The sequence below is a fragment of the Neovison vison genome, chromosome 9, assembly GCF_020171115.1.
Source record: "Neovison vison isolate M4711 chromosome 9, ASM_NN_V1, whole genome shotgun sequence".
NCBI classification, from domain to species: Eukaryota; Metazoa; Chordata; class Mammalia; order Carnivora; family Mustelidae; genus Neogale; species Neogale vison.
This window is the reverse complement of record NC_058099.1, coordinates 98,960,339-99,022,545: the sequence shown is the minus strand read 5'-3', so window position 1 is coordinate 99,022,545 and position 62,207 is coordinate 98,960,339. Positions and strand designations below refer to the sequence as shown.

Sequence of the window (62,207 nt, the reverse complement as noted above, 5' to 3'; positions counted from 1 at the left end):
GGCCCCACAGGAAACTCGCAGGAACCGAACTCACCACAGCAGGATCCAGGCTGGAACACTGACCCGCCCGACGGTTTGCGCTACGCACCTCAGCAAGCAGCGAAGCCTCAGACATTGATGGGCCAGGACTCCGGTCCCCGCGTCCACACCTCAAGGATGCACACAACGCGAAGCAAGAACGCCACACACCGCGGGCCGGCACCCCTGCACGCCCGGGAGCACGCGCCTTCATCAAGCCTACCTCACGCAAGCACGAGGCGGCCACGCACGGCCCCGCCCCCAGCCAGCGGACCGTTACGGTAGGGACCCCGCCCCCGAGCCCGCGCAGGCGCGCCTTCCCCCGCGGGCAGCCACAACGGACGCTGGGAGACGTTGCGGGGGCGGGCCCGGGAGACGTTCAGCCCCGCCCCTCGGGAGGTATACGCGTGCGCGTACATGACCCTGCGTGGACCTGCGCCTGCGTGGCCGCGCGCGGGGCAAGCCCAACAGGGCCCCGAGAGCCGTGCAGGACAGGCTGGAAGCAATGGGTCCAGGAGCCGGGGGCTGCACGGGGACGACTACCCTCCCGCACTCTTTGTGGTCCTCCTGCCTTCAAGCCAGCGCGTGGGAAGCGAGCGCTCACGGCCCTAACATCGCAGACGTGCACTCCCTGGCCTCGGACGCGACCTTGCGAACGACCTGGGACAGGTGCCTCCGAAGCCCGAGGGCCCCGCGGCCGACCACCTCCGTCCGGACTGCGCATCTGCTGCTCTTTCCCGCCTTTCTGCGCCCTCTGCGCCCGCCTGAGCCCCTGAGCCCCCCAAGGTTCCATGGAAGCACAGTTCTGGCGGAGAATTCAGACCCGGGGAACACTCGACGCGATCCTCCCTGACTCCATTCCCAGACTTTCCCCCGGGCACAGCCTGTCCACAGCAGGTCTCCTGGCGGAGCTGCTCAGTGACTGGGAGCGTCCACACAGCTTTCCTCGCAAGGCGCGTCTTCCGCCTTGGGTCACCACGCGCCTGATGCAGGTGATCTAGCGGGCGGCATGGCCGCAGTTTTGCTCTGCCCTCCCTCCTCCTCTGGAATATCGAAGGACTTCAGTGCGCGTGAAAAAAGGGTGCAACGGACTGCCCTGACTTTGTGACATTTTTGGAAGAAGCTTCAATCACCCCATCTCTTTCCAGTCGGTTGCCAGAGGAGGGCTGTTTCGGTCGTGGCTCTCCGCAGACCTGGGAGCCCTGTCCGGAGACGGCTCTCTCTCGGCAGTCACTGCAGGCATGCTCAGAGACCAGCACGCGAAGGACTTCTGGTACTGCCTTCCACGACCGGTCTTCCCAAATTGCATGTGGGCGAATTTGATTCCATCTGCTTCTGGGCTGTAGGATTTTGAAGCAGTACAGAAATGGTTGCAGAATTGAGACGAGATCCTTTTTCCACAGTGCCAGTTTTGAATCAGTGGCCCCGAGAAGGCTCCTTCAGATCCTACATCTGAGCCAGGAGCGAGAACCTTGTGACTTGGGAGTCAACTTTCCTTCGCGGGGCGTGGGGCCAGGCAAGGAACTGTTTCGGCGCCTTAACCAAAAAGAGTTCTTGTTCAGTGCATGTTCAGAGAGTGGAGCCACGGTTCTAAAGCTCCCTTTCCTTCCCCAACACCCTGCTGTCCTAGGAACTCTGCCGTCATGGCGGTGGGAATGAGGCTTGTCTCCTGAGACATCTGGCTTCAGCCTCTGAAGTTCTCAGCCCTCATCACCCTTGGCCCATGGAGCCTGATGCGCCCCAAGAGTCAATGAGATTTTAAAGGGGGTGCTACCATGATTCCCACGTACATGGGGCCACATTCAGTGTGAGCCTGGTTGCCAAAGAACGAGGCTCTACCATTTGCAAGCTCAGAGCAGGGCTTCCAGGCTCAGAGTGGCCGGCCAGTCCTTAGGGGAAGCTGATTGTGTGAGTGGGAAATGGATAGGAGTGGATACCCCAGGAGGCTTTGTCTCAAGGGGCACATCCATTTCATGAGTACTGATTGTAACAGCTCAAAAAACCAGGGCTATCGGGTCTTTCTATGCCCCTTGGAAATAAGAAAGCGGAAGATCTCCTACGCCTTCTTTCTGTCCTCAACCCCACTAAGCCTAGACACTCAGTGATGTATGATGGCTCTTCCAAATTCCAAATCATTCAAAGAGCCTGCAGACACTCTGTGGGTGTGTGTGTATGTGTGTGTGTGTGTGTGTATGTACACACAAATGAGCTTTGCAGTGAAGCCAAGATAGCACTCTGGAGTGTTCATATCCAAGATCTTTTTCTCATAGGTAAGTGACTAATAATAACTGGATACGTTACACATTTTTGGTAGAGATGTCAGATAAAATGCAGAATCCCACCCAAATGCAAAATTAGGTAAAGGGCGAAAAGATCTGCACTGAAAGTATATATCAAGGGGTGCCTGGGTGGCTCGGTGGGTTAAAGCATCTGCCTTCGGCTCGGGTCATGATCCCAGGGTCCTGGGATTGAGCCCCGCATCGCATCGGGCTCTCTGCTCAGTAGGGAGCCTGCTTCCCCCTCTCTTTCTCTGCCAATCTGCCTACTTGTGATCTGTCGGTCAAATAAATAAATAAATCTTTTTGTTTCTTTTTTCTTTTCTTTTCTTTTCTTTTTTTTTTTTAGTCAGAGAGAGTGAGCTCAGGCAGACAGAGTGGCAGGCAGAGGCAGAGGGAGAAGCAGGCTTCCTGCTGAGAAAGGAGCCCGATGTGGGACTTGATCCTAGGACGCTGGGATCATGACCTGAGCCAAAAGCAAGCCCCTTAACCAAGTGAGCCACCCAGGCCTCCCAATAAATAAATCTTTTTTTTTTTTAAAGAAAAGTATATCTCAAATATTGTATGGGACACAATTCTTGGAAACGCCGATTCCATGTTTATCTGCAATTCTAATTTAATTGAGTGTCCATTATTGTTACTTGCTAAAATTGGCCACGCTATCCGATGGGGCCCTTCGAATTTTAGAGGACTGTAGCACTTCTGGGCATCTAGCCTCCAGAAGGAGGAGAGGAGCCGCATTACCAGGACAAGAACAATCACTGTGCATATCCACACACATTTTGGGACCTCTATCAACCTTCAACCAGAGAGAAATATGCTTTCAGTCTTCAAGAAACGAAGAGCGTACATTGACTTTATGAGGCACAATGCCATCTCTCTAAAGATCTAAAAGACACAGGTAACACTGGGTTCCTGGGAGAAAGGGGCCGGGTTGCCGGGAGTAAGAGGTGGGAGGAAGAGGCGTCCCTGCGCAGTCTGCTATGCACAGTGTGACTTTGAACCACAGGTATTGCTTGTTAGAAAGTTTCCACTAAGGTAGTGGAAGAGGTTAGAAATCCCTATCAGACAGCGACACAATACGCCAGGGAACAGGACGTCGTGATTTCTGGTCGCGCATGGTAGGGTGCACGAACTCTCTCTGCGAGACACCGGGGCTTTCCAGAAAAAGGGACCCTAGGAAGGCCGGTGCTGCTGGATCTGCTCGGCTCCGAGCTCCGCAGGCCACTGGGCACAGGAGCACCCGTGGCTGGAGAACGAGGTGCAAGCAAACCCACGGGATCTGCTGACACCGTGCCGGTTTGAAACCCTCAGTTCCGCTGGCCTTAAGGACGCGTGTGCTCATCAGCATATCTGTTCTGGGTTTTGTTCAGGAAGTCCAGCCCCTGTTGAATAAGTCAAGAGCCAGGTAGGCAGCAGAGCGGGCGGAGGGACACAAGCCGAGGTTGCTGGATACAAAACCCAACCAGAGGAGCACCGGGTCACACCGCGGTGCGGTGAATCTGGAAAACAGTGTCTGAACTGCCTGGAAAGGCGCGCCCCAATTGTGCTGCCCCTTTATCGTTGGACAGGAACTTGGGGTTCTGGCCCACCTGCCAGAGCCTGACTCATGGAATGTCTCCCCACCCCCAGCCAGGGCAGGGGCCCTCCGCCCCTCCCCCGCCACAGAATGTCATGAGGTCCTGCATTCTTGCCCTGTTTAGATTCAAACTTTCCCAGTCCTTGGCTTGAGTCCTGGGTGTCTCCTGCAGCCCCTCACCGTGTGGGGCCCAGACCTGACTTTCCTCACTGTGGAGGCTGCCAGGCGGCAGCGTCCTCTGCCTGTGCGGATGGCTTTCCAAGGAGGTGAGCCTTTGGCTTGGGTTGGACGTGTCAGGGCCCAGGCCACCCTTGAAGTCCTTGGGAATCAAATGTGACGCCGGCCAGGGGCACTTGGGTGGGGTTAGGTAGAGGAAGGGAGCGCCCTGGACCCCCAGGGACAGCTGGCCTGGGGGCTGAGAGGCTGGGAGTCTGCAGAAACCTGCAAGGACCTTGGGCAGGGGCTCCTTGGAGGTGGGTCAGGCCCTGTCGGGGGAAACGCCCTGTGTGTGTGGAGAAAGGATGGCGGCAGTCTCGCCGATTCTCTCCGGGGCACACGCCTCCTCGGGCAGTTTGCAGGGAGCGGTGGGAGTGTGTCATGACGGCGGCACAGGCCGGTCTTGGCCAGAACGTCGTTCCATGGGGCTGTGTGCGGCCGCGTGTGCAATGGCGTGTCCTCCCCGAGACCTGGGCCGGTGGTCACTCTGAGCCCACGTGCCCCCAGGCCACACAGGCCTTGTCTCGGATTCGGCAGGGTCGGGGCACCAGGTGGCCTCAAGGTAGGGCTTGGGTTCTTCAGCGGCTCTGGGTCGCTCTCCCTCTTGAGGAAACGCACTTCCCACCTGCTTCCTCTAGTCCTGTGTTCTGGGCTGCTGACCCCGGCTGGCCCCTGTGTCCGGGCTGTGTGGATGGTTCTGAGACGGGCCTACCGCAGGGTTTGGGGGGAGCTTTCCTGGCAGAGATCCAGGTCAAGCGTTCTTGTTCGCTTGTGCTGGGCCCGGGAGGAGAGGGGGGGATTCCCTGGGAGCGTCGGGAGCGGGAAGGCTGGCGGGACAGGGGCCCCACTGGTTCAGACGCTGTCTGTTCACAGGGGCCCTACATGTGCCTAGGAGGGACCTTGCAGAAGGTCTCCAGCGGCCAGGGAGGCTGCTGAGGCCATTTCCCACAGGTCAGGGGTCCAGCCAGGCCCGAGTCTTGGGAGGCCGCCCGTGAGGCTGGAGAGTCGTGTGTGGGGGTCCGTGGGTGGTTCTCAGAGGCAGTGCTGGCCCAACCGCCTCTGCTGGGCAGACAGGATGTCGTGGTGGGAGGGGCGGGGGCGGGAGCTCCCTGCGGGAGGCCAGAGCATGGAAATCACTCTGGGACACTGGCAAAGTGCACCTTTTCCTGTGATGTCCCTCACGCGAAGCCACGGGATTCACTGCTCTGCCCCCGGGGGCTAAGGGGGTCCCCGGTCCTCCCTCCCGTCTGCGGATTCTCTGACCCCATCCGGCCCTTTCCTTCTGTCCACAGCACCTGCAGTGCTGGGACGCCATGTGGCCACGGACCCGGGAGCCTCCCTGCCTGCTTTCATGGCACGGCCCTTCCCCCCACCCACTGCCGGCGCGCCCCACCGGCCACTCTGGGGGCAGCACCCGCCGCCCCTCCTGACCCCGCCATTCCCTCCTGGTGGCCCCCTGGTGCTGCCAGCTTTCTCCAGGACTCCGCTGGTGGCAGGAGAGGCTGGCCTTGGCCCCAATGGGACTGGGACCTGCAATGTCACTGTGCAGGTCAGGTCAGAACAGGGGTGCTCAGTGACCCCCCAGACACAGACCATCGTCCTCACTCCGGCCCCCCTCAGCTGGAGTGCTCCAGGGGCCCTCTGTGGGGGTGCTGCGTGTCCCGCACCCATCTTCGTGACTGCCTCTGCGGTGGAGACCAGCATGCCTGCCTCGGCCCATGGGGGCTCCCAGGCCAGCAAGGGAGGCTTGGCCCCAAGCTTTCCACGTCCGGCTCAGCCCCCAGTCGCGCGGCTGACCACCGTCGTGCCCCCAGTCAACGCCAGGCCACAGCCTCACGGAGCTTCCAGGAGCCGGACCTCGGCCTCGCCCGCGGACTCCTGTAACCCCAAGAGTGTTTACGAGAACTTCCGGCGCTGGCAGCGCTTCAAGTCGCTGGCCCGGAGGCACCTCCCGCAGAGCCCCGACGCAGAAGCTCTCTCCTGCTTTCTCATGTGAGTGGCCTCGGCTCTCCCGCAGCCCTCACGCAGGCCCACCTTGGGGCGCGCACACAGGGGGGCGATCTGGGGCCGCTGGGAGGAAGGGCTGCGGCCGGGTCCCTGCTCTAGGAAGGCACGTTCTGGTCCAGGACACCTTTCAGTCACGCATCTCAGCTAACACTGGGGCGGTGTGTGTGTGTGGGGGGGTTGTCCAGCCAACCTGCACCTTGCAGAGACATCACAGTGACAGTCGCTGGGGACTCACAGGCAGAGAGGGTCCGGGTGTCAGAGGAGCGGCTGTGGTTTGGGCGCCGCACTCTCTGTCACCCTGTCTCCTGGCAACACGGGCCTGGGGCTTCTCACGGCCAGGGGACCAGCCCAGCAGAGGAGGCTTGGGACCTGCAGGGCCAGCAGAGGTCCTGTGCGGGCCCCACCCTCGCTGTCCCAGAGGATCCCTCAGAACGGGAGGGGAGGGAGCAGAGGTGGTGTAGGCGTGAGGGTGCGGGATCCTTCCTGCGGAGCTCTGACCAGGCAGGCCCGGCCTCGGCATCTGGGGTCCCACATGAACACGGGGTGATGGCATTTCCTGCAGAGGCTAGACTCATTGCTGGGCACCTTGATGTCCGCGAGTATTATTACGAGAGGCAGAGTGCAGAAGGACTGACTTCCCAGGCCACCACGTCCCTGCTGCTGTCAGTGGACAGTCAGCCTGGAGCCCAGGGCCCAGGGCTGGTGTGGTGGGAGGCGGTGACTGTGGCGGTGGAGAAGGTGGATTTGCACACCCCGACACCCCCTGTCACCTGCCAGCACTCGGTCCTGCTGGGTGGGGGACACGGGCTCCAGAGGACACGGGGAAGGCTGGGGGTGACCGGACTGCAGCCGGCCCCTGACCTCGACGTCTTACAGCCCGGTGCTGCGGTCCCTGGCGCGCCTGAAGCCCACGATGACGCTGGAGGAGGGAGTGCGGCGGGCCGTGCAGGAGTGGGAGAGCAAAAGCAACTTTGACCGCTTGATCTACTACGAGATGGCGGGAAAGTGAGTCAGGGTCTCTGGCCCGGGCCTGCTGGGCGAGTGGGCCGGGGGCAGGGTCTGGCTGTGCTGATGCTCGCTTGGTCCAGAGGGCCGCCCTCCCCACCTCCCTGGCGGTTCCACCCTCCCTTGCTCTGGACCCACCCCTGCCTCCACCAGAAGGTCTCAGGACGGGGTTGGGGATCCTGAGGCCGCCTGGCCTGGGGTCAGACTCCCTCCGACTCTACTCCCTGAGGGGGTTGTGGAGGCGATGCGCCGGACAGCCCTCCTGCCTCCTCCTTGGTGGCTGGGGCCACGGCCGTCCCTCCAAGGCCCCGCCTCTCCCGGTCCCTCAACCTGCTGCTGGCCCTGCTGGCTCCAGGGCCGGGCCCCCTCCTCAGTGCGGCCTGGGCCTCCTCACCCCCAGGTTTATGGAGTTCGAGATGGAGGAGGAGATGCAGATGCGGAAGTTACAGTGGGTGAAGGTGGCCCAGGGCCTGCCTCCCCCAGCGCCCCCGAAGCCTGAACGGCGGGGGCCCCCAGCCACGGAAGCGGGCCCGCAGCCAGGTAAGGCCCCCACATTCCCATGACCGCTGGTGGACCATGGCAGTGGGGGCCGGGGGAAGGCCTCTGTCCCCGGGTCGTGTCTGCTCCCACAAGGGGACGTTGGTCCTTTGACCAGAGCAGCCGGGGGTCTCAGCTGCCCTTTGTCAGGACGGGTATTGACCTGGTGAATTTCTTGACTCCTCGCCCCACGCCTGTCAGAGGACCCGGCACCAAGTCTGCCTGGGAAGTGGGCTGTGGGGAGACCCCTGGCCGATCGGTGGGTCCGCCCTTGCTCACGTGGCTGGCTGTGAGACGTTCCTCCTTCCCGCTCTGCCAGTCCCACGGTGCTCATAGCTTCCCGTGGCCCTGACCCAGCCCCCAGGGACTTCAGTGTCCCCCTAACACTGCCCTCCCGATGCTCTGCCGGAGCCCCTCACGCCTCCTCCCTCCTTCTCGCTCCGCCTCAGCGTGCGTTCCCAGGAAGGCGGGTTCCAGGGCCCAGCCCTCCCGCCTGCAGCCACACAGACCCCCACGGCGCCGAGAGACCAAGGCGCCCAAGGAGATCCCTCCAGAGGCTGTGAGAGAGTACGTGGACATCATGGAGGGGCTGCTGGGGCCTGGCCACTCAGCCCCGGGGGGCCCGGCAGGTGAATGGGGAGAGGACGGAAAGGAGCCACAGCAGGACGAGGCCGCGACCTACCCGGACCCGGGTCTCCTGAGCTACATTGACGAGCTGTGTTCCCAGGAAGACTTCATCACCAAGGTGCGCTGGCCCGCAGCCTGGTGTCTGGAAGATTCCAGGGACTGGCACTCCAACGCCCAGTTCGGGGCTGAGCCCAGGCCTTTGGCATTAAGCGCTTTCCTTGTTCCTGGGCTGTGCGTGCATGTGTGTGTGCATCCTTGTGTACTTGCCCGTGTGCGTGCAGGCATGTGTGTATACTGCTATGCGCGCAGGCGTGCGTACATACGTGGACATGTGTGTGCACACATGCCCAAGCATCGTGTTTGTGTGTACGTGTGTGTTTGTGCATGTGCACACCCGTGCGTGTGTGCGTAGAGGCACGTGTGTGTGCATTTGTGCCTTGTGTGGATGTCTTTCTGTATGTCTGCATGTGGTCCTGTGTGTGCGCTCACGTGTGTGTCTGCCTAGGGGAATGTCCTTTGTGTCTCTGAGAGTGCACGTATGTTTTGGGTGATTGTGTCTCTGTGTGTGTGTGTGTGTGTGTGTGCGCATGTCCAGGTTTTGTCTCTCTGTGTACACATATGTGTGAATGTGTGTGTGTGTGAGAGAGAGAGAGATAGAGAGAGGTACAGAGAGAGAGGGGGGCCAGTGACTGTAACGTTAAAACTTCTCCCACTGTCTGGCGAAGGATGGGTGCGTCTTCACTTTTCCACATTTCCTGCAGACCCTCCTGGCTCACAGGGGGCTCCCTGCCAAGTATGGCCCCAGCCTCTTTCCTCTGTCCCAGGTGGAGGCAGTCATCCACCCCAGCTTCCTGGCGGAATTGCTGTCCTCGGAACCACAGCTGGACCTCCTGGCCCTGGCTGAGAAACTGGAGCAGGAGGAAGGGCTCAGCCTTGCAGAGGTGAGCCAGGGGAAGGACAGGTTCCAGGCAAGCTGGGGGATGGAGGGGACCCAGGCGATGCAGGGGAGGGAGTGGGGTCCCAGGTGAGCCCGAGGAGGGGACTCCAAAACAAAGACCCACTTGACTCTGTCCCCCTTTGCTTCTTGCGAATCACAGCACTGGGGAGGCTGGCGTCGGGTGGGCACAGAGCAGAGAATGGGAAGTGGAAGATGGGGAGCCTGGGAAGGGAGGGAGGGAGGGACTCGGGGATGTCAGCAGAGCCACAGCCTCGTGGGTCACCCTCCCTTCCTCTCCCGGTGCCACCATCCCATGCCCCCGTCTCACTGACCTATGCTGGCCAGTCACTGTCCCCTCCTTCCTCAGCTGGTGGAGAAAAGACTGGCGGCCCTGAATCCGGAGGAGGGTGTGCAGGCACCGCCACGTCTCTGCGCGGCCCGGTCGGGCCCCAGTGCTGAGCACGAGACCGGTCCCGGGAAGGGGCTGGGGGTCAGCGACAAAGCCTGCCCAGCAGACACTGACGGCCAGGACCTTCAGAGGCACGGCCGAGCACAGACACACCTGTCAAGGCCCAGAGCCTTTGCTGTCTCTCCCGGACGACAGGAGGCCCCTGCACCCAGGCCTGGACGGGTCCCCGCCCCTCCCCAGGGTCAAAGGGGCGCCTCCCCTGGACCGGGCCCCAGGGATGCCCCGGTTCTCAGAGAGGCCCCTCCTGCTAGGGACACTCGAGGGCTGGTGGATGGGTCCAGTGAGGACGAGGAGGAGCTCCCCAGCCTGGCCTTCCTCCTGGCCTCTCAGCACAGCCTGCTGCCCTGGGGGCTCTCCCAGAGTCCCGCTCCTGCCTCAGTCATCCCCAGCCCTGGCGGTTGGGGGCCGCAGGGGGCTCCACGGGCCCCCTCTCCTCAGAGAATAGGCCTCGGCCCGGCCGCCCCCCCAGCTACAAAGTCCAGGAAGCGGGCTCTGTGTGAGGGTCCTGCCTCTGTGGCAAAGATGCCCCTGCCTGGGGCCAACCTCGGGGTGTCTGGGAGGCCGGCCTTGGCTGTGGGGCTGGTTCACCCCTCACAGCCTGCAAAGAGAAGGTGTGACTCCTTGGTCACAGGGAGGAGAAGGAAGCATCACTGCAGCCAGTAGGGAGAAGTGGGCCTACCCTCCAGGGCCGGCACACCCCGGGGCCCTCCAAGGAGCCTAGGGGGTCCTTCTCATCCTGGTGCTGATCCTAGGTGAGGGAGGGAGGGAGGAAGGGAGGGAGGGAGAGAATGAGAGAGGGAGGGAGGGAGGGAGAGAGAGACGGAGGGAGGGAGGGAGAGAAGGAGGGAGGGAGGGAGCGAGGGAGGGAGGAAGGGAGGGAGAGAAGGAAGGAGGGAGGGAGGGAGGGAGGAAGGCCATGACTGTGGGAGCGGGGTGGCAGTAGGCCACTGGGGCACCGTGTGTAAATGGGGAATAAAGTTCGTTTTGTGGTTAACGCTCTGGGCCACTGTCTTCCTACTGGCGTGTGGGCTGCCGCCGGCTTCCCTCCTCCTGACCCCAGCAAAGAGTTTGGTGGAGAAAGGAACTCACGCCGGCGTCCTTGTCCTGCTGTACGGAATCCTCAGGCCACCCCACAAGGGCTCCTCCCTTTCCAGACAGGCGGCTCTGGAATGCTCCCCACCCTCCTGCCCCTTCCAGAAGCAGAGGTTTCCTCTTGGTCGCACTCCCCAGCGGCTGCCCCTCCCTGTCCAGCTGGGCCTCACAGAGAGGAAGGGGCTCAGGGGCCCAACCAGACCCAATCAGAGGCCGCCCCCTTGCCTGTCACCGCGCCTTGTCCCTGTCCCTGTGATGTAAGGAGGTATATCTGGATCTCTATAAACAGAATATCTCAGGCGGTTAGTCTTGAGGTATGAAGCGGGGAGCCATCATTCTATGGGCAGATATCAAAAGATAAACAGAAGAGGTTACTGCCTATGTTCTCCTCTAGGATTCTGATGGATTCCTGTCTCACTCTGAGGTGTTTTATCCATTTCGAGTTTATCTTCGTGTACGGTATAAGAGAATGGTCGAGTTTCATTCTTCTACATATAGCTGTCCAATTTTCCCAGCACCCTTTATTGAGGAGACTGTCTTTTTTCCACTGTGTATTTTTTTCCTGCTTTGTTGAAGATTATTTGACCATAGAGTTGAGGGCCCCTATCTGGGCTCTCTACTCTGTTCCACTAGTCTATGTGTCTGTTTTTATGCCAGTACCATATTGTCTTGGTGATCACAGCTTTGTAGTAAAGCTAAAATCAGGTAACATTTTGCCGCCAGTTTTATTTTTGTTTTTCAACATTTCCTTAGCGATTCGGGGTCTCTTCTGATTCCATACACATTTTAGGGTTATTTGCTCCAGCTCTTTGAAAAATACCGGTCGAATATTGATCGGAATGGCACTAAAAGTATAGATTGCTCTAGGCAGTTTAGACATTTTAACAATGTTTATTCTTCTGCTCCAAGGGCATGGAATGGTCTTCCATTTTTTTGTGTCTTCTTCAATTTCTTTCATGAGTGTTCTGTAGTTCCTTGAGTACAGATCCTTTACCTCTTTGGTTAGGTTTATTCCCAGGTATCTTATGGTTCTTGGTGCTATAGTAAATGGAATCGATTCTCTAATTTCCCTTTCTGTAGCCAAGTGGTGGGTATCATGGAGGGCATGCATTGCATGGAGCACTGCGTATGGTGCAAAAACAATGATTTCTGTTATGCTGAAAAGAAATTTGAAAAAAAAAAAAAGATAAACAGAAGGGGGAGGGAGCCTCCAGGATCCTGTATTGGTGGAGTGCAAAAGCCTTCTTCTTTTGAAAAAGAAAAACGAAGCTGGGGGCATCACATTGACTGATTTCAAGCTATATTACAAAACTGTGATCACCAAGACAGCATGGTACTGGCAAAAAACCAGACACGTAGACAAATGGAGCAGAATAGAGAGCCCCGATATGGACCCACAACTCTACGGTCAAATAATCTTCAACAAAGCGGGAAAAAATACCCAATGGAAAAAAGATAGTCTCTTCAATAAATGGTGGGAATAAATAATGGGAAAATTGGGCAGCTATATACAGAAGAATGAAACTCGACCATTCTCTTACATCATACACAATGTTAAACTCTAAATGGATGAAAGACCTCACTATGAGACAGGAATCCATCAATATCCTAGAGGAGAACATAGGCAGTAACCTCTTCAACATTGAGTGAATCTCAAGCAGACTCTGTGCTGAGCATGCTTGATCCCATGACTCTGACATCATGACCTGAGCCAAAACCAAGAGTCAGATGCTTAACTGACTGCACTATGCAGATGCCCCCAAAAGTTCTTAAAGTTGAATGGAAATAGCACTAACTGATAAAATGAAAATGTATGAAAATATAAAACATGCTGCTAAAGGTAAGTATACAGACAAATTTAGAATAGAGTAATAATGTAGTATGGTGTTGTGAAAGTAAGCTAACTCTAGCACAAAGATTAAAGAATGAAACTCCTTCTTAAAAGATTTTGTTTATTTGAGAGAGAGCAGAGTGAGGGAGAAAATGAGTGGGGCAGGGGAGAACAGAGGGAGAGGAAGAAGCAGGCTTCTGCACTAGGCGTGGAGCCTGAAATGGACACGGGGATCATACCCTGAGCCAAAGACAGACACTTAACTGACTTAGCCACCCGGGCACCCCTAAAGAATAAAAGTATTAAAAATAACAACAGTTGAAATGATTTGTTAAAGAATACCTAATACGAAAAGACGCAATTTTCGACACCCAAAACATAAAATGAGCTTAAAAATGCGAGATTGTAAATGTAAGAGTAAAAGGGTGTAGTTTTTGTATGCAATTGAAATTAAGTTGTTATCAGTTTAAAATAGACTGTTTTATCTATGAGATGTTTTAGGTAAGCCTCATGGTAACCAAAAAGAAAAATCTGTAGATACACAAAAAACAAGGAGAAGAGCATTAAAGTATACCACATGGAAAATCATCAGTTTACAAGGAAAGACAGTAAGAGACGAACAGGGAGCTGTAAAATAGCCAGAGTACAATTAATAAGATGGCATTAGTAATTCCTTACCTATCGGTAGTTTCTCTAAATGTAAATGGATTAACTTCTTTAATCAAAAGACATAGCAGAAGTATTAAAAAAAAACAAAAGACACCGCCTCCACCAAAAGACCCAACAATATGCTGTCTACAGGGGATTAATTTCAGCTTCAAGGACACACAAAGACTGAAAGTGAGGGATGGAAAAAAATCATCCATGCAAATGAGAACATGAATAGCTACACTTAGATATATAGACTTTAACTCAAGTACTGCAATAAAAGAATAAGAAGGTCATTTATAATGATAAGGAGTCAATTCATCAAGAAGACATATCATAAATTTATATACACCCAACATCAGAACACCTGAATATATTAAGCAAATACTAACATATTGGAAGGGAGAGACCACAATACAATAATATTTCAACAATGGATAAATCAGTTAGACCAAAAAAAAAATCAGTAAGGAGACACTGAGCTTAAACCATACTTTAGGCCAAATGGACCTAACAGATGAATACGGAGCATTCCATTCAACAGCCGCATAACATGTGTGGGGATGAGCACTAGGTGTTAAATGCAACTAATGAATCACTGAACACTACAACAAAAACTTCTGATGTACTATATGTTGGCTAACTGAACATAAGGAAAAATAAAATTAACTAAATAAAATTTTTTTATTTTTTTAAAGATTTTATTTATTTATTTGACAGACAGAGATTACAAATAGGCAGAGAGGCAGGCAGAGAGAGAGAGAGGAGGAAGCAGGCTCCCTGCTGAGCAGAGAGCCCGATGCGGGGCTCGATCCCAGGACCCTGGGATCATGACCTGAGCTGAAGGCAGAGGCTTTAACCCACTGAGCCACCCAGGCGCCCCATAAATAAAATTTTTAAAAAGAATATACATTCTTCTAAAATGCACAGGGACTATTTTCAAGGATAGATCATATGCTGGGTCACAAAAGAAGTCTTACTTAACAAACAGATGAAGACTGAGCTCAATACTAAGCATCTTTTACACTACTATGTTATAAAACTAGAAATCAGTAATAGGAGGAAAGCTGGAAAACTCACAAATGTGTGGAATTAAACAACACACTCCTGAAAAACCGAAGGGTTAAAGAAGACATCAAAAGGAAAATAAAATATCTTGAAACATGAAAATGGAAACACAACATATGAAAACTTAAAGGATATAGCAGAGGTAGTTCTAAGAGGACAGCTTATAATGATAAAATGTCTACATTAAAAACAAAGATCCCAGGGCACCTGGGTGGCTCAGTGGGTTAAGGCCTCTGCCTTCGGCTCGGGTCGTGGTCCCAGGGTCCTGGGATCGAGCCCCGCATCGGGCTCTCTGCTCAGCAGGGAGCCTGCTTCCTCCTCTCTCTCTGCCTGCCTCTCTGCCTACTTGTGACCTCTGTCTGTCAAATAAATAAATTAAAAAAATCTTTAAAAAAAAAAAACACAAAGATCCCAAATAAACTACCTAATTTCACACCTCAAGAAACTAGAAAAAATATGCCCAAAGTTAGAAAAAGGAAGGAAAAAGCAAAGACCAGAGCAAAAATAAATAGAGTCCAGAAGAACAACAGAAAAATCCAGGGAAAGTAAGAGCTGATTTTTGGAAGAATGAACAAAATTGACAACCTCTGAGTAGCCTAAGAAAAAGGGACAAAAACCTCAAAAGCAGAAATTAAAGAGGAGATATTACAACCGATACCACAGAAATACAAAGGATCACAAGAGACTACTATGAACTATTATACACCAAGAAACTCTACCTCCTAGAAGAAACAGATAAAGTTCCTACAAACATACAACTACCCAAGACTGAATCATAAAGACACAGAAAGTCTGAACAGACACATAAGTGAGGCTATAGCCAGTAATATAAAACCTCCTAACAAAGAAAAAAACCGCCCAGGAAAAAAGGGTTTCCCAGGTGAATACTACGAAAGATTTAAAGAAGAATTAAATTTGAATTCTTCTCAAACTCTTCCAAAGAACTGAAGAGGAGGGAGCACTCCCAAACTCATTTTATAAGACCAGTATTACTCTGATACCCAAAGCAGATTAAAACACTACAAGAAGAGATTACAGACCAGTATCTCTGACAGATATGGGTGAAAATTTCTCAACAAAATACTAGCAAACCAAATTCAACCGCATATAACAAGGGTCATAACCACAATCAAAGGGGATTTATTCCTGGGATGTAAGGCTGGCTCAACATATGAAAGTCAATAAATGCAATATACCACATTGGTAAAAAGATAAAATGATCATCTCCACAGACGCAAAAAGAAGCATTTGACAAAACAAAACATACTTTTATGTTAAAAACTATCCAGGAGGGCGCCTGGGTGGCTCAGTCATTCAGCATCTTCCTTCAGCTCAGGTCATGATCTGAGAGTCCTGGGATCGAGTCCTATGCCAGACCCCCTGCTCAGCAGAAAGCCTGCTTCTCCCTCACACTCTGCCCCTCCGCCCCACTTGTATTCTCTCTCACTGTCTCTCTCAAATAAATAAAACCCTAAGAAAAACTATCCAAAAATTCTGTATAAACACAATTTTTAAAATCTTATTTTTTCCAGTGTTCCAAGATTGTTTATGCAGCACACCCAGTGCTCCATGTAATACGTACCCTCCTTAGTACCCACCAACAGGCTCACCTAACCCCCCATGCCATCCCCTCCCAAACCCTCTGTTTGTTTCTCAGAGTCCACAGTCTCTCATGGTTCGTCTCCCTGTCCAATTTCCCCCAATTCACTTTTCCTTTCTTTCTCCTAAATGTTCTCTGTGTTCCTTGCGCTCCACAAGTAAGTGAAACCATATGATAATTGACTCTCTCTGCTTGACTTATTTCACTCAGCATAATCTCCTCCAGTCCCGCCCATGTTGATACAAAAGCTGGGTATTCATCCTTTCTGATGGAGGCACAATATTCCATGGTATATATGGACCCGTATCTTCTTTATCCATTCATCTGTTGAAGGGCATCTTGGCCCTTTCCACAGTTTGGCAATTGTGACCTTTGCTTCTATGAACCTTGGGGTACAGATGGCCCTACTTTTCACTACATCTGTATCTTTGGGGTAAATACCCAGTCGTGCAATTGCCAGGTCATAGGGTAGTTTTATTTTTAGTCCCTTAAGGAATCTCCGCACTGTTTTCCAGAGTGGCCGTACCACCTTGCACTCCCATCAACAGTGGAAGAGTGTTCCCCTTTCTCCACATCTTCTCCAACACTTGTTGTTTACTGTCTTTTTAATTTTGGCCATTCTAACTGGTGTAAGGTAGCATCTCAACAACTAACACCAAGGAAATAGAAACAATCATCAGAAATTATTATCAACAGCTATATGCCAGTAAGTTAAGCAACCTAGAAGAAATGGATGCATTTCTGGAAACCTATAAACTTCCAAGACTGAAACAGGAAGAAATTGATAACCTGACTAGACCAATATCTAGTAACAAGAGTGAAGCAGTGATCAAAAACCTCCCAAAAAACAAGAGTCCAGAACCTGACAGAGTCCCTGGGGAATTCTACCAAACATTTGAAGAAGAAATAATACCTCTTCTCCTGAAGCTGTTTCAAAAAATGGAAACAGAAGGAAAACTTCCAGACTCTTTCTATGAAGCCAGCATTACCCCGATCCCCAAACCAGGCAAAGACCCCATCAAAAAGGAGAATTTCCGACCAATATCCCTGATGAATATGGATGCCAAGATTCTCAACAAGATCCTAGCTAATAGGATCCAACAGTACATTAAAATGATTATCCACCATGACCAGGTGGGATTCATCCCTGGGATGCAAGGGTGGTTCAACATTTGCAAGTCAATCAATGTGACAGAACAAATCAGGAGAAGAGAGAGAAACCACACAGTCCTCTCATTTGATGCAGAAAAGCATTTGACAAAATACAGCATCCATTCCTGATTAAAATTCTTCAAAGTACAGGGATAAAGGGAACATTCCTCAACTTCATAGAATCTATGTTTGAAAAACCCACAGCGAATTTCATTCTCAATGGGGAAAAGTTGACAGACTTCCCTTTGAGTCTGGAACATGACAAGGAGGCCCACTCTCACCACTCTTGCTCAACATAGTACTAGAAGTCCTAGCAACAGCAATCAGACAACAAAAAGAAATAAAAGGTATTCAAATTGGCAAAGAGGAAGTCAAACTCACTCTCTCTTCACAGATGACATGATACTTTGTATGGAGAACCCAAAAGGCTTCACCCCCAAACTACTAGAACTCATACAGCAATTCAGTAATGTGGCAGGATACAAAATCAATGTACAGAAATCAGTTGCTTTCTTATACACTAACAATGAAAATAGAGAAAGGGAAATTAGAGAATTGATTCCATTTACTATAGCACCAAGAGCCATAAGATACCTGGGAATAAACCTAACCAAAAAGGTAAAGGATCTATACTTGAGGAACTACAGAACACTCATGAAAGAAATTGAAGAAGACACAAAGATGGAAAACCATTCCATCGGATGCTCATGGATCGGAAGAATAAACATTGTTAAAAGGTCTACGCTGCCTAGAGAAATCTATAGTTTCAATGTCATCCCGATAGAAACTCCACTGACATTTTTTCAAAGTGCTGGAACAAACAATCCTAAAATTTGTATGGAACCAGAAGAGACCCTGAATCACCAAGGAAAATGGTGAAAAAGAAAAACAAAACTGGGGGCGTCACGCTGACGGGTTTCAAGCTTTACAACAAAGTGGTGATCACCAAGTCAGCATGGTACTGGCACAAAAACAGACACATACACCAGTGGAACAGAGTAGAGAACCCAGATATGGACTCTATGGTCAAATAATCTTCAACAAACCAGGAAAACAGATCCAATGGACAAAGGACAGTCCCTTCAATAAATGGTGCTGGGAAAATTGGACAGTTAGGTATAGAAGAATGAAACTCGATCATTCTCCTACACCATACACAAAGATAAACTTGAAATGGATAAAAGACCTCAGCACGAGGCAGGAATCTACCAAAATCCTAGAGAAGAACACAGATAGTAACCTCTTCGACAATGGCCACATCAACTTCTTCCAAGACATGTCTCCAAAGGCAAAGGAAACAAAAGCGAAAGTGAACTTTTGGGACTTCAACAAAATAAAAAGCCTCTGCACAGCAAAGGAAACAGTCAACAAAACAAAGAGGCAACCCATGAAATGGGAGAAGATATTCATAAATGACACTATAGACAAAGGACTGATATCCAAGATCTATAAAGAACTCCTCAAACTCAACAGATAATCCCGTCCAAAAATGGACAGAAGAAATGAACGGTAACTTCTCCAAAGAAGACATACAAATGGCTAACAGACACATAAAAAAAAAAATGTTCATCATCATTAGCCATCAGGGAGATTCAAATCAAAACCAGATGGGGGGGGGACGCCTGGGTGGCTCAGTTGGTTTGACGACTGCCTTCGGCTCAGGGCGTGATCCTGGAGTCCCGGGATCGATTCCCACATCAGGCTCCCAGCTCCATGGGGGAGTCTGCTTCGCTCTCTGACCTTCTCCTCGCTCATGCTCTCTCTCACTGTCTCTCTCTCTCAAATAAATAAATAAAATCTTTAAAAAAAAAAAAAAAACCAGATGGGGGGGGGCGCCTGGGTGGCTCAGTGGGTTAAGCCGCTGCCTTCAGCTCAGGTCATGATCTCAGGGTCCTGGGATCAAGTCCCGCATGGGGCTCTGCTCAGCAGAGAGCCTGCTTCCTCCTCTCTCTCTGCCTGCCTCTCTGCCTACTTGTGATCTCTCTCTGTCAAATAAATAAATAAATAATCTTAAAAAAAAAAAAAACCACATTGGAGGACGGGGGAAGTCAAGATGACGGAGAAGTAGCAGGCTGAGACTACTTCAGGTAGCAGGAGATCAGCTAGATAGCTTATCTAAAGATTGCAAACACCCACAAATCCAACAGGAGATCAAAGAGAAGAAGAACCGCAATTCTAGAAACAGAAAATCAACCACTTTCTGAAAGGTAGGACTGGCGGAGAAGTGAATCCAAAATGATGGGAAGGTAGACTGCGGGGGAAGGGGCCGGATCCCGGCAAGCGGCCGAGCAGCGGAGCACAAAATCAGGACTTTTAAAAGTCTGTTCCGCTGAGGGACATCGCTCCGGAGGCTAATCCAGGGTGAAGCCCACGCGGGGTCAGCGTGGCCTCAGGTCCCGCAGGGTCACAGAAGGATCGGGGGTGTCTGAGTGTCGCAGAGCTTACAGGTATTAGAACGGGGAAGCCGGAGGAGACAGAGACGCTCTGTCACTCCTCAGAGACAGAGCCGAGGAGTGAGCTCTCAGCCCGGGGTTACCTTGAACCGGTCGCAGGCTTGGTGAGCTCGGAGCGCGGCCGGAGGCCAGGGAGAGGGGAGTAATTGGGTGCTATTCTCTGAGGGCGCACTCAGGAGTGGGCCCCCGCTGAGCTCTCGGCTCCTCTGGGCCGGAGACTGGGAGGCCGCCGTTTTCATTCCCGTCCTCCAGAACTCTCCGGAAAACATTCAGGGAACAAAAACTCCCGAAAGCGAACCTGAGCCGATTACTCAGCCCGGCCCAGGTAAGGGCGGTGCAATTCCGCCTGGGGCAAAGACACTTGAGAATCACTACAACAGGCCCCTCCCCCAGAAGATCAACAAGAAATCCAGCCAGGACCAAGTTCACCTACCAAGGAGTACAGGTTCAAAACCAAGGAGAGTGGTGGAATTCCAGAGGAGAAAGCAAAGCACGGAACTCACGGCTTTCTCCCCATGATTCTTTAGTCTTGCAGTTAATTTAATTTTTTCTCTTTTTCAATTTTTTTTCTTCTGCTGCTAATTTTTTTTTAACTTTTGCACTTTTCTTTTTTTTAACATTTTTAACTACTTTATCTTATATATGTTCTTTTTTATATTTTTCTTTATTCGTTTTATTTTTTTAATTCTCTTTTTTTTTTCCCTGAACCTCTTTTTATCCCCTTTCTCCCACCCCACGATTTAGGATCTCTTCTGATTTGGTTAAAGCATATTTTCCTTGGGTCTTTGCCACCCTTTTAGTATTTTACTTGCTCCTTCATATACTCTTATCCGGACAAAATGACAAGGCGGAAAAATTCACCACAAAAAAAAAAAAGAACAAGGGGCAGCACCGAAGGCTAGGGAACTAATCAATACAGACATTGGTAATATGTCAGATCTTGAGTTCAGAATGATGATTCTCAAGGTTTAAGCCGGCCTCGAAAAAGGCATGGAAGATATTAGAGAAACCCTCTCAGGAAATATAAAAGCCCTTTCTGGAGAAATAAAAGAACTAAAATCTAACCAAGTTGAAATTTTAAAAGCTATTAATGAGGTGCAATCAAAAATGGAGGCTCCCACTGCTAGGATAAATAGGGCAGAAGAAAGAATTAGTGATATAGAAGACCAAATGACAGAGAATAAAGAAGCTGAGCAAAAGAGGGACAAACAGCTAATGGACCATGAGGGGAGAATTCGAGAGGTAAGTGACACCATAAGGCAAAACAACAGTAGAATAATTGGGATTCCAGAAGAAGAAGAAAGAGAGAGGGGAGCAGAAGCTATATTGGAGAGAATTATTGGAGAGAATTTCCCCAATATGGCAAAGGGAACAAGCATCAAAATCCAGCAGGTGCAGAGAACCCTCCTCAAAATCAACAAGAATAGGTCCACACCCCGTCACCTAAGAGTAAAATTTACAAGTCTTAGTGACAAAGAGAAAATCCTGACAGCAGCCCGGGAAAAGAAGTCTGTAACATACAATGGTAAAAATATTAGATTGGAAGCAGACTTAACCATATCCAGCTAGGCTATCACTGAAAATAGAAGGAGAGATAAAAAAAATTCCAGGACAAACAAAAACTGAATGAATTTGCAAACACCAAACCAGCTCTACAGGAAATATTGAAAGGGGTCCTCTAAGCAAAGAGACAGCCTAAAAGTAGTAGATCAGAAAGGAACAGAGACAATGTACAGTAACAGTCACCTTACAGGCAATACAATGGCACTAAATTCCTCTCTCTCAATAGTTACCCTGAATGTTAATGGGCTAAATGTCCCAATCAAAAGACACGGGGGGGGGCGCCTGGGTGGCTCAGTGGGTTAAGCCGCTGCCTTCGGCACAGGTCATGATCTCAGGGTCCTGGGAACGAGTCCCGCATCGGGCTCTCTGCTCAGCAGGGAGCCTGCTTCCTCCTCTCTCTCTCTGCCTGCCTCTCTGCCTACTTGTGATCTCTGTCAAATAAATAAATAAAATCTTTAAAAAAAAAAGACACAGAGGATCAGAATGAATAAAAAAACAAAACCCATCTATATGTTGCAATTAACTCATTTTAGACCCGAAGACATCTCCAGATTTAAAGTGAGGGGGTGGAAAACAATTTACCATGCTAATGGACAGCAGAAGAAAGCAGGTGTGGAAATCCTTATATCAGATCAATTAGATTTTAAGCCAAAGATTATAACAAGAGATGAAGAAGGACACTATATCATACTCAAAGGATCTGTCCAACAAGAAGATCTAACAATTTTAAATTTCTATACCCCTAACATGGGAGCAGCCAACTATATAAACCAATTAATAACAAAATCAAAGAAACACATCAACAATAATACAATAATAGTAGGGGACTTTAACACTCCCCTCACTGAAATGGACAGATCATCCAAGCAAAAGATCAACAAGGAAATAAAGGCCTTAAATGACACACTGGACCAGACGGACATCACAAATATATTCAGAACATTTCATCCCAAAGCAACAGAATAGACATTCTTCTCTAGTGCACACGGAACATTCTCCAGAATAGATCACATCCTCGGTCCTAAATCAGGTCTCAACCAGTATCAAAAGATTGGGATCATTCCCTGCATATTTTCAGACCACAATGCTCTGAAGCTAGAACCCAATCACAAGAGGAAATTTGCAAAGAACCCAAATGCATGGAGACTAAACAGCACCCTTCTAAAGAATGAATGGGTCCACCAGGAAATTAAAGAAGAATTGAAAAAATTTGTGGAAACAAATGATAATGAAAACACAACGGTTCAAAATCTGTGGGACACAGCAAAGGCAGTCCTGAGAGGAAAATATATAGCGGTACAAACCTTCCTCAAGAAACAAGAAAGGTCTCAAATACACAACCTAATCCTACACCTAAAGGAGCTGGAGAAAGAACAAGAAAGAAACCCTAAACCCACCAGGAGAAGAGAAATCATAAAGATCAGAGCAGAAATCAATGAAATAGAAACAAACAAACAAACAAACAAAAAACAATAGAACAAATCAATGATACTAGGGGCTGGTTCTTTGAAAGAATGAATAAGATTGATAAACCCCTGGAGAGACTTATCAAGAAGAAAAGATAAAAGACCCAAATAAATAAAATCATGAATGAAAGAGGAGAGATCACAACTAACACCAAAGAAATACAGATAATTATAAGAACATACTATCAGCAACTCTACGCCAACAAATCTGACAATCTGGAAGAAACGGATGCATTCCTAGAGACATATAAACTACCACAACTGAACCAGGAAGAAATAGAAAACCTGAACAGATCCATAACCAGTAAGGACATTGAAACACTCATCAAGAATCTCCAAACAAACAAAAGCCCAGGGCCAGACGGCTTCCCAGGGGAATTCTACCAAACATTTAAAGAAGAACTCATTCCTATTGTCCTGAAACTGTTCCAAAAAATAGAAATGGAAGGAAAACTTACAAACTCATTTTATGAGGCCAGCATCACCTTGATCCCAAAACCAGACAAGGATCCCATCAAAAAAGAGAACTACACAACAATATCCTCGATGAACACAGATGCAAAAATTCTCACCAAAATACTAGCCAATAGGATTCAACAGTACATTCAAAGGATTATTCATCATGACCAAGTGGGATTTATTCCAGGGCTGCAAGGTTGGTTCAACATCCGCAAGTCAATCAATGTGATACAATACATTAATAAAAGAAAGAACAAGAACCATATGATACACTTGATAGATGCTGAAAAAGCATCTGACAAAGCACAGCATCCCTTCCTGATCAAAACTCTTCAAACTGCAGGGACAGAGGGCACATACCTCAATATTATCAAAGCCATCTTTGAAAAACCCACCGCAAGTATCATTCTCAATGGAGAAAAACTGAAAGCTTTTCCGCTAAGGTCAGGAACACGGCAGGGATGTCCATTATCACCGCTGCTATTCAGCATAGTACTAGAAGTCCTAGCCTCAGCAATCAGACAACAAAAGGAAATTAAAGGCATCCAAATCGGCAAAGAACTCAAACTATCACTCTTCGCAGATGTTATGATGTTATATGTGGAAAACCCAAAAGACTCTACAAATTCTACTGCTAGAATTTGTACAGGAATTCAGTAAAGTGTCAGGATATAAAATCAATGCACAGAAATCAGTGGCATTTCTCTACACCAACAACAAGACAGAAGAAAGAGAAATTAAGGAGTCAGTCCCATTTACAACTGCACCCAAAACTATAAGATACCTAGGAATAAACCTAACCAAAGAGGCTAAGAATCTATACTCAGAAAACTATAAAGTACTCATGAAAGAAATTGAGGAAGACACAAAGAAATGGAAAAAATGTTCCATGCTCCTGGATTGGAAGAACAAATATTGTGAAAATGTCTATGCTACCTAAAGAAATCTACACATTTAATGCAATTCCTATCAAAATACCATCCATTTTTTTCAAAGAAATAGAACAAATAATCCTAAAATGTATATGGAACCAGAAAAGACCTCAAATAGCCAAAGGAATATTGAAATAGAAAGCCAAAGTTGGTGGCATCACAATTCCGGACTTCAAGCTCTATTACAAAGCTGTCATCATCAAGACAGAATGGTACTGGCACAAAACAGACACACAGATCAACGGAACAGAATGGAGAGCCCAGAAATAGACCCGCAACTCTATGGTCAACTAATCTTCGACAAAGCAGGGAAGAATGTCGAATGGAAAAAAGACAGCCTCTTCAATAAATGCTGTTGGGAAAATTGGACGGCCACAGGCAGAAAAATGAAATTGGACCATTTCCTTACACCACACATGAAAATAGACTCAAAATGGATGAAGGACCTCAGTGTGAGAAAGGAATCCATCAAAATCCTTGAGAACACAGGTGGCAACCTCTTCAACCGCAGCCGCAGCAACATCTTCCTAGGAACATCGCCAAAGACCACAGAAGCAAGGGCAAAAATGAACTATTGGGATTTCATCAAGATCAAAAGCTTTTGCACAGCAAAGGAAACAGTTAACAAAACCAAAAGACAGGGACGCCTGGGTGGCTCAGTTGGTTAAGCGGCTGCCTTCGGCTCAGGTCATGATCCCAGCGTCCTGGGATCGAGTCCCACATCGGGCTCCTTGCTTGGCGGGGAGCCTGCTTCTCCCTCTGCCTCTGTCTGCCTGTGCTTGCTCTCGCTTCTCTCTCTATGACAAATAAATAAATAATCTTAAAAAAAAAAAAACAAAAAAACAACCAAAAGACAACTGACAGAACGGGAGGAGATATTTGCAAACGACGCATCAGATAAAGGGCCAGTGTCCAAAATCTATAAAGAGCTTAGCAAACTCAACACCCAAAGAACAAATAATCCAATCAAGAAATGGGCAGAAGACATGAACAAGACATTTCTGCAAAGAAGACATCCAGATGGCCAACAGACACATGAAAAAGTGCTCCATATCACTCGGCATCAGGGAAATACAAATCAAAACCACAATGAGATATCACCTCACACCAGTCAGAACGGCTAAAATCAACAAGTCAGGAAATGACAGATGCTGGCGAGGATGTGGAGAAAGGGGAACCCTCCTACACTGTTGGTGGGAATGCAAGCTGGTGCAACCACTCTGGAAAACAGCATGGAGGTTCCTCAAAATGTTGAAAATAGAACTGCCCTATGACCCAGCAATTGCACTACTGGGTATTTACCCTAAAGATACAAACGTAGTGATCCGAAGGGGCACGTGCATCCGAATGTTTATAGCAGCAATGTCTACAATAGCCAAACTCTGGAAAGAACCTAGATGTCCATCCACAGATGAATGCATAAAGAAGATGTGGTGTATATACACCATGGAATACTACGCAGCCATCAAAAGAAATGAAATCTTGCCATTTGTGACAACGCGGATGGAACTAGAGGGTATCATGCTTAGCGAAATAAGTCAATCGGAGAAAGACAACTATCATATGGTCTCCCTGATAGGAGGAAGTGGAGATGCAACATGGGGGGTTAAGGGGGTAGGAGAAGAATAAATGAAACAAGATGGGATTGGGAGGGAGACAAACCATAAGTGACTCGTAATCTCACAAAACAAACGGAGGGTTGCTGGGGGGAGGGGGGTTGGGAGAGGGGGGTGGGGTTATGGACATTGGGGAGGGTATGTGCTAAGGTGAGTGCTGTGATGTGTGTAAACCTGGCGATTCACAGACCTGTACCCCTGGGGATAAAAATATAGGTTTATAAAAAATAAAAAATTTTTAAAAACCACATTGGGAATAAAGGCCATTTATGACAAGCCCATGGCTAACTTTGTACTCAATGGTGAATACCGAAAGGTTTCCTCCAAGATCAAGACAAGAATGTCTACTCTCCCCACTTCTATTCAATAAAGTATTAGAAATCCTAGCCAGAGTGATCAAGCAAAATAAGAAATAAAAGGCATGCAAATCAGAAGGAAGAAGGAAAACTGTGTTTGTAGATGATACGATCTTAAATACAGATAATCCTAAAACCCCACCAACAAACTGTACTGATAAATTGGTAAAGTTACAGGATACAAAAAATCAACATTTCAGATTCAGTGATGCTTCTTTACACTCGCAACCAAACATCTGAAAAAGAAATCAAAAAGAATTTCACTTGCAATAGCAACAAAAACAATAAAATACTTGGGAATAAATTTAACTAAAGAGATGAAAGATCTAAACACTTAAGACAGTAAGATTTTGAGGCACCAGGGTGGCTCAGTGGGTTAAGCCTCTGCCTTTGGCTCAGGTCATGATCTCAGGATCCTGGGATTGAGCTTTCTGTCAAAGAAATAAAATCTTTTTTTAAAAAGTAAGATTTTGGTGAAAGAATCTGAAGAGACAAACAAACGGAAAGATATGCCATATTTCATGGATCAGGAGAATTAACATTATTAAAATATCCACACTACCCAAGGCCATTCTATTTTCTGTTTTTTTAAATAACATTTTATTTATGTATTTGACAGACAGAGATCACAAGTAGGCAGAGAGGCAGGCAGAGAGAGAGGGGGAAGCAGGCTCCCTGCTGAGCAGAGAGCCCAATGGAGGGCTCCATCCCAGGACCCTGAGATCATGACCTGAGCCGAAGGCAGAGGCTCAACCCACTGAGCCACCCAGGTGCCCCCCCATTCTATTTTCAATGCAAACCCTATCAAAATCTCAATGGCATTTTTCACAGAAATAGGAAAAAAAATCCTACAATTTGTACAAAGTCAGAAAAGACCACAAATAGCCAATGCAATATGGACAAAGAATAAAGCTGGGGGTAACAAACTTCCTCATTTCCAACTTTATTACAAAATTACAATAATCAAAACAGTACGGTACTGGCATAAAAAAAAAAAGACACACAGTCTAACAGGACAGAGTAAATATCCCAGAAATAAATCCATGAATACACATTCAATGAATATTTGATAAGGGAGCCAAGAATACTCACTGGGGGAAGGACAGTCTCTTCAATAAATAGTGTTGGAAAAACTGGATAATCACATGCAGAAGAATCAAGTTGGGTCCCTACCTTACTCCACTCACAAAAATTAACTAGAAATAGATTAAAGATTTAAACACAAGGTCTGAAACTGTAAAACTCCTAGAAGAAACCACAGGGAAAAAATAATCTTGACATCAGCTTTGGCAACAAGCTTTTTAATACAACACCAAAACCAGCAACAAAATCATAAACAAGGGGCGCCTGGGTGGCTCAGTGGGTTAAAGCCTCTGCCTTCGGCTCAGGTCGTGATCTCGGGGTCCTGGAATCGAGCCCCGCATCGGGCTCTCTGCTCAAGCGGGGAGGCTGCTTCCTCCTCTCTCTCTCTCTGCCTGCCTCTCTGCCTCCTTGTGATCTCTGTCAAATAAATAAATAAAAATCTTTTTAAAAAGTCATAAACAAAAAAATGGACATCAGGGGCACCTGGGTGGCTCAGTGGGTTATAGCCTCTGCCTTCAGCCCAGGTCATGATCCCAGTGTCCTGGGATCGAGCCCCGCATCCGGCTCTCTGCTCAGCAGGGAGCCTGCTTCTCCCTCTCCTTCTGCCTGCCTCTGGGCCTACTTGTGATCTCTGTCTGCCAAATAAATAAATAAAATCTTTTTAAAAATGGACATCAAACTAAACATTACTGCTTAAGCGAAGAAACATTCAACTAAATGGAAAGAGAACCTACAGTGAAAAGGGTTAGTACTCCAAATACATAAGGAATTCATATGACTCAGGAACAAACCTCCCCCCCCAAAATAATCAAATTAAAAATGGTCAGAGGACCTAAACACACAGTTTTTTTTAAAAGACATGCAAATGACTCCTAGGTATATGAAAAGATGCTCAATATTAATGATCATCAGTGAAATGAAAATTAAAAACATAGTGAGAAGTGATGGGTATTAAGGAGGACACTTGTTATGAAGAGCACTGGGTGTTACATGTATGTAATGAATCACTAAATTCTGCTTCTGAAACCAATATTACATTATGTGTTAGATAACTAGAATTTAAATAAAAGTTGGAAGAGGAAAAACACCACCCTGAGACATCACCTCATACCTGTTAGAATGGCTATCATCAAAAAGATAAGAGATAACAAATGGAGAAAAGGGAACCCCTGTGCACTATTGGTGGTAATGTACACTGGTACAGCCGCTATGGGGAATAATATGAATGTTCCTCAAAATTTTTTTTAAAACAGCACTAACATACGATCCAGCAATCCCACTTCTGGGTATAGATCCAAAAGAAATGAAATCACCTCACCAAAAAGACAGCTCCGCTCTCATAGTCACTGCAGCTTTCTCAACAGCCAAGATATGTAAACAACCCAAGTGCCCATCAACAGATACATAGATAATTACACGCACACTGGAATATTCAGCCATGAAAGAGAAAGAAATTCTTCCCTTTACAACAATATGGATAGACTTTGAGGGCACTACACGAAGTGAACTGAGTCAGAGAAAGACAAATACTATATGATTTCATTTATACAGGGAATGTAAATAAGCTAAACTCATGGAAACCGAGCAGAATCGTTGTGATTGCCAGAAGCCAGAGAGCGGGGAAAACAGGACAATGTTGGTCGAAGACGTAACCTTTCATTTATAAGGCAAGTAAGTTCTGGGGACCTAATTTACAACACAGTGACTATCATTAACGATATTACATTGCTAAGAAGTAGATCTTAAATGGTTTAACTATTAAAAAATGATGTGAAGTGATGGAGGTCCTCTGGTAACAATCATTTTACAATGTATAAGTGTACCGAAGCATCACACCATACATCTTAAGCAATGTTCTGTGTCAATTATACTTCAATAACGATGGAAAAAACCAGTAGCCTACTTCTGAATCAACGCTATTGGCTTAGATGATCAGACTCATTCCCAACACAGTCTAGTGGAGGAAGACTCCCCTTGCTCACATTTGGGGAAATCCTCTGCCTTGTATGTTAGCCCATCATTCTAGTAACCCCTGGGGTCCCCAGCCCAGAAGCTAGTCCTGTAGGTCTCAGGAAAAAGGCTGATGAGATCAACCCTCCTGAGGAAGGCATGAAGTAGGGAACTGTGGCCCCTGCAGACCTACACTATACCACCTTTAAGATGCTATAAAAATTTTAGTTGGAATGCCAAGGCAGCATACAGAGGACATGGCACAAAGTGGGAGCATCCGAGGACAACGGTGCCAACAGCTGGCGGTGCCTTCTCGGGCGGAACCAGCTGTGTGGTAGTACCAGCTGGGCAGCTGAGAGCAGTGCAGAGTGAGCCCCTCTACTGAACACTGAGTCATGCTGCTGGTTGTGCAGATTGTTCTCAAACCATGCACAGCATTTAACTTATAGAGGTGACTGAATGATGACATGGAGCACCAATGCCACTGAAAGCAGCATTCATTACTCGCATTTCTCCAAACAGGAGGGCACAGCATACCATGTACAGCCCCAGGGAAACACCAGGTTTGGGCACAAGGCAGAAAAAGGAGTAAGGAGGAAGCCTATGCCAGATTCTTTACTGGAGTGTCCATAGGAAAGGCAAAGCAGGGCTGAATAAACAGTTTAGGATTGCCTGGCTTGAACAGTTCTGGTGGGTTTTAGGCCATGGGGGTTGTCTCTTGTTGCCTGGTGTCTAACCCTGAGATGATTAAGGTCAGGAGGAGTACTGGCTTAGTGTGTGAGAATCAGGTAAAGGGGTAATAGCGGCTACAAGATAACATGAATGTTGAAGGAGCATCCAACTGTACAGCATACAGACATCCCTGAATCCTTCTGCATAAGGAGAAGCCAAGAGGTGCCTGGGTGGCCCAGCGGCTTAAAGCCTCTGCCTTCGGCTCAGGTCACGATCCTGGGATCCTGGAATCGAGCCCTGCATCGGCTCTCTGCTCAGCAGGGAGTGAGCTTTCCCCTCTCGCTCTCTGCCTGCCTCTCTGCCTACTTGTGATCTCTGTCTGTCAAATAAATAAATTATTTTTAAAAAATTATTTTAAAAAAAGAAGCCCCAAATCACCAACATTAATGGGGATATTCTTTGGCCCCAAAGAATGGATGAACCAATTAGGAGCAACATGGTGATTCACAATGACCAGGCACACATACAAACACTACAGCCACAGATGCCCTGCAAACAGTTCATGCAGAGACTCCATAAACATACCCACCAATGCCCGGATATCCTTGCTTCACACACACCAGTGGTAAATACTGGCAAATGCTTCATAAGATGTTCCTTAGGGGTGGGTGGTAAAGCATTAATCTGTGTCATTTAGCAATTCACCTGGTGTTAATATTCTCGGCATGACTAATTCCACCTAAAGTCACAGAACTAGGAAGATATATGCACCATTAACTATCCCAAGCTACTACAAGCCAGTTCCATCGCACCTTATCCCCTTTCATATGAACATGTGCACACAATCCACTTGTACCCCAACTAATACCCTGAACAAACAGAAACGCACTACGTATTTCCAGAATACATCTCAGAATGTACAGTCTTCCATACACCTAAACACATACAGTTCCTAGCTGCACCCTGAATACACATATAAACCTCTTCTTACTAACTAGATTTTTACAGAAAAAATCCTACAAACCTCAGATACTCACATGCCATGCCTACAACTCTATACACACATGCCCACACACAAACAAACAGCTAACATGTTACCCACAAGCTTACAAAAAATAGCCTAAAAGGACAGGCTCTCAAAAAATACCACATATACAGTTGTTTCATGAACCACCCAAAAATAGTCCCACAATCTCACACCTCTAAAATGCACATACTCTACAGTTTCTGAAAACACACACAACCTACGCAGACTGTTTCCAAATACACACACCGAACATCCGCATTTTGTAGAATACATACCTCATAAGCCACCGATGAACCCAAATACACACACAGCCACAATCAACCTAACTTACCAAATCCATAAAAGAATACCCCCACAAACACTGAAAGCATGCATATAAGCAACCCCACCGACTTCTTCAACCATTACATTCAGAAGTAACAGAAGTGGATCCCTAAACCCACAAACATACATACTCACAAACTAGCCATCAATAGACATACACCCTTCACACTCAGATGTACTCAAAACACCAACAGCCCTTGTATCCTACACTCATGACCCTTACACACCCATGAACACAAACACACATACACTCCCCCAATCTCCAAATAGACATTACCCAAAACCCTATACACCATCCTCACCCTATACACCATCCTCACCCTTCTAGAATACAATGTTACCACCACAATCCCCAGACATTCCAAAAAATGTACAAAAACCCTAGCATACTCCAAAGAAAATCACTTTCACTATTCCTGACAACCCCAAATCCTATGAATAACCTTATATAATTCACCCACGTGCTGATAAATGTAAAGACAAACCAGTAAACACTCCTACAACACAAGGAAACATCTCTAGCACATCATATATAAATACATGTAAAACCCTTTCAGGTCCCAATTTAAAAAGGATTTCAAACTTCCACGTTTCCTTAATCCTCACAAAACCATATTCCATACCCCCAGTACATGCAAATACAATCCAACTCCCCTGTATAAACGTATCTCATTACTGTATCAGTACAAAAGTACTCCCAGATATGTACTAATAATCCCCTAATGAAAAAGGCAGATACGTGCCATAAAAATATTTATCCCACCTGCCATGCTCCATGAACATAAACAAACACACGTTTCCCATACCCCCAATATACCCCAAAATACCCAGCATGCTTCAAATATGAAAACATACCACCTTATACCCCCAAACACACATGAAGCTTCACATTACCCACATACACACAATCACTCTCAAATACTCAATAACTCCACCATCTTCCAGAATACAGATTAAGCCTACACCTTACCCACCCACCATTCATACGCCAACCCATTCATTTGCACGTATGAGACTTACCACCAATCCTGTAAGTCACACACTTGCCCTTACACCCCCAGATATGTGCTCACAGCTCCTGAAAATCACCAAAAAAATGCATGTAGCCAGACAGTGTGCCCTGAATGCACAGAGGATCCGTCTGTAATGGATAATGAGTGCTCGCTTCGGCAGCACATATACTAAAATTGTAATGGATGATGACATCAAAATGTCAACCTTAAAAATAAAATAGCCAGTCAGTTTACCAGCAGAGTGACTTTATTCAGGAACAGCAGAGGAAGTACAATTTGGAACACGATAACTACGATAAATAGTAGGCAGTGCAGAGAACAAAGGAGAGGGGCTTGTTTTTAGAGAGGAAAGGGGTAAGCTGGGAGGAGGGGGTTTGAATCAAAGTTCGCTGGAGAAGATCAAGAGTTCGGTTTGGTGGCAGCTTTTCATTCGCTGGGCTGCTGCTGGGCAAGGAGAAAGATCTTCCACTGCTGGAGTAGTCAAGAACGCTTTTTCCTACCGGGTCTACCAACGGGAGTGAGTGGTAGTGCCTGAGAGCTTCCGAGTCCCTATTAAATAGGGTTTCCTTTATTCATTTCCACAGAAAAGATCTACACAGACGCTATGCCAAGAGTAATAACCCTTCCAAACCTGACATCACACACAAATTGCCAACATTCACAGGGCTAACACCCATACACAGACATTCGCAAAGTCCTAAATCACACACGCGTTACTCAAACACCTTGAGTGTGCCTGAATTACAGCTCCAACCCTCTCAATAAACTTAACTCCCCTCACCCTCAGAAAAACACACTCAGGGCTTCCTGTTAGCCCCAAATATCCACCTCACCAACCCACACATGAGGATATCCCAGTCAGATTCCTACGATCTTAAAACACAAATAAACCTCAAACTAGGAATTCATTAAACATATTCCCAGGAGACTCCAATATGACATGCACAAAACCACCCTCGGCCACGAAGTTCTACAATCCACCAGAGACCACAAAGACACATAAACCACGTTTCCTGATACACACCACAAACCCCCCAAAACAAGTGCAAAATCTCAACAACCCATGAACACACAGACATACATCTTGCACTACAAACATACCCACACAGTCCCTTCAGTCCCACAGGATCCGAGCATACACCACCTTAAGTCCCAAATGACCACGCAGGAGCGGGCTGGCCAAGTCTTCACAATCAGAACCAGCTCTCCCCAAAAATGTTTACAGATTCAAATTCAAACACACACACACACACTTAATTTGAACCACAGGACGGATGTGCAGCACCTATTTACCAGTAATTACATAGCTGCAACACTCTTGTGTGTACATTCCGAATACCTGATGGGAACCCACCGCCATCCTTCGTTTTTGCTTCGCTCCTCCATCAGCCCCACCTGCGCTCCACGCAGCTCGCCGCAGCGCCTACACTCACACCGGAACTACCGCCCCGAATTGCCGCCGACCCGCTCCAACACCAGGCCCCGGGATACGGAGGTGACCAGTGCGAAGCCTGGACCCCAGATCCCCGGACGAGACCCCGGACCCGCAAGCGCGGACCCCAGACCCCGGGGGCCCTGAGTGTCCTAGACACCCGAACTCAGACCCTAATATCCCCGAGCACGGAAGCCACACCCTCATGTGCCAGTACCCCAGATGCCCGAATGCAGACCCCAAATCCCCGAGCACAGACCCCAAGCCCTCGGCCCCCCCCCATTACGCCAGACCAAGTGCAGAACCCAGACCCGCGGGCCCCTGGTTCCCCAAACACCAGAGCAAAGACCCCCAAATCCCCCAGCACCGAAGCGAGACCCTCGTGTCCCGGGTAGCCCAAACGCCCAAGCACCGACCCCAGACCAACGGGCCGCCCGGACCCCAGGTCCCCAAGTGTGGACGCCAGACCGCCGCCTCACAAGGGCCCCACAGGAAACTCGCAGGAACCGAACTCACCACAGCAGGATCCAGGCTGGAACACTGACCCGCCCGACGGTTTGCGCTACGCACCTCAGCAAGCAGCGAAGCCTCAGACATTGATGGGCCAGGACTCCGGTCCCCGCGTCCACACCTCAAGGATGCACACAACGCGAAGCAAGAACGCCACACACCGCGGGCCGGCACCCCTGCACGCCCGGGAGCACGCGCCTTCATCAAGCCTACCTCACGCAAGCACGAGGCGGCCACGCACGGCCCCGCCCCCAGCCAGCGGACCGTTACGGTAGGGACCCCGCCCCCGAGCCCGCGCAGGCGCGCCTTCCCCCGCGGGCAGCCACAACGGACGCTGGGAGACGTTGCGGGGGCGGGCCCGGGAGACGTTCAGCCCCGCCCCTCGGGAGGTATACGCGTGCGCGTACATGACCCTGCGTGGACCTGCGCCTGCGTGGCCGCGCGCGGGGCAAGCCCAACAGGGCCCCGAGAGCCGTGCAGGACAGGCTGGAAGCAATGGGTCCAGGAGCCGGGGGCTGCACGGGGACGACTACCCTCCCGCACTCTTTGTGGTCCTCCTGCCTTCAAGCCAGCGCGTGGGAAGCGAGCGCTCACGGCCCTAACATCGCAGACGTGCACTCCCTGGCCTCGGACGCGACCTTGCGAACGACCTGGGACAGGTGCCTCCGAAGCCCGAGGGCCCCGCGGCCGACCACCTCCGTCCGGACTGCGCATCTGCTGCTCTTTCCCGCCTTTCTGCGCCCTCTGCGCCCGCCTGAGCCCCTGAGCCCCCCAAGGTTCCATGGAAGCACAGTTCTGGCGGAGAATTCAGACCCGGGGAACACTCGACGCGATCCTCCCTGACTCCATTCCCAGACTTTCCCCCGGGCACAGCCTGTCCACAGCAGGTCTCCTGGCGGAGCTGCTCAGTGACTGGGAGCGTCCACACAGCTTTCCTCGCAAGGCGCGTCTTCCGCCTTGGGTCACCACGCGCCTGATGCAGGTGATCTAGCGGGCGGCATGGCCGCAGTTTTGCTCTGCCCTCCCTCCTCCTCTGGAATATCGAAGGACTTCAGTGCGCGTGAAAAAAGGGTGCAACGGACTGCCCTGACTTTGTGACATTTTTGGAAGAAGCTTCAATCACCCCATCTCTTTCCAGTCGGTTGCCAGAGGAGGGCTGTTTCGGTCGTGGCTCTCCGCAGACCTGGGAGCCCTGTCCGGAGACGGCTCTCTCTCGGCAGTCACTGCAGGCATGCTCAGAGACCAGCACGCGAAGGACTTCTGGTACTGCCTTCCACGACCGGTCTTCCCAAATTGCATGTGGGCGAATTTGATTCCATCTGCTTCTGGGCTGTAGGATTTTGAAGCAGTACAGAAATGGTTGCAGAATTGAGACGAGATCCTTTTTCCACAGTGCCAGTTTTGAATCAGTGGCCCCGAGAAGGCTCCTTCAGATCCTACATCTGAGCCAGGAGCGAGAACCTTGTGACTTGGGAGTCAACTTTCCTTCGCGGGGCGTGGGGCCAGGCAAGGAACTGTTTCGGCGCCTTAACCAAAAAGAGTTCTTGTTCAGTGCATGTTCAGAGAGTGGAGCCACGGTTCTAAAGCTCCCTTTCCTTCCCCAACACCCTGCTGTCCTAGGAACTCTGCCGTCATGGCGGTGGGAATGAGGCTTGTCTCCTGAGACATCTGGCTTCAGCCTCTGAAGTTCTCAGCCCTCATCACCCTTGGCCCATGGAGCCTGATGCGCCCCAAGAGTCAATGAGATTTTAAAGGGGGTGCTACCATGATTCCCACGTACATGGGGCCACATTCAGTGTGAGCCTGGTTGCCAAAGAACGAGGCTCTACCATTTGCAAGCTCAGAGCAGGGCTTCCAGGCTCAGAGTGGCCGGCCAGTCCTTAGGGGAAGCTGATTGTGTGAGTGGGAAATGGATAGGAGTGGATACCCCAGGAGGCTTTGTCTCAAGGGGCACATCCATTTCATGAGTACTGATTGTAACAGCTCAAAAAACCAGGGCTATCGGGTCTTTCTATGCCCCTTGGAAATAAGAAAGCGGAAGATCTCCTACGCCTTCTTTCTGTCCTCAACCCCACTAAGCCTAGACACTCAGTGATGTATGATGGCTCTTCCAAATTCCAAATCATTCAAAGAGCCTGCAGACACTCTGTGGGTGTGTGTGTATGTGTGTGTGTGTGTGTGTATGTACACACAAATGAGCTTTGCAGTGAAGCCAAGATAGCACTCTGGAGTGTTCATATCCAAGATCTTTTTCTCATAGGTAAGTGACTAATAATAACTGGATACGTTACACATTTTTGGTAGAGATGTCAGATAAAATGCAGAATCCCACCCAAATGCAAAATTAGGTAAAGGGCGAAAAGATCTGCACTGAAAGTATATATCAAGGGGTGCCTGGGTGGCTCGGTGGGTTAAAGCATCTGCCTTCGGCTCGGGTCATGATCCCAGGGTCCTGGGATTGAGCCCCGCATCGCATCGGGCTCTCTGCTCAGTAGGGAGCCTGCTTCCCCCTCTCTTTCTCTGCCAATCTGCCTACTTGTGATCTGTCGGTCAAATAAATAAATAAATCTTTTTGTTTCTTTTTTCTTTTCTTTTCTTTTCTTTTTTTTTTTTAGTCAGAGAGAGTGAGCTCAGGCAGACAGAGTGGCAGGCAGAGGCAGAGGGAGAAGCAGGCTTCCTGCTGAGAAAGGAGCCCGATGTGGGACTTGATCCTAGGACGCTGGGATCATGACCTGAGCCAAAAGCAAGCCCCTTAACCAAGTGAGCCACCCAGGCCTCCCAATAAATAAATCTTTTTTTTTTTTAAAGAAAAGTATATCTCAAATATTGTATGGGACACAATTCTTGGAAACGCCGATTCCATGTTTATCTGCAATTCTAATTTAATTGAGTGTCCATTATTGTTACTTGCTAAAATTGGCCACGCTATCCGATGGGGCCCTTCGAATTTTAGAGGACTGTAGCACTTCTGGGCATCTAGCCTCCAGAAGGAGGAGAGGAGCCGCATTACCAGGACAAGAACAATCACTGTGCATATCCACACACATTTTGGGACCTCTATCAACCTTCAACCAGAGAGAAATATGCTTTCAGTCTTCAAGAAACGAAGAGCGTACATTGACTTTATGAGGCACAATGCCATCTCTCTAAAGATCTAAAAGACACAGGTAACACTGGGTTCCTGGGAGAAAGGGGCCGGGTTGCCGGGAGTAAGAGGTGGGAGGAAGAGGCGTCCCTGCGCAGTCTGCTATGCACAGTGTGACTTTGAACCACAGGTATTGCTTGTTAGAAAGTTTCCACTAAGGTAGTGGAAGAGGTTAGAAATCCCTATCAGACAGCGACACAATACGCCAGGGAACAGGACGTCGTGATTTCTGGTCGCGCATGGTAGGGTGCACGAACTCTCTCTGCGAGACACCGGGGCTTTCCAGAAAAAGGGACCCTAGGAAGGCCGGTGCTGCTGGATCTGCTCGGCTCCGAGCTCCGCAGGCCACTGGGCACAGGAGCACCCGTGGCTGGAGAACGAGGTGCAAGCAAACCCACGGGATCTGCTGACACCGTGCCGGTTTGAAACCCTCAGTTCCGCTGGCCTTAAGGACGCGTGTGCTCATCAGCATATCTGTTCTGGGTTTTGTTCAGGAAGTCCAGCCCCTGTTGAATAAGTCAAGAGCCAGGTAGGCAGCAGAGCGGGCGGAGGGACACAAGCCGAGGTTGCTGGATACAAAACCCAACCAGAGGAGCACCGGGTCACACCGCGGTGCGGTGAATCTGGAAAACAGTGTCTGAACTGCCTGGAAAGGCGCGCCCCAATTGTGCTGCCCCTTTATCGTTGGACAGGAACTTGGGGTTCTGGCCCACCTGCCAGAGCCTGACTCATGGAATGTCTCCCCACCCCCAGCCAGGGCAGGGGCCCTCCGCCCCTCCCCCGCCACAGAATGTCATGAGGTCCTGCATTCTTGCCCTGTTTAGATTCAAACTTTCCCAGTCCTTGGCTTGAGTCCTGGGTGTCTCCTGCAGCCCCTCACCGTGTGGGGCCCAGACCTGACTTTCCTCACTGTGGAGGCTGCCAGGCGGCAGCGTCCTCTGCCTGTGCGGATGGCTTTCCAAGGAGGTGAGCCTTTGGCTTGGGTTGGACGTGTCAGGGCCCAGGCCACCCTTGAAGTCCTTGGGAATCAAATGTGACGCCGGCCAGGGGCACTTGGGTGGGGTTAGGTAGAGGAAGGGAGCGCCCTGGACCCCCAGGGACAGCTGGCCTGGGGGCTGAGAGGCTGGGAGTCTGCAGAAACCTGCAAGGACCTTGGGCAGGGGCTCCTTGGAGGTGGGTCAGGCCCTGTCGGGGGAAACGCCCTGTGTGTGTGGAGAAAGGATGGCGGCAGTCTCGCCGATTCTCTCCGGGGCACACGCCTCCTCGGGCAGTTTGCAGGGAGCGGTGGGAGTGTGTCATGACGGCGGCACAGGCCGGTCTTGGCCAGAACGTCGTTCCATGGGGCTGTGTGCGGCCGCGTGTGCAATGGCGTGTCCTCCCCGAGACCTGGGCCGGTGGTCACTCTGAGCCCACGTGCCCCCAGGCCACACAGGCCTTGTCTCGGATTCGGCAGGGTCGGGGCACCAGGTGGCCTCAAGGTAGGGCTTGGGTTCTTCAGCGGCTCTGGGTCGCTCTCCCTCTTGAGGAAACGCACTTCCCACCTGCTTCCTCTAGTCCTGTGTTCTGGGCTGCTGACCCCGGCTGGCCCCTGTGTCCGGGCTGTGTGGATGGTTCTGAGACGGGCCTACCGCAGGGTTTGGGGGGAGCTTTCCTGGCAGAGATCCAGGTCAAGCGTTCTTGTTCGCTTGTGCTGGGCCCGGGAGGAGAGGGGGGGATTCCCTGGGAGCGTCGGGAGCGGGAAGGCTGGCGGGACAGGGGCCCCACTGGTTCAGACGCTGTCTGTTCACAGGGGCCCTACATGTGCCTAGGAGGGACCTTGCAGAAGGTCTCCAGCGGCCAGGGAGGCTGCTGAGGCCATTTCCCACAGGTCAGGGGTCCAGCCAGGCCCGAGTCTTGGGAGGCCGCCCGTGAGGCTGGAGAGTCGTGTGTGGGGGTCCGTGGGTGGTTCTCAGAGGCAGTGCTGGCCCAACCGCCTCTGCTGGGCAGACAGGATGTCGTGGTGGGAGGGGCGGGGGCGGGAGCTCCCTGCGGGAGGCCAGAGCATGGAAATCACTCTGGGACACTGGCAAAGTGCACCTTTTCCTGTGATGTCCCTCACGCGAAGCCACGGGATTCACTGCTCTGCCCCCGGGGGCTAAGGGGGTCCCCGGTCCTCCCTCCCGTCTGCGGATTCTCTGACCCCATCCGGCCCTTTCCTTCTGTCCACAGCACCTGCAGTGCTGGGACGCCATGTGGCCACGGACCCGGGAGCCTCCCTGCCTGCTTTCATGGCACGGCCCTTCCCCCCACCCACTGCCGGCGCGCCCCACCGGCCACTCTGGGGGCAGCACCCGCCGCCCCTCCTGACCCCGCCATTCCCTCCTGGTGGCCCCCTGGTGCTGCCAGCTTTCTCCAGGACTCCGCTGGTGGCAGGAGAGGCTGGCCTTGGCCCCAATGGGACTGGGACCTGCAATGTCACTGTGCAGGTCAGGTCAGAACAGGGGTGCTCAGTGACCCCCCAGACACAGACCATCGTCCTCACTCCGGCCCCCCTCAGCTGGAGTGCTCCAGGGGCCCTCTGTGGGGGTGCTGCGTGTCCCGCACCCATCTTCGTGACTGCCTCTGCGGTGGAGACCAGCATGCCTGCCTCGGCCCATGGGGGCTCCCAGGCCAGCAAGGGAGGCTTGGCCCCAAGCTTTCCACGTCCGGCTCAGCCCCCAGTCGCGCGGCTGACCACCGTCGTGCCCCCAGTCAACGCCAGGCCACAGCCTCACGGAGCTTCCAGGAGCCGGACCTCGGCCTCGCCCGCGGACTCCTGTAACCCCAAGAGTGTTTACGAGAACTTCCGGCGCTGGCAGCGCTTCAAGTCGCTGGCCCGGAGGCACCTCCCGCAGAGCCCCGACGCAGAAGCTCTCTCCTGCTTTCTCATGTGAGTGGCCTCGGCTCTCCCGCAGCCCTCACGCAGGCCCACCTTGGGGCGCGCACACAGGGGGGCGATCTGGGGCCGCTGGGAGGAAGGGCTGCGGCCGGGTCCCTGCTCTAGGAAGGCACGTTCTGGTCCAGGACACCTTTCAGTCACGCATCTCAGCTAACACTGGGGCGGTGTGTGTGTGTGGGGGGGTTGTCCAGCCAACCTGCACCTTGCAGAGACATCACAGTGACAGTCGCTGGGGACTCACAGGCAGAGAGGGTCCGGGTGTCAGAGGAGCGGCTGTGGTTTGGGCGCCGCACTCTCTGTCACCCTGTCTCCTGGCAACACGGGCCTGGGGCTTCTCACGGCCAGGGGACCAGCCCAGCAGAGGAGGCTTGGGACCTGCAGGGCCAGCAGAGGTCCTGTGCGGGCCCCACCCTCGCTGTCCCAGAGGATCCCTCAGAACGGGAGGGGAGGGAGCAGAGGTGGTGTAGGCGTGAGGGTGCGGGATCCTTCCTGCGGAGCTCTGACCAGGCAGGCCCGGCCTCGGCATCTGGGGTCCCACATGAACACGGGGTGATGGCATTTCCTGCAGAGGCTAGACTCATTGCTGGGCACCTTGATGTCCGCGAGTATTATTACGAGAGGCAGAGTGCAGAAGGACTGACTTCCCAGGCCACCACGTCCCTGCTGCTGTCAGTGGACAGTCAGCCTGGAGCCCAGGGCCCAGGGCTGGTGTGGTGGGAGGCGGTGACTGTGGCGGTGGAGAAGGTGGATTTGCACACCCCGACACCCCCTGTCACCTGCCAGCACTCGGTCCTGCTGGGTGGGGGACACGGGCTCCAGAGGACACGGGGAAGGCTGGGGGTGACCGGACTGCAGCCGGCCCCTGACCTCGACGTCTTACAGCCCGGTGCTGCGGTCCCTGGCGCGCCTGAAGCCCACGATGACGCTGGAGGAGGGAGTGCGGCGGGCCGTGCAGGAGTGGGAGAGCAAAAGCAACTTTGACCGCTTGATCTACTACGAGATGGCGGGAAAGTGAGTCAGGGTCTCTGGCCCGGGCCTGCTGGGCGAGTGGGCCGGGGGCAGGGTCTGGCTGTGCTGATGCTCGCTTGGTCCAGAGGGCCGCCCTCCCCACCTCCCTGGCGGTTCCACCCTCCCTTGCTCTGGACCCACCCCTGCCTCCACCAGAAGGTCTCAGGACGGGGTTGGGGATCCTGAGGCCGCCTGGCCTGGGGTCAGACTCCCTCCGACTCTACTCCCTGAGGGGGTTGTGGAGGCGATGCGCCGGACAGCCCTCCTGCCTCCTCCTTGGTGGCTGGGGCCACGGCCGTCCCTCCAAGGCCCCGCCTCTCCCGGTCCCTCAACCTGCTGCTGGCCCTGCTGGCTCCAGGGCCGGGCCCCCTCCTCAGTGCGGCCTGGGCCTCCTCACCCCCAGGTTTATGGAGTTCGAGATGGAGGAGGAGATGCAGATGCGGAAGTTACAGTGGGTGAAGGTGGCCCAGGGCCTGCCTCCCCCAGCGCCCCCGAAGCCTGAACGGCGGGGGCCCCCAGCCACGGAAGCGGGCCCGCAGCCAGGTAAGGCCCCCACATTCCCATGACCGCTGGTGGACCATGGCAGTGGGGGCCGGGGGAAGGCCTCTGTCCCCGGGTCGTGTCTGCTCCCACAAGGGGACGTTGGTCCTTTGACCAGAGCAGCCGGGGGTCTCAGCTGCCCTTTGTCAGGACGGGTATTGACCTGGTGAATTTCTTGACTCCTCGCCCCACGCCTGTCAGAGGACCCGGCACCAAGTCTGCCTGGGAAGTGGGCTGTGGGGAGACCCCTGGCCGATCGGTGGGTCCGCCCTTGCTCACGTGGCTGGCTGTGAGACGTTCCTCCTTCCCGCTCTGCCAGTCCCACGGTGCTCATAGCTTCCCGTGGCCCTGACCCAGCCCCCAGGGACTTCAGTGTCCCCCTAACACTGCCCTCCCGATGCTCTGCCGGAGCCCCTCACGCCTCCTCCCTCCTTCTCGCTCCGCCTCAGCGTGCGTTCCCAGGAAGGCGGGTTCCAGGGCCCAGTCCTCCCGCCTGCAGCCACACAGACCCCCGCGGCGCCGAGAGACCAAGGCGCCCAAGGAGATCCCTCCAGAGGCTGTGAGAGAGTACGTGGACATCATGGAGGGGCTGCTGGGGCCTGGCCACTCAGCCCCGGGGGGCCCGGCAGGTGAATGGGGAGAGGACGGAAAGGAGCCACAGCAGGACGAGGCCGCGACCTACCCGGACCCGGGTCTCCTGAGCTACATTGACGAGCTGTGTTCCCAGGAAGACTTCATCACCAAGGTGCGCTGGCCCGCAGCCTGGTGTCTGGAAGATTCCAGGGACTGGCACTCCAACGCCCAGTTCGGGGCTGAGCCCAAGCCTTTGGCATTAAGCGCTTTCCTTGTTCCTGGGCTGTGTGTGCATGTGTGTGTGCATCCTTGTGTACTTGCCCGTGTGCGTGCAGGCATGTGTGTATACTGCTATGCGGGCAGGCGTGCGTACATACGTGGACATGTGTGTGCACACATGCCCAAGCATCGTGTTTGTGTGTACGTGTGTGTTTGTGCATGTGCACACCCGTGCGTGTGTGCGTAGAGGCACGTGTGTGTGCATTTGTGCCTTGTGTGGATGTCTTTCTGTATGTCTGCATGTGGTCCTGTGTGTGCGCTCACGTGTGTGTCTGCCTAGGGGTATGTCCTTTGTGTCTCTGAGAGTGCACGTATGTTTTGGGTGATTGTGTCTCTGTGTGTGTGTGTGTGTGTGTGTGTGTGTGTTTGCATGTCCAGGTTTTGTCTCTCTGTGTACACATATGTGTGAATGTTTGTGTGTGTGAGAGAGAGAGAGATAGAGAGAGGTACAGAGAGAGAGGGGGGCCAGTGACTGTAACGTTAAAACTTCTCCCACTGTCTGGCGAAGGATGGGTGCGTCTTCACTTTTCCACATTTCCTGCAGACCCTCCTGGCTCACAGGGGGCTCCCTGCCAAGTATGGCCCCAGCCTCTTTCCTCTGTCCCAGGTGGAGGCAGTCATCCACCCCAGCTTCCTGGCGGAATTGCTGTCCTCGGAACCACAGCTGGACCTCCTGGCCCTGGCTGAGAAACTGGAGCAGGAGGAAGGGCTCAGCCTTGCAGAGGTGAGCCAGGGGAAGGACAGGTTCCAGGCAAGCTGGGGGATGGAGGGGACCCAGGCGATGCAGGGGAGGGAGTGGGGTCCCAGGTGAGCCCGAGGAGGGGACTCCAAAACAAAGACCCACTTGACTCTGTCCCCCTTTGCTTCTTGCGAATCACAGCACTGGGGAGGCTGGCGTCGGGTGGGCACAGAGCAGAGAATGGGAAGTGGAAGATGGGGAGCCTGGGAAGGGAGGGAGGGAGGGACTCGGGGATGTCAGCAGAGCCACAGCCTCGTGGGTCACCCTCCCTTCCTCTCCCGGTGCCACCATCCCATGCCCCCGTCTCACTGACCTATGCTGGCCAGTCACTGTCCCCTCCTTCCTCAGCTGGTGGAGAAAAGACTGGCGGCCCTGAATCCGGAGGAGGGTGTGCAGGCACCGCCACGTCTCTGCGCGGCCCGGTCGGGCCCCAGTGCTGAGCACGAGACCGGTCCCGGGAAGGGGCTGGGGGTCAGCGACAAAGCCTGCCCAGCAGACACTGACGGCCAGGACCTTCAGAGGCACGGCCGAGCACAGACACACCTGTCAAGGCCCAGAGCCTTTGCTGTCTCTCCCGGACGACAGGAGGCCCCTGCACCCAGGCCTGGACGGGTCCCCGCCCCTCCCCAGGGTCAAAGGGGCGCCTCCCCTGGACCGGGCCCCAGGGATGCCCCGGTTCTCAGAGAGGCCCCTCCTGCTAGGGACACTCGAGGGCTGGTGGATGGGTCCAGTGAGGACGAGGAGGAGCTCCCCAGCCTGGCCTTCCTCCTGGCCTCTCAGCACAGCCTGCTGCCCTGGGGGCTCTCCCAGAGTCCCGCTCCTGCCTCAGTCATCCCCAGCCCTGGCGGTTGGGGGCCGCAGGGGGCTCCACGGGCCCCCTCTCCTCAGAGAATAGGCCTCGGCCCGGCCGCCCCCCCAGCTACAAAGTCCAGGAAGCGGGCTCTGTGTGAGGGTCCTGCCTCTGTGGCAAAGATGCCCCTGCCTGGGGCCAACCTCGGGGTGTCTGGGAGGCCGTCCTTGGCTGTGGGGCTGGTTCACCCCTCACAGCCTGCAAAGAGAAGGTGTGACTCCTTGGTCACAGGGAGGAGAAGGAAGCATCACTGCAGCCAGTAGGGAGAAGTGGGCCTGCCCTCCAGGGCCGGCACACCCCGGGGCCCCCCAAGGAGCCTAGGGGGTCCTTCTCATCCTGGTGCTGATCCTAGCTAAGGAAGGGAGGGAGGAAGGGAGGGAGGGAGAGAATGAGAGAGGGAGGGAGGGAGAGAGGGAGTGAGGGATGGAGGGAGGGAGGGAGAGAAGGAAGGAGGGAGGGAGGGAGGGAGGGAGAGAAGGAAGGAGGGAGGGAGGGAGGGAGGGAGAGAAGGAAGGGAGGGAGGGAGGGAGAGAAGGAAGGGAGGGAGGGAGGGAGGGAGGGAGGGAGGGAGGCCATGACTGTGGGAGCGGGGTGGCAGTAGGCCACTGGGGCACCGTGTGTAAATGGGGAATAAAGTTCGTTTTGTGGTTAACGCTCTGGGCCACTGTCTTCCTACTGGCGTGTGGGCTGCCGCCGGCGTGTGGGCTTCCCATCCCACGGGATGGAAGAGCCTGAGAGGGGCTTCCTGGGGCTCCCGTCACCATCTGGACCCCTGAACGTCCAGGGATGGGGAGCCCTCTGCACCACGACCGTGTTTGAGAATGAAGTCCGCAGACAGCCCCATCTTCCGGAGCTCCCTCTGCCTCCCCGACGCTTCCGCCACGGGTCCGACTGGGCGGGTGGTCCTCAGCTCCTGCAGGGCTCTCTGTGCGGGGCCTGAGGAGATGGGCTCTGGGCCTCGGGCTCGTGGTAGCAGGAGTGTCTCCGGTCCCAGCGGGATCACCGACATAGGAGGGCCAGTGGCGGACCTCCCAATCCCAGTGAGGATAGACACGGGGCACGGATGACGGCAGGTGGGGGCACTGGCCACGGTGTGCACACAGGAACCACAGCGGTGGCGCAGGCGGCAAGTCCCGTGGCGGGATTTTTGGACAGGGCCGTCTTCTCCAACCATGCAGGGACGCGACCCTGCTGCCCCCCACAACTGCCCTGCACCTCCTCTCACTGGGAGTGCTGGTCCCCTCCAGCCCCTACCCCTGTCCCACCCAGATCCTGTGGTCCCAGGAGCGAGCACTCAGGCCCTCACCCGCCTCCCTCCCAGCCAAGGCCTCCTCTCCAGGTTCTAGATTCTGGTGCCTTTTCCGGGTTTGCTGAGGCCCCTACAGCACTCAGCACTCCCAGATGTGCTGTTCCTGCAAGCAGGATGGGGCCAAGGCCATCCAGGTCCAAGGGACACCTGGCCCTCGGCTTCCCTCCTCCCGACCCCAGCAAAGAGTTTGGTGGAGAAAGGAACTCACGCCGGCGTCCTTGTCCCGCTGCACGGAATCCTCAGGCCACCCCACAAGGGCTCCTCCCTTTCCAGGCAGGCGGCTCTGGAGTGCTCCCCACCCTCCTGCCCCTTCCAGAAGCAGAGGTTTCCTCTTGGTCGCACTCCCCAGCGGCTGCCCCTCCCTGTCCAGCTGGGCCTCACAGAGAGGAAGGGGCTCAGGGGCCCAACCAGACCCAAACAGAGGCCGCCCCCGTGCCTGTCACCCCGCCGTGTCCCTGTCCATGGTGTGCGCCTAGCGGCCTTGGAACTAACGGTGTCCGCAAAGATTTGCCTCTTTTCCTTGGAAAATACAAAGTCTGTGCAGCGGGAAGGAAATTAAGTGGAGAAACGTTCCAGGTTTTTATGGCCCCCAACCTTCCTCGCCACAGAAACACTTAGGAGAGGTGACAGCTTGCGGGGACGGTGTGGCCGGGCCAAATCAGGAGGGAGCTCCCCGGAAGTGAGGGCGAATCTGCGGTGAGGACCTGGTCATCCGGGCCCCTGGGGAAGCCCCGGTGCTCGCCCTGAGCACGCCCAGCTCTGCTCTGCCCCGTCCAGCGGGGCAGGTCCCGGTCAGCTCGCTGGGTCTCCAGAGAGCCTGCAGGAAGCCAGGCTCACGCTTTCCCGAGAGCACCGTGGGCTCTGGGCGGCCTGCGGACCGGGGTGGCCCTGTCAGTCGGCCTTGCGCGTTTGGCTGCAGAGCCTCCTCCTGCTCCCCTAGGATGAGATCCAGCAGTGGGGTCCTGGAGTTCTGGGGAATCCCTTGGATAGAGGAGCATTCCTATCACCACTGTTGACAATGCTGTGCCTTCTGAGGGCACCCGGGAAGCTCGGGCTCCCGTGGCCACCCTTCCGTGCCTGCACGTTTGTTCTTCATTCAGAGATGCGTGTGTCCCACAGGCCACAGTGCACTGGGCGGGAAGAGGAGGGCAGCCAGCTTGTGGGATCCTGGCCAGGGCGCCCCAGTGCCCCCACACATGGCGCTTGCCTGGCCGCTGATAATGGGCAGGCTCTGCCTGTGTCCACGCCTCCATTCATCATCCACTGTCCCTGGACGCAGGTGTCATAGCAGGCTCTGGCCAAGGAGGACGCTGTGGGGGCCGCGTGTTCAGACAGACAGTGGGGCGAGCTGGAGCCATTCCTGCTCAAGTGTCTGCTCTGGAGAGTCTGGGCTTGGATAGTCCTCACTTGTCGGCCCCCTGCAGTATTTGTTGGTGGGACCCTCCCCCAGACAAGCTGGCAGGGGCCCCCGCCACCCGGCACTTCCACTGGGAAGGCCCCAGACATGACTCCCTGAGTTCTGAGGGCCTGTTTCCTCTGGTATGCCTGTGCACATCTGGGCCCTTGGTGCTCATTTTCGTAAAATATCTTGGGGTTACGCCGTGCTGTCTGAGGGTTCCTTCTGCCATCTTCCCCGGGTCTCTGAAAGTCAGATCCCACTCTCATTCTATCGTCTGTGTTTGGAATGTACTTTGTGTTGGTTCATTCTGAGGATCCTGTTTCAGGGATGCGTGTTGTGTGAAAGTGTACAATGTGTCTGGACATTGTACGTAGAGATGTTTTCCACCCACAACCACAAATTGCTGAAGGATCCCGACTTGGTAGGGCTCTTAATTTATTTACATTAGTCCATCCCATTGTCCAGTCTGTTAGCAGGAATCTGACCAGATTCTGGTTCTCTCATATTCCTTCCTAACACAGGGAAGGAACGCCTCTGATTCACTAGTCACACAAAATTCTGCCTCTGCTGCCCCATGAGGTCTGTGGATCCAGCTCCTGGACACTGACCACTGACACCATGATGCTTTTATGTCTCCTCCCCGTAAGTGAAGTGATCTAAGTGTTATTCATAGATCACAGTTGGCCAGCATTCATTCACACTGCTTTTCTCCTTTTCAGTGAAAATGGGTAATGTTATTAGGACTGTTTCAACTACATTATTAAAAAATTGGAAAATTCAATAGAAAGCAGTGTAGAGGATATGTAGACACAGTGTTAGCATTGTGACATGTTTGCTCCAGCTCAATTATAAAATAAAAACTCTATCAAGACATCACATAGAATACAATTCATTCATTTTAAGTGTATGGTTTTGATGGCAGGGTAATATTCCATTGCATATATGGACCACAGTTTCTTTATCCATTTGTCTGTTGAAGGGCATCTCAGCTCCTTCCACAGTTTGGCTTTGTGGACACTACTTCTATGAACATTGGGGTGAATATGACCCTGCTTATCACGACATCTGTATCTTTGGGGTAAATACCCAGTAGTGCCATTGCTGCATCATAGGGAAGCAATAGTTTTAATTTCTTGAGGAATCTCCACACTGTTTTCCAAAGTGACTGCACCAACTTGCATTCCCACCAACAGTGTAGGAGGGTTCCCCTTTCTCCACATCCTCTCCAACATTTGTTGTTTCCTGACTTGTTAATTTTTGGCATTCTAACTGCTTTAAGGTGGTATCGCAATTTTTTTAAGAGTTTATTTGTTTATTTGACAGACAGAAATCACAAGTAGGCAGAGGGTCTGCCTGGGTGGCTCAGTGGGTTGAAGCCTCTGCCTTCAGCTCAGGTCATGATCTCAGGGTCCTGGGATCGAGCCCCACATCGGGCTCTCTGCTCAGTGGAGAGCCTGCTTTCCTTCCTCTCTCTCTGCCTGCCTCTCTGCCTACTTGTGACCTCTGTCTGTCAAATAAAAAAAAAAAAAAAAAAAAAAAGAAATCACAAGTAGGCAGAGAGGCAGGCAGAGAGAGAGAGAGGAAAGGAGGCTCCCCACCAAGCAGAGAGCCTGATTTGGAGCTCAATCCCAGGAACCCAGGATCATGACCTCAGCTGAAAGCAGAGATTTTAACCCACTGAGCCACCCTGGTGCCCCTCAATGGGGTTTTGATTTTAATTTCCCTCATGACTAATGATGATAAACATTCTTTCATGTGTCTGTTAGCCATTTGTATGTTCGTGTCTTCTGTCCATTTTTTGACTTATTTGTTTTTTGGATCTTGAGTTTGAGAAGTTCTTTATAGATCTTGGCTATCAGCCCTTTGTCTGTAGTGTTATTTGCAAATATCTTCTCCCATTCCATAGGTTGCCTCTTTGCTTTGTTGACTATTTCCTTTACTATGCAGAAGCTTTTTATCTTGACGAAGTCCCAATAGTTCATTTTTGCTTTTGTGTCCCTTGCCTTTGGAGACATGTTTTGAAATAAGTTGCATGGCTTATGTCAAAGAGGTTACTGCCTATGTTCTTTTGTAGGATTTTGATGGATTTCTGTCTCACAGTGAGGTCTTTCATCCATTTTGAGTTTCTTTGACAATACATTATGATTAAATGGAGTTTATTCTAAGAGTGCAAGACTTGTTTAATATTCAAAAGTCATAAGTGTAAACCACCATATTAATAGTCTAAAGAAAAAGATCCACATGGCCATAGCAGTTAATTCAGAAAAAGCATTTGACAAAACTCAACACACATTCATGTTAGACGCTCATAAAACTGGGAATAGAAGGACACTACCTCAACCTAGCAAGGGATATCTACAAAAAAACCTACTGATGACATCATACATATTGGTGAAAGAATGGACATTTTTCCCTCAAATTCAAAAACAAGATCAGGATGTTCTTTCATCTCTCATTTTCAACTTAGTACTATAGATGCTGGCCCATACAGTATGGCAAGAAAAAGAAATAAAAACAAATCGATTAGAAGGAAGGAAGTATTACTGTCCATATTCATGGATGACATGACTGGTCACGTAGAAAGTCCAAAGAAATCTACAAGAAAATGCTTAACCAATGATGATCACTCTATCTTGTGTCTCAGGATACAAAATCAACACAGAAACATGAATTGTATTTCCTAATACCAACAATGAACAATTGGAAACCAAAAATTAAAAACACAATGCATGTACAACAATTCCAAAAAGTTAAATATTTGGTTATAACACTTTTTAAAAGATTTCATTTATTTATTTGACACACAGAGAGAGAGAGAGAGATCACAAGTAGGCAGAGAGGCAGACAGAGAGAGGGGGGAATCAGTCTCCCTGCTGAGCAGAGAGCCCTATATGGGACTCAATCCCAGGACCCTGAGATCATGACCTGAGCTGATGGCAGAAGCTTAACCCACTGAGCCACCCAGGTGCCCCTGGTTATAACATTTTTTTAAAGAGAGGATTGGTATAATAAAATGAGTAAAACCTGCATGAAAGGAATCAAACAAGACCTAAATAAATGAAGAGATATATCACATTCATGAATTGGAAGTAAAATGTCAACTGCCCACAGACTTCCTTTGTCAACCTAGACAAGCTTATCCCAAAATGTATAGAGGAAAGGTAAAGGTAAAGGAACCAGAATAGCCAGCACTGTTTTTGAGAAAGCAGAATACAATTGGAGGACATTATTACTTGACATAAAGCTATAGTATAGGGCAGTGTGGTGTTGGTGAGGGATAGTGTGTGGTTCCACGGACAGGACAGAGAATTCAGAAATAGTCACACAGAGATACAGCGAACTTGTGTTTTTGGGAAGCAAAAAAGCAGTATGATGGAAGAGGATAGAGTTTTTAGTAAATCTTAAAAATAACTCAAAATGATTAATAGATTGAAATGTAAGATATAAAACATTGAACCTTGTATAAACAAAACTAGGAGAACATCTTTGGGTGGTAGGGCTTGTTGAGGAGCTCTGGGACCCGACAGCAAAAACAACAGCCATAAAAGAAAAAAGAAAAAAGAAAAAAAATTGGACTTCATCAAAATTAAAACTTTCCCTGGATGAAAGGCCCAGTCGGGGATGAAAAGAAGTTACAGGTTTGGAGAAACTATCTGCCCTACCAGAAGTGGGAAGGAGTTTTCTCTGACCTACGCTTGAGAACGTAACAAGGCCACTGGAAGAAACACTTGTGCAAATGTGCCCCCGACCTCACCGGGGGCTGGGCTCCAGAGCTGTGGACTCTCAGCTGGTCCACACAGGTCTTTAGCCACCAGCTACCAGCTACCACATGAACCCTCCCACAGCAGGGCTGGCTTTGGCAGCTGGCCACACTTGTGCAAGCTGGGATTCCCAATCCCCTGGTCTCTCTGATTTTCTGGGCCATAGTTTGCTCTATGATCTCAGTTTCCTGCTGGGTCTAAGAAGAGCTGTTGATTTTTAGGTATTTTTTCAATGTTTATCATGTTTTGAGAATGGGAGTAATGACTTCCAAGCTCCTTATCCTCCAGACTGGAAACAGGAAGCCTGTAATTGGTTGGTATTTTGTTCTCACTTCTGTAACTTGTCTGGGGTTGACTTGGTAATGACAGCTGGCAGCCGGTGCCAGTGCCCCATTTAGGAGGGCAGGGAATCCCCAGTGACAGACCTTCCATGTCCCTTTCCCCACGGATGCCGCCAGTGCCCCTCAAGGCCCTGCTCCCAGGATCACTGTCTCCTCCACTTAGCCCCTTCCCTCTACCCCTACTCTAGACTGCCTACTCTGGAGTGGAGATCTGGGACCCAGATCTGAGGAAGCCCATCCCAGGTGTCTGAGGGGATGCTGGGGAGGGTGACAGCAGCTGAGTGCAGCCTGCTGGAATCTGAACCAGCGGGGAGCTCCAGCTCCCCGAGAGAGATGTTCTTACTACCTGCGCCATCTCTGAAACCCTACAGACCCCTGCGAGATTTGATTTCATCTTTAATAGGAAACTGAAGCGGGATAATAATCCTGAGCACGAAGTTTGCTGCAGGTGTTGGGGAAAGTTGGTTGCTCTGTCGTGGGAGTGAGGCGTGTGTGGGATGCCTCTGGTAGAGGTCTGAGAAGATCCAGGAGGGGCAGGGAAGCACCTAACTCCAGAGCACAGCCCGCTGCAGCTGCCACGGGTGGCAGAAGAGAGGGTGAGAACCGGTGGAGACACTAAGGCTCCGGCTGATCTGCCCACACTGCCCTGAGCTTGTGAGCGTGTGAGAACGGCACGCCATCTCAGTACTCACGGACATCTGGGGGCCTGACGTCCCCTGCCTGGGGCCCCAGAACTGAATTTCCACCGAGGGAGAGAATGCTCACTTCTCCCCTCCAGGGACAGCTCAGCCGGTGGCAGGTACACAGCCACGCCTTGGGTACCTCACTGGTGGGGCTCTGGCCAGAGGGACGGCCAGGGCAGGGTCTGCCAGCAATGCCCACGCAAGCGTGGGCCCTGGGAAGACACGTTCCTGGGGCCTCCCAAGACCATCTTGGAAGGCAAAACCTGCACCAGTGAGATCCCAGTGTTAACGGGCATTGAGTCCATTTTTGCCCATCTGTCACCAAGGATCCAAGATATTGAAACAATGCCAAAATTGGGAAGAATTTGCATGGAACTCTCAGACTGGCACTTGATCTGTGCACTGAATAGGAGCTTTCCCACCTTATTGAGGACTGGCGTGGGTGCATTGTGAGGAGGGGGCTGTGCTGGCTGTACCGGGGCCTTTGTCGGGCAGACGGTCAGGAAGGACACCCTAGAACATTGTTTCAAGGCTTATCACCTGGCCACCAGGTCCTGGGTCAGCTAAGCAGGAAAGGTGACAGAAGGATCCATCTGCTGAAGGTGTGTGGACACCTCAAGCAGGTTGGCTTGTGGCCTTGGGACGCAGGGAAGAGTTTGACATGGAGTTGGGTCCCTTCCAGCTGGGTACAGTGGAGCCACAGGGGCAGGTGAGGAAGGTGTTGGGAGTCCACTGTAGGAACACAGGTCTGAGGACCACCGGCCTGAACCTTGGCTCTCAGCCTGGCATCTGGCCTCCTCTGCACCTGACTCACTCTCCCAGACCCTCTGTGCCCGAGCATCCTTCCTACTGCAGACAGGAACCCCCTTCCTCATGGCCTGGTCATGCACCCCAGTCCAACTTAACCACCCAGCAGTCTAGAGTTTCCCACCACCTGCACTGGGAGTCGGTCCTCCCTCCTCTGAATCCCTGGGTTGCTGTTTCTCTACTTTGGGGGAGATTCTTGCTTCCCCACACTGTAGATATCTAGTGGAATGTCTGTCTTCTGCTTGTGGGCTGAATTGTGTTTTCTAAAATTCTTATATTGGTACCCTAACTCCCTGCGCCTCAGAATGTGGCTGTATTTGGAGATAAATTCTTTACAGAGATGACTAAAGGTAAACGAGGTCACTGGGGTGGCCCTAATCTCATAGGACTGGTGTCCTTATAAGGCAATCAAGACATAGATACACGGAGGGACAACCATGTGAGGACACAGGGAAGATGGTGTCTACCAGGAGAGAGGCCTCGAGAAACCAGCCCTGCCCACGCTCGGACCTCCCCTGGACTTCCTGCCTCCAGGACTGAGAGGTGAGAAATTCCTGCTGTTGGAGTCCCCACCCCCCAGCTCTAGTGTTTGTTATGCAGCCTGAGCTGCTTCGCACACTTCCTCTGAAGGCATACATGCTCCCCAGTGCTCCCCGAGGCAGGAGTGAAGTCTGCCCTCTTCCCAACTGGCAGCCCTGTGCCCACTCCCTCCACCCTGCGACAGCTGTCCCAGGAGCCAGATGCCTGATGTCAAGGGATGGGCGAATGCCGAGAAGCAGGAAGGGCAGTGGGGTCCCAAGACAGGAGCAGGACGAGTCTTTATTTGTTTCTGTTTTGGTTTTTCAGGCTTGGCTTGGGAGTGGAAGCTGATGGACAGGAAAGTCCTGGAGGGAACACTGAGAGCCAGTGGGGTTGTGGGAGGGGAGGCGTGGAAGGTTCCAGCAAGCAGACTGGGGCTGGAGGCAGAGAGCTGGACAGAGGGGCTTGGCAGGTCACCGCAGGGCCTGCCGTGAGTCCCTGAGTGCAAACAGCAGCAGGAGCCAAGTGTGGGGTGGTGTGAGGGCTGTGCCGCTGTCGAATGAGCTGGTGGCCTGCAGAGACTGATCTGGAACCCGGATCTGAGGAGCAGATGTGGGATCGGGCGGAGGGGTCAGCCTCCGGATCTTGTTGATCCAGTCGGTGAAGTAGCTGACCCTGGTGAAGATGCTGGGGTAGACAGGGTGCCAGCAGTCCAATCCCCAGCTGGCCAGCCCCACCAGAACCCAGGCCGTGGGGAGGTCACAGACGAGGGGGCCCCCGGAATCACCCTAGGAAAGAGAGGGGAGTCCGTGTGGGTGACGGAGCAGAGTCTGAGAATAGCAGAGGCAGGTGGGACTTGTGAGTCTGGGAAAGTCTGGACCAGCGTCGCCCCATGGGCCCTTCAGGCTCACACCGGTGGGCCTGGGAACTGCGCTTCATGGGATTCGACCGCCCCTCAGGACTCTGCCCTCTGCCCATCCCCCAAGGGGGGCGCTGGCGGCTGGGACAAGGGATAGGGCCCAGGAGGGCTGGCTGTGAGTGGAGGCAGGTCGGCCCAAGCCTCTGCAGCTACCATCCATCCCCCACACCCTGGGGCCCCCTCCTTTTCATCCATTTAGGACTTTGGTTTTTCCCCCAAGCCCAGGCCTGCTGGAGGCAGCCCACGTTGCTGGGGGCTGGGGGAGCAGGCAGGGGTCACCCGGCGGGGGTCACCTGGTGGGGTGCTGGGAGTTACTGGAGTCCTGAAACACTGGCAGGGCACGTTGGTGGCATGGTGGGGACACACCTGGGTGGCGTGGGTTGGGAGGCTCAGTACTCTCGGGGGGTCTTCTGGGGAGGAGGGCACTCCTGCTGCATGTCTCTGCTGGAGAGACTCCGGGAGCCCAGGAGGGGCTGGCAGTGCATGGTGGGTGTGGGGACAGGAAGACTGCTGGGCTCCTAGGCCGACCGATGGCCTGGGTGTTGTCAGATCTCCGGCTGAGACCCAGGGCTGGGTACAAGGTTGTTTGGAGGAGACAGAAGGGCACAGGTGTGGCTGGCCTCACCCCTGGAACCCGGGACCTTACACGGGGCTCTGCAGTGGTGGTGGAGTTGAGGGTCTTGGGATAGGTAGACTGCCCTGGGCTGTCTGGGTGGGTCTGCACGAGACAGAGGGCGGCAGGAGGTCAGAGTCACAGGAGGAGCTGGGCCCCCAAAACCGAGGCTAGACCCATGAGCTCTGTGGTTAGAGGCGGCCACGGGCCAACAAGTGCAGGTGGCCCCAGGACCTGAGGAAGGAGAGGAAATTCTTCCCTCGAGCCTCCTGACAGAGCTGGCAGCGCCCACACTGCCATTTTAGACTTTGGACCCCCCCAGAAATGCCAGATGATGACTATCTGTCTTCTCAGCCATCCAGTTTGAGGTGGCTCACCAGTGTGGGCCCAGACTCAGAGGCAGGGGCTCCTTGGAGAGTGGTGACCCCTTGCCCTCCCGGGGACCCCCACCTGGAGTGCCTCCGGTTCTCCCCGTGGTGTGCCCGCCGCAGCTGGGCCCCCTCTCCCGCTGCAGCCTGTGTCCTCTCCAGGCCTCAGCTATCTGCGCAGGTGAGCGGCAGAGATTATGCCTGCCCCGGGGCCAGGCTGGAGGAGGCCGGATGGACTCCTGTGGCCTCCCGGCCCCTGCAGAGCTCTCAGAAGGTAGAGGAAACCCCGACACTGACATAGCCCCCGCCAAGCGCACCTTGGTTTGCACCACACAGAGACAGAACAAGCGGCGTGCGCGTGTGTGTCCAGCGGGGCCCAGGCAGCTATGCCCACGTCCGAGAGGGCGAGGCTAAGACAGGCTCAGAAGGACACGCAGTGCTCAGATTGGGGCGGCAGACCGGGCAGGAGAGTGAAGGCCAACCTGTGTTCCTTGTTCCTACAGACCAGGCGCGGCGCTAAACTCTCTACCAGAACCTCGTGGAGGGGAGGCTGTCGGCGCCCCTACTTCATTGGTGAGGAATCTTGGCTGGGCTCCCAGCACCGAGAAAGGACAGCTTGAGACGGGAGCCAGGTCCGTCCACCCCACAATCTGAGCGCTGAGTCACCCTGCAGCACCCACCGCCCAGAGCTGCATCCAGTGCCCTGCATGGGGAGGAGCACTTCAGGGGAGAGAAGAGAGCCCTGGGGTGGGGGCCAGAGCAGGTGGCCTGGCAGACGCAGCCAATGGAATCTCATGGACGGGCTGCGGTGATGGGAAGGCTAGGGGGGGTAGAAATGGGGGGGCTTCCAGGTGTTCAGCTCAGAGGGGTCCTCAGCCTGGGGTGGAGGGCACTACAATGTCCAGCCTCCAGGCCCACAAAGGGCACCGGCTCTAAGCTCTACAGGCCTGGCCTCCACTGGAGAAGGCAGGTGCAGGGAAGAGTCAGAAGGGATGTCTGAGTGTGTGTCCCCTCTGGGTGCAGCTGGCCCTGTGAGGAGGCTGGGCCAGAGGGTCCCCACTATCGACTGTGGCCTGAGAACCAGGAGAGCAGGTCTACCTCCTACCAGGAGGACAGTCGGCTGAGGCCCCTCCCCGGCCCAGCAGCTGCCTAGGCCGCAGTGAGAGTGGCTGTAAGTCAGGCCTCCCACCGGCAGGCCCGTCTCACGCCTTCTGGGTTTCCCGGAGCCACCATCACATATGGCCACTAACCGGGGGGCTTAGAAAACAACAGAAACTTGCCTCTGCCAGTTCTAGAGGCAGACTCTGACGTCAAGGGTCTTGGCGCCTTTCCATCCACCTTTTAACGACACGGGTCGTTGCATTTAGGACCCCTCTGAATGCAGAACGGTCTCACCTCGAGACCTAATCACAGCTGCAAAGACTACATAGTTCCCAGTACGGTCACATTCTAAAGCTCCCAGTAAACATGAATTTGGGGAACAGTATTCAGCCCATTATGCCAGCCTTTCCACAACCCCATGCAGGAGGCCTCAGAATCCCACTCAGGCTCGGAAGGTGCCACCCAAGGCCCCCGGGCAGGCAGGGACAAGTGGCCCAGTCGTGTGTCTGGCTCCAGGGCCCTCCCTCCTTCCCTTTCTCTCCTCCCCTTCTGGAGATCTCCTTGTAGGAAAGGCATCCAAAAGCTGGCTGGCTCTCAAGGCTGAGCCCGGGGACTGTGCTGGGAGGAAGGGTGGGCTTGAAGTCAGAGCGCCAGGGTGGTCCAGCCGAGCTGCCTTACATGAAGCTGGCCACACTCCCTCGCGGCGCCTGCTGGCCCACCTGCAGGAGGGGCTCACACAGAGGGGAAAGAGACCCTTCCGGGCCCCATGCCCAGCAGCTGAAGCACACCCAGAACACACAAAAGTACAAGGCGCTCCTGAAAGAAAAGGACGGGCAGCGCGACATCAAAGTGAGAGGGAAAACTAGAAGGGAAAGACACACAGGCCCGGGGGCGTCCACACGCAGCCGAGAAGCAACACAGGCTCCTGGGGACATGGAGGGAAGCAGGCAGGAAGAAGAGAAACGGCGCCGCTTACCTGGCAGATGGCCCTTCCCGTGGAGAAGTCCCCAGCGCACAGCATCTCCTCTCGCACAGAGGGGCTCTTGCTGTTGCTGAGTCTTTGTCTGTATAAAACGTTACAGAACTCGGTCTCCACGAGGCTCACCTTACCCTCCTGCAGATGGAAGGGCGAGTGCAGGTGCTCTGTGTGGACAAGAAGGGGACCAGGGGCGGGCACTGTGGGGAAGCCCCGCCACGCCGCACCCCCACTGCCCCCCAAACACGGGGCCAGCTCAGCACAGATGAGCCCGGAACCCAGTGGCAGCCTTCCTCATCCCTCACAGGCTCCTCTCCCGTCTCCCAGACTCTCCACAGGCCCCTCTGTTTCCTGCGTCTCATTCCCATCCTAGTCCACAAAGATAGACGGCAAATCCCACCAACACGCGCCATTTGTGGGCCCTCAGCAGACACAGACCGCTTGCCTGTCATTGACCTTCCTCCCACCCCCCATCCTCCTACCTCATGCCCCACCGTGCTCCCTCCTTCTACCCACCTGTCCACACACCCACCCGTTCATGTGTGGCTCCATTCCTCCAGCATCTGCCCACCGGCCACCAGCCACTCCTCTCCCAGCCACGAGCACTCACCCGTCCATTCCTCTGTCCTCACGCTGGGCATCTGTGGACACCCCGACCCAAGGGGCATTGTTGTTGGGGACAGCGGGTGAGTGAGGTAAGTGGACAGGACTACTATAGATCTAATAGATAGCGTGAAGGAAACAGAACGGGAGGAGGTACCTCTTTCCACTCCCGTGAGCAACACGACTCTGCAGATGAGGGGCTGAGTGGTAGCATAAAGACAAAGTGACTCCCGCCAGCCAGGGCCAGTGGGCAGAGGGGCCAGGCGGAGAAGCCAGGCGAGGCCAAGGCCCTGGGGTGAGGATAGCCTGGTGTACTCAAGCAGGAAGGAGGCTGGTGGCTGGGACAGGGGATGTAGCAGGGGAGAGGCGTGCAGGGAGATTGGGGGCCAGTGCCACGCAGGCCCGACCCCCAAAGCGGGGAGTTTGGGCTTGTTCTAAGCACAGATGGGAAGACATGCAGTGAGCTGAGCAGGAAGTGGTGAGATTCATGTCTTAAAGAGAGCAGACGGCCGTGTTGCCACTAAAGCAGGGTACATGGGATGGGGCTGGGAGACCAGTCTGGAGCAATGGTGAAATGCCTACCAAGTGCCAGGCCCTGTGGCCCCCTTGGGATATTAGAACAAGTGAGACACGGTCCCTGCCTTCAAGGAGGAAGAACCAGCCTGTGTGCCTTCATGTGTGCATGTGTGTGCACGTGTACACACCCCTTCGTGTGCATGCGTGCATGTGTGCCTTTGTGTGTACGTGTGTGTGCACGCCTTCATGTGCGTGAGTGCATGTGCGCCTTCGTGTGTGCATGTGTACATGTGTACGCACATGCGTGTGTGTGCGCACAAGGGAGAGAGAGAGACAATGCTGGAGGCTGGACAGTCCCTTGGACTTAGAATCACACATTTTTCAGAACTAGAACTAAAATAGTCCCGTCCTCTAGAAATGAGGCCCAAGGTCCAAGGTCCCATGGCCACTTGCCTGGGCCCCCTCCGACCCAGCACGCCTCCCTCCTCCCTTGTGGCCCTCACCCAGCCCCCACACCCCCTCACTGTCCTCGCTGAGCATCCCCCAGCCGGTGATCCAGCAGGACAAGTTGCCGGACAGCTGCATGCCAGGGCTCGGGAGGCAGGTGGGGGCGATGGAGGAGGTGAGGTTCACGGGCAGGTGCAGCTGCAGCATGGCTATGTCGCTCCCAAAGGGGTGATGCTTCTCAAAGTCTGGGTGCACGATAATCCGGCTCAGGGGCATCTCCCGCGTGTGCTGGGTGTGCTGGTAGAGCTGTGTGCTTCCCAGCAGCACCTGGTAGTCCGCGGGGGCAAGGGATTTGCTGGCGGAGAAGAGCCCTCGGTCACCCTCTGCTCTGAGCACGGGCCAGGTCTCTCTCCCTGCCCCTCATCTAACCGCCCCTCCCTCAGGAGCCTGCGCCTGCGGGAGGCCAGGCCGCTTGGGTCTCCTCTTCCCAGCTCTCCCGAGGCCAGCTGCGTTTCTGTTCCCCACTACACCTGGAGGAGCAGGGACTCCTCGTGCTCAAGGCTTCTTGCTGGGGCCTCACACCGAGCTCTTCCATTTTACACAGAGAAGCTCCGGCTCCAACCTCCCTCTAGCCTGACCCTTCCCAAAGCTCCCCATGGCCCAGCTGCAGCCCCACACCTGTCCTGCCCCTTCCTCCTATGAATACCTTCCTGCCCCACAGCTGTTTGTCCACTTGTCATAAGCATTCACAAAAGATCTGGTAAATGAGCAAATGAGTGCAGGAAATGGAACCTTGCCTTGTCCCCTGAACAGAAGTGACAAAACGTCCTACCCTCCTGACTGGACGGCCCGGCACCCGGAAAATGACCCCCCCAACCCCTTCTGACCTCCTCCCCCCCCAGCCCAAACCCTTCCCTCCAGCACCGTGCGAGCTGGGCCACTGCACCTCTCCTGACCTCCCTCCTTGTCTACGGGCTGCTCCCCTCTCAGCATGTTGGCTTTCTCTCCTGCCAGCACAGAGACACCCCCTTGCCACAGAGGGGCTCCTGTGTGGCACAGGGCCGGTTCTGATGGGGCTCTGGGCCCTTAAAGCTACTCAGTGCCTGAGCCTAGATTGCTGACCCGGTCTGTGATCCCCTCCACTCCCTTGAGACCCTCCTTTTCTGTCCCGAAGCCGGGCACGGAGCCAAGCCCAGGAAGCCAGAGGAGCCAGCCCCTCGAGCAGCCACATCAAGGTCAGGGAGCCCACTTCCCACCCAGGCAGCCTGGCAGGCAGGTGCCAGCAACCGTGACTCCTCCCAGGCATGCAGTTCTGCAGAAGCAGTAAGTCTGATGCCCCAGAGTCTGGGGACACTGAAGCCCTGGCCAAGGAGGCAAAGAGCCTGACCACACTGCATGGCGCCAGGACTGATCTTGCCAGTCTCCGGGGGCACGTTTGTGTCAGGGGACAGGCACTGGGGCCGAGGACAGAGAATGGGGTGAGCGGGGGGCACATTCAGGTGGAGGGGACACGGGTCAAAGGCAGGAATGTCGTGTGTTTGGAGGCCACACACCACTCAAGGGTAAAGCCCAGAGGAGCTGTCATTGGACACCCATCACTCTTCCTCCTCTCCCTTGCATCCCCTGCCCTGCAGCCCATTGCAGGCACCCAGGAAGGGGACTCACTTGAGAAAGCAGTGAGCGGTGGAAAGCAGCCAGAGCGGGTCGATGAGGACAGCTCCGCAGACGTGCATGCGCTTGTGCAGCAGGCTGGCCTGCCACGGCCACCGGCCAGCCGCCACATCCTGGCCACCATAGATCCTCCCCGTCACTTTGGGCCTCCCACACACTGTGGAAACACCCCCCCAGCCTGTCCATGATAGAGACACTGGTGACCCCAAATGATGCGATCACAGAGGCCCTCCTCCTCTTCACAGACATAAAAGCCACAGCCAAGGCTCAAGGGGCCTGTCCAAAATCCAGGGGTTGCTGGACCCCGCCTTCCTGACCACTGCAGAGGACCACAGAGCAGAGCACAGGCCGAGCCCTGGAGGAACAAGGGAGGGCCCAGGGTTCGGCTGGAGCAGGGCAAGGGGCACCAGGGGGCCATGGCTGCATCTGCAGGGAAGATAGGCGTCCCTGAACCCACCTGCTGGCGACAGGGCACATTCCAGACGTTTCCTTTGACTAGCACAGTCTACCTCCTCACCTACTCTGCAGACCGGAGAGCGGCAGGTCTCACACCCTACCGGACTTGCTCCAGATCATGTGTCCAGAGGGCTCCTGTGGCCCCTCCTCCCCATCCCAGCATCTCAGGGAGGGAGGGTCACAGGCAGGAGTCTGGTGCTGCAGGACCCAGGGGAAGCCCCTGCCCCGACTCAGGACACTCAGTTTCTCGAAGAAGAGGAAGTGGGCTAAGGAAGGCAGCCCTGGTCCGGGGATTCACACCTGGGGGGCTGGGAGCGGTCTCTTGGGCCCCTCATCCAGCCGCAGTCCTCCCCAGCCTGGCCGCCATGCCAGGGCCAAGCCCGGCACCTGCCCAGTTCCAGGGGGTCTGCAGTGGGGACTATTACCCGCCTGTGCTGGGGTCTGGGGATGGCCTAGGGCAGCCTGTGAGGGGGCGGAGCGAAGAGGGGGCGGCCGCCCCGCTTGCGGAAGCCCCTCCGCCCACACGCCTCAGCCCAACGCACCCGCCGCGGGCGCCAACCGCTGTGCTCCGCCCTCTGGCCGCCGGGGCTCCTCCGAGTCGGCCTCTTCTGGAGCGGGGACCAGGGCACGGGAGGCCACCGACCAGGACCCTCGCATGCCTGCGGGCGGGAACAGGAGCCAGAGCAGGGCCACCAGCCAGCCTCGGCCGCGGGGGATCGGTGCCTCTGTACCCATACCCAGGGCTGCTGACCCCAGTCTGACCCGACCCGACCTGACCCTATGCCCTGACCCCGTGTGGACTCCGGGCCCTGCCCCTGTCCCCACCCTGACGCCCCTTCACACGTCCCGGCACCACCTCCTCCTAACCCTGGGCCCTGAGCCTGCCCAGACCCCAGCCCAGCCCTGCCCAGCCTTGCCCAGCTCTGACCCAGGCCTAGACTCCTCCCCACACCTGGTCCTGACCCCCAGGGCCTGACCTCCGGCCAGCTGGTGCCAGCATCACCCAAACTCAGGGCAGTCAAGTGCTCCTCTGAATTCAAGAGAAAAGACAGTAGACTCCGCGTAGTCAGATGCGAACTGCGTGAGAAGGTGATTCCTGGGAGGGGGGACGTGAAGGTCCACAGGCAGGAAAACATGCTCAGTCTAACTGGTAATCTCGAAAATGAGAGGGAAACATTATAGCCTGTCACTCTGAACCATCTAATTGCAAACATTTCCCAAGATGGATCAAGACCCCTAACTCTTTGTGCGTCATTGATTTCTCTGTAGCTGAAGGGGAACATCCAAATGTCAGATGTGCTCCCTATCGTGTGCTCCGATATAATACCCTGAGTTTGTTCCTATTTGTAGTGAAAGCCCCTCATTTCACACTTACTTCCTTGGGTGTACAGGGAACTTATTTTATTCGCCACCGGTAGGGACGAGAGAACAAGGGAATTAGAGTTGCACACAGTATACACTGAAATACCAATGTTTTGTTGTGTTTTGGAGAGAGAGAGAGAGAGAGAGACTGTGTGAGCAGGGGAGGGGGCGGGGCAGAGGGAGAGAATATTAAAAAGGCTGCCCGCCCAGTGAGGAGCCAGACGTGAGACTCAGTCTCACCACCCTGGGATCATGACCAGAGCTGAAACCGAGAGTCAGCCCCTTAATCGACTGAACCACCTACGTGCCCCTGAAATACCAGTTAATTTTTTTAATTAAAAAATTTTGGGGGACGCCTGGGTGGCTCAGTTGGTTAAGCAGCTGCCT

General features: G+C 52.9%; 3 protein-coding genes across 3 annotated transcripts; 2 read left to right on the top strand and 1 right to left on the bottom strand.

Moving 5' to 3' along the window:
• The first annotated feature begins 4,123 nt into the window (after positions 1-4,123).
• On the top strand, positions 4,124-33,555 carry LOC122916796 (NUT family member 2G-like). The gene is made up of 8 exons (XM_044264178.1): positions 4,124-4,139; positions 5,382-6,081; positions 6,973-7,101; positions 7,502-7,641; positions 8,088-8,383; positions 9,090-9,206; positions 9,570-9,742; positions 33,387-33,555. Exons 1-8 carry the CDS (start codon positions 4,124-4,126, stop codon positions 33,553-33,555), a joined length of 1,740 nt encoding a protein of 579 aa, XP_044120113.1.
• A 4,458-nt stretch (positions 33,556-38,013) lies between these two features.
• Positions 38,014-44,232, top strand: LOC122916795 (NUT family member 2G-like). Its single transcript, XM_044264177.1, has 8 exons — positions 38,014-38,029; positions 39,272-39,971; positions 40,863-40,991; positions 41,392-41,531; positions 41,978-42,273; positions 42,988-43,104; positions 43,468-43,590; positions 43,750-44,232. Exons 1-8 carry the CDS (start codon positions 38,014-38,016, stop codon positions 44,230-44,232), a joined length of 2,004 nt encoding a protein of 667 aa, XP_044120112.1.
• A 9,029-nt stretch (positions 44,233-53,261) lies between these two features.
• Positions 53,262-61,193, bottom strand: LOC122916987 (Putative serine protease 47). The gene is made up of 5 exons (XM_044264350.1): positions 61,001-61,193; positions 59,997-60,159; positions 58,409-58,686; positions 56,766-56,932; positions 53,262-53,576 (listed from the first exon to the last, which is right to left on the bottom strand). Exons 1-5 carry the CDS (start codon positions 61,191-61,193, stop codon positions 53,262-53,264), a joined length of 1,116 nt encoding a protein of 371 aa, XP_044120285.1.
• Between the last annotated feature and the right edge of the window lie 1,014 nt (positions 61,194-62,207).

Coding starts and splice junctions, on each gene's coding strand:
- LOC122916987 (XM_044264350.1), bottom strand. CDS start 61,193: ATGGGTACAGAGGCACCGATCCCCCGCGGCCGAGGCTGGCTGGTGGCC. Junction 60,160..61,000: donor GCGGTTGGCGCCCGCGGCGG/GTGCGTTGGGCT, acceptor GTGTTTCCACAG/TGTGTGGGAGGCCCAAAGTG. Junction 56,933..58,408: donor GGGGATGCTCAGCGAGGACA/GTGAGGGGGTGT, acceptor TTGTCCACACAG/AGCACCTGCACTCGCCCTTC.
- LOC122916795 (XM_044264177.1), top strand. Junction 40,992..41,391: donor TACTACGAGATGGCGGGAAA/GTGAGTCAGGGT, acceptor CCTCACCCCCAG/GTTTATGGAGTTCGAGATGG. Junction 42,274..42,987: donor AGGAAGACTTCATCACCAAG/GTGCGCTGGCCC, acceptor CCTCTGTCCCAG/GTGGAGGCAGTCATCCACCC.
- LOC122916796 (XM_044264178.1), top strand. Junction 9,207..9,569: donor AAGGGCTCAGCCTTGCAGAG/GTGAGCCAGGGG, acceptor CTCCTTCCTCAG/CTGGTGGAGAAAAGACTGGC. Junction 9,743..33,386: donor GACGGCCAGGACCTTCAGAG/GCACGGCCGAGC, acceptor CGCTCCACGCAG/CTCGCCGCAGCGCCTACACT.